General features: G+C 47.1%; 1 protein-coding gene across 2 annotated transcripts; it reads right to left on the bottom strand.

The window, feature by feature from the left end:
- Window positions 1-46193: 46193 nt before the first annotated feature.
- LOC138283459 (gamma-crystallin 1-like) lies at window positions 46194-50676 on the bottom strand. 2 transcript variants are annotated; one of them, XM_069221414.1, is made up of 3 exons: window positions 50624-50676; window positions 49922-50167; window positions 46194-46529 (listed from the first exon to the last, which is right to left on the bottom strand). In XM_069221414.1, the coding sequence occupies exons 1-3, from the start codon at window positions 50660-50662 to the stop codon at window positions 46254-46256; spliced, it is 561 nt and encodes a 186-aa protein (XP_069077515.1). In that variant the 5' UTR covers window positions 50663-50676; the 3' UTR covers window positions 46194-46253. The 2 variants fall into 2 exon arrangements, with proteins under 2 accessions (XP_069077515.1, XP_069077516.1); XM_069221415.1 differs by having other exon boundaries at window positions 49922-50164; window positions 50624-50659.
- Window positions 50677-72089: the final 21413 nt, after the last annotated feature.

Here is a 72089-nt window from a genome sequence, read left to right as displayed (position 1 = left end):
GGAAACCCTACAACATCTAAAAAAAAAATTGCCCCCACAGGGGGTCACCCTGCCCACGGGCGACCCCCTGTCATTTCATTTTTTTTTTTTTAGAAAAAAAAAAAAATACCCTGGGGGGGGGGCGCGATCGCGCCCCCCCCCCCCCCCCCCCCCCCCCCCAGGGGGCACCTACCTTTTTTTTTTTTTAAAGAAAATTATGCCGGGGGGGGGGGCGGCCCGTTTTCCGGGGGGGGCCGCCCCCCAAAAGTGAAATCCCTGGTGTCTAGTGGGGTTTCCTGGCCCCCGATCGCAGCTGTGCTGCGATCGGGGGCCAGGAAACCGTTTCAGAAGGCCTCATAAGAAAGGGGAGACTCTCCCCTTTCTTACGAGGCCTTCTGAAACTGTTTCTGGCCCCCGATCGCAGCTGTGCTGCGATCGGGGGCCAGAAACAGTTTCAGAAGGCCTCGTAAGAAAGGGGAGAGTCTCCCCTTTCTTACGAGGCCTTTTCAAAATGTTTCCTGACCCCCCCAATCGCAGCTGTGCTGCGATCGGGGGAGCCAGGAAACCTGAAAGTGTTTCCTGGCCCCCGATCGCAGCACAGCTGCGACCGGGGGCCAGGAAACACTTTCAGGAAGGCCTTGTAAGAAAGGGGAGTGTCTCCCCTTTCTTACGAGGCCTTCCCGAACGTGTAAAAGGCCGTCTTCCCCATGAAAGCAGGAAGCGGCCGCAAGGCTGCTTACTGCTTTCATGGGGAAAACACCTTTGCAACGTCAGCGCGCCTCGCGGCGCGCTGACGTCACAAAGGGGCGGGTGGGGGGCGGGGGGAGACACGGTAGCTTCCGTGTCTCCCGGGGGAAAAAAAAAAAAATCCTCGGGTGCGATGCACCCGAGGATTTATTAATGCCCTTCCTGGTGTCGGCCACTGGTCGTGACCCGCACCAGGGAGGGTGTGTGGGCGTCGGCCAGTGGCCGACGCCCGCACTTAAGAGGTTAAGATGTACGATGGAACATATTGCATTGATTTCCCACCTGTGCAGGTGCGCATAGTACATTTGCTTGCCTGCGAAATTTGGAAAAATATATAACTGCTGAATAAATATCAAAATATCATGGATTGCACAGAGATGGATTAAATAATTCACATGTAGAAAAATCAAGGTTTTAGTTTTGGAGATGGTTGGAACGGGTCTTCTACTATAAACAGCAGGAGTCTCATCTGCCTGCCTTTCCAATACATCTATTCTAAGCCTCATTTTTAGTGTAAGTGAACATGGCATTCCTAAAAGAGGAGGCTTTTTAATCTAAGGAACCTGGTGGGTGTTTCTGTTGAAAGGGGACCTCACTAGTTGACCGTTGCAAAGATTGAAATGATGGCCATAATGGCACCAGAAATTGCATCAGACAAGAGACCCAATTTAGAATGAAAATCCCCAACACTCTTTGTGTCACACATTCAGTGTAAATCATGGCAGTTATCCAAAGAGGAGCCTCAAAATGTCTATGATGTTGTAGGAGACATTTTATACCACATCACTGGCATTTGTATTTTGAGTACTCCACATGTAACCAGTATTTGGTAGTATATTTTCCATACATACATTTGCTGTGTCTTTTCTACATGCCGCCACAGCCTTTTTTGTACCACAGTGACCCTCCCATCTTTCAAAGAGGTGCCTCTTTGGATACACATCTCCTTCCCATTGTATACAGGTTGTACAGCCGAGAAGAAAAACACATGTTACTTGAACCACTGTACTGGGAGTTGCTGCCACAGTTGGATCATAACATGTGGCCACATTTGAAAACCCACATCTACCTTAAATCCTGGTAACGCCCTATCACACCAGGGGAATATCAACTGTCAATTGAAACTACTTTCAGATTTTCTACAGCCAAAACCACTCACACCAACCCACCAGTACCGAAAGCAGCTGACCACCTTGCAAAGTAAGATGAGACTCCTGATGGGCGCAACTTCTGCATGGTTCTCCTATGGCCAGCTAAACTAAGCTTTTTTCTTTTGTGTGCTGTGAAGTGTATACACATACCAAGTGCAGATCTATTTATTTCAAATGGAACAACTTTTCCTCAGCTACATTGGCTTCATTGTTCATATTTTAGTACAAAAATGAGTTGATATAGTGAATTTCACAGCAAACATATGTTTATAATACAGTGCTGGCCGTTTCACAAAATTTTGCAGTACGTTTGACCTGAAAAGCATATTTTTTTACTGACCAACGTTCTTATATTTTAAACTTTATATGATTATAAAAAAAATTTGAAACGAAAAACTGACAAATAAAATATACGCTAAGGGAAACAAACATTTTTGAGTGAATGTCCAAAATTGGTACATGACAAAAACAACAGGAAATTACTAAGGGAACACTCAAATAGACATTGTTGTTTGTGAGTTAAAATTGTTTTAGCTATGCTCTCAAACAAAATTAAATCATGTTTTGATCACATCACTATTGAGTGATTTAATGTTGAAAAAAGCAGGGTCATTCAGGTGTTTGTTAGTCTGAACACCTGAATCTCTTTTGCACGTTCATGAGATGCACCTTAATTTCTAAAGCATCTTTTTATCATGCCTCAGAATTTCTAGATTACTGTATTCAGAAAAATCCTAACAAAATTTAAGAGAAGTCTCACAAAGTTATTTAGACTATGGAAATATGGTAGTGAAATTGGTTAAAGTATGTGGTTATAAAGTGTGTGATGTATAATTAGTGGAATGTAAAAATTGCAAAGTGACTGTATTCTTGTTAACACTCTGCAGTGTTATGAAGTGTGAAACAGAAGGCAGAAGCAGAAGGCAACACGCAGAAACAGTACCATCATGGTCCATCTTGAATTCAGTAGGAAGAATAGAGTACTTCATTACACCCCAACAGAAAATGTGCTTGTAGAGGAAGCAATAGATTTCCCTTATGATTCTGCCTTCCTACCTACACAGGTATGATAGATTTCTTGCTTGACATGTAAGATAGAAAGAGTAAATAATAAAAACATAGAAGCTAAAAAATATTGTAGTTTACAGACCTGTTGATTAAATAATCCATTTAGCAAACATGATCGTAAATCAGAAGAGTTCTAATCTTTCCATATGTTTATTCCACACTGCATGTTTAAAGAGAGATAAGGTGAGGCACATTATTGTTGTCCCTGGCTCTGTCATTGTGAATTCTGATGTGGTCTACTTGATGCCTCAAGACGTTGCATCAGAGTGGCAGTGTCAATTTAGATTGATCTTCCCACCAACATTTTTATTGGTGTCACTTATGTGCAAGACAGTCATATAAATGGTGGCAGCCATGCACAGAAAAGCCTCAAAATGCGGGTGTGTCATGCTAGGAGAAATTTCTCATGACATCTGTTGGACTTTTTTGCTTATGCAGGGTCACCCCCAATATTTTTGCCTCCTGCCTCCTATGTTTTCTGACCTGCTGCTGTTGGCTTTTGAACTCTGAGCACTTTACCACTGCTAACCAGTGCTAACGTGCATATGTTCTCTGTGTAAATTGTATGTAGTTGGCTTATCCATGATTGGCATATTTGATTACTGGAGGTGCCAGGGCCTGTAAATCAAATGCTACTAGTGGGCCTGCAGCACTGGTTGTGCCACCCACATAAGTAGCTCTGTAATCATGTATCAGACCTGCAACTGCAATGTCTGTGTGTGCAGTTTTTAACTGTAAATTCGACTTGGCAAGTGTACCCACTTGCCAGGCCTAAACCTTCCCTTTTCTTACATGTATTGCACCCCTAAGGTAGGCCCTAGGTAGCCCCCAGGGCGGGGTGCAGTGTATGGTTAAGGTAGGACATATAGGTAGTCATTACAACCCTGGCGGTCGGTGTTAAAGCGGCAGTAAGACCGCCAACAGGCCGGCGGTAAAAAAATTGGAATTACAACCGTGGCGGAAACCGCCAACAAAGACAGCCACTTTAACACTCCGACCGCCACGGCGGTACAAACAAACAGCGCGCCGGTCACCGCCAACAGACAGACGGGAGACAATGTACCGCCCACACTATTATGACAGGCCAATCCGCCACCTTTTCCGGGGCGGATTCACCGCGGATAAAAACACGGCGGAAACAGGAATCCCAAAGAGAAAGCGCTCACCTCTACACACTCCACGAGGAACAAGGACGCCATGGAACCAGAGCTTCACATTTTCCCAGCCTTTATCGTCTTGCTCCTCTACCAGGAGCACGAATGCCGGTGGCGAAGACCACAGTGAGTACTGCACCTACGACACAGGGGAGGGGGAGGCAAAAAACAGGGACACACACACGCAACACCCCCACCCTCACCCACGACAACACACACACTAATGCGTATCAATACATCACAGATACCCCCCAAAGCCCCCCGGAAGAATGCAAAGACAATAGAAAATGAGTGTAACCATTGTAATATATTAAAAGCAAGTAGGCAGAAATATATATATATACACCATGTACATAATATATACCAAGCATAGTAGTCCAGGTAGTGTTCTAAGAAAGTCCGTGGAACACTGGGACCACAAGGTATGGACGAGGCCCACACAAGATCCCCGACCATGACGGAGAGAGCACTGCAGGGGGATCAGAGAGCAACTAAACAGGCACCTCAGGGGGAGGGAAAGGAGGGCACCTCAGCCTCTTGAGTGCACAACGCCAAATCCACGAGGTGGCCACATGCCCACTGTTACATCCTGGGGAGTGCAAAGCCACAGTCTCTCAAGTATCAAACGTGGGTGGTTTGGCCACTGTTACATCCTGGGCAGTGCAAAGCCACAGTCTCTAAAGTGGATGCTTTCTCCACTGGTTCTGGAGGGGGCTTTGTGCCCAGAGTGCTTCATCCTGCTAAGGACAGAGGGAGTGGATGCCTTTCTCCACAGGTTCTGGAGGGGGCTTTGTGCCCACAGTGCTTCATCCTGCTAAGGACAGAGGGAGTGGATGCCATTCTCCACAGGTTCTGGAGGGGACTTTGTGCCCAGAGTGCTTCATCCTGCTAAGGACAGAGGGAGTGGATGCCTTTCTCCACATGTTCTGGAGGGGGCTTTGTGCCCAGAGTGCTTCATCCTGCTAAGGACAGAGGGAGTGGATGTATCTCTCCACTGGTTCTTGAGGGGGCTTTTTGCCCAGAGTGCTTTATTCACCCTGTGACGGACTCAGTTGCGTCAGTGCCCTTGCCGCTCATGGGCCAGCAGTGATTGAGATGGCGGTGCCCTGTGCAGCGGTGCTTGAGATGGCGGTCTCCATTGCAGGGTCTCAGCTGCTGGTGGTCCTTCATGGCCCAACGGGGCTTTTGCTGGCGGTCCTTCATGGCCCAACGGGGCTTTTGCTGGTGGTCCTTCATGGCCCAACGGGCTTTTACTGGCGGTCCTTCATGGCCCAACGGGGCTTGTGCTGGCGGTCCTTTATAGCCCAACGGGGCTTTTTCTGGCGTTCCTTCACGGCCAAATGGGGCTTTTGCTGGCGGTCCTGTCCTGGGCAGCTGGGCTGGTGCTGGCGGTGGCCTCCTGGGCAGCTGGGCTGGTGCTGGCAGTGACCTCCTGGGCAGCTGGGCTGGTGCTGGCGATGGCCTCCTGGGCAGCGGGGATGATGGCGGTCTTCTCCGCTGTGCTGCTCTTCCCAGACATGCCGGGTTTCTTGTGGCCCTTCCCCACCTTGGAAGGTGTCACAGCTGACTCCACACTCCCATCGGGACCCCTGGGAGCAGCTTTGGTGGCTGGAGTCTTCCCCCTCTCCCGCCGGGCACTGGCCAACTTCTGAGGCTTCACAGGTGGGGGACTGTCTGTGCTGTGGCTCCGTGCCACACTGGTTGCCCGGGTGGCCGGTGCACTCCAGATTCCGGTGACTACAGGCACCACTGGTCCCGGAGAGGTTGTGGCTGAGGTGCTAGTTCGGGACCTATGAGACGGACAGAGTGGGGGAGGTGTGGGAAAGAGGTCAAGTTTGGACAGGAAAGGTTTTTTGGACACACTGGGACGGGTAGCTGGAAGGGGTTTGGGAGTGGAGGAAGAGGTGGTGGTTGTAGGAGGTATATTGTTGGACTTTTGCTTATGCAGGGTCATCCCCAGACTTTTTTGCCTCCTGCCTCCTATATTTTTCTGACATGTTGCTGTTGGCTTTTCAACTCTGAGCACTTTACCACTGCTAACCAGTGCTAAAGTGCATATGCTCTCCTGTTTAAATTGTATGTAAGTGGTTTATCCATGATTGGCATATTTGATTTACTAGTAAGTCCCTAGTAAGGTGCACTAGAGGTGCCAGGGCCTGTAAATCAAATGCTACTAGTGGGCCTGCAGCACTGGTTGTGCCACCCACATAAGTAGCTCTGTAATCATGTCTCAGACCTGCCACTGCAGTGTCTGTATGTGTATTTTTACACTGTAAATTCGACTTGGCAAGTGTACCCACTTGCCAGGCCTAAACCTTCCCTTTCCTTACATGTAAGGCACCCCTAAGGTAGGCCCTAGGTAGCCCCAAGGGCAGGGTGCAGTGTATGGATAAGGTAGGACATATAGTAATGTGGTTTATATGTCCTGACAGTGAAATACTGCCAATTTCGTTTTCACTGTTGCAAGGTCTGTCTCTCTCATAGGATAATATGGGGGCTACCTTTAAATATGATTAAAGTGTAGATTCCCCTAGAGAAGAGATGGACAGGTGGAGTTTGGGATCCCTGAACTCACAATTTAAAAATGCATCTTTTAGTAAAGTTGATTTTGAGATTGTGAGTTTGGAAATGCCACTTTTAGAAAGTGAGCATTTTCTTGCTTAAACCATTCTGTGACTCTGCCTTGTTTGTGGATTCCCTGTCTGGGTCAGTTGACAGTTGGGTTGTTTTTCACCTCACACCAGACAGTGACACAAAGGGAGCTGGGGTGTGATCTGCACTCCTGATTAGCCATCTCTGCTAGGAGGGAGGGGTGGAGTGGTCACTCTCATCTGAAAGGACTGTGCCTGCCTCTGACAATGCTGTCTCCAACCCCCTGGTGTGTGTCTGAGGCCTTGCCTGGGCAAGGCAGGATTTCACAAGAAGGTGTGAGTCCCCTTTGAAGGAAGGTGACTTCAAAGACTAAAATGGGTATAAGAAGGGCACCCAAACTTACAAACTTTAGAAACACTTCTGGAATCAAGAGGAACCTCTGCCTGGAGAAGAGCTGATCGCTGAGGAACAAGTGCTGCCCTGCCTGTGACTGTGCTTTGTGGAGCTTTCCTACAGTGCTGCTTCTGCCAGAGTAAGAGGGCAAAGACTGGACTTTGTGTGCCTTCCATCTTGAAGAAGAAATCTCCAAGGGCTTGATGTAGAGCTTGCCTCCTGTTGTTGAAGTCTCAGGGATAGCAAAGACTTCTTCCTGCCAGCACCTGGAGTCTCTGGAGAGACCCCTACTCTGCTCTGTGGTGCCCTTCCAGTTCCTGGGACCCTGAAAGGAGAGGCTGGCAGCCTAAGGACAAAAATACACGCACCGCGCACCGTGCGGAGAAAAGATCGACGCGAATCCGATCGCGGCTGAGAAAACGACGCGACGCCGGCTCCGCAGCTGAGAAACGACGCCGCTGGAAACGCGACCGGAGAATCGACGCCCGGAGCAGGAGAAACGACGCGCAGCATCGCTGACGAAGGCTGAGAGATCGCAATCAGCGCCGCGGGACTTCGGACCGTCGCGTGGCTGGCTTTTTCGACGCGCCTCGCCGAGCCGAGCTGTTTTCAACGCATATACCCGTGCCGGGTTATTTTCGACGCACACCGCCCGTGCGGGGTTATTTTTGCCGCAAACCAGGTACATTTTCACGCTAGCAGCGCTAGTGTGTTGTTACAACTACCTAAAGACTCTTTTTATTTGAAACCTTTTAAAAATCATAACTTGACTTGTGTATGTTGGATTTTTGTCGTTTTGGTCTTGTTTTGTCTAGATAAATATTTCCTATTTTTCTAAACTGGTGTTGTGTCATTTTGTAGCGTTTTCATTAAGTTACTGTGTGTGTTGGTACAAATACTTTACGCCCAGCACTCTGAGGTTAAGCCTACTGCTCTGCCAAGCTACCAAGGGGGTAAGCAGGGGTTAGCTGAGGGTGATTCTCTTTTATCCTCACTAGAGTGAGGGTCCTTGCTTGAACAGGGGGTAACCTGACTGTCAACCAAAGACCCCATTTCTAACATTGGTGACCAGCGGTCGGGATTTGGACTTGTATTTGTACTTGACATACAGTAATTAAGTGTACACTACTGTTTTGATCTCAGACCACTACGCGACCACATACTACTTGTTTGGTGATCTTTTGATTTTTCTCTTAAGGACTCTTTTTATTCTACTTCCATGATTTTGCTGATCCCTTGACTGATTCTTTTTACTTCATTGGGAAATTTTTTTTTTTCTGCCTTTGGAACTTTGCACTTGTGACCATCATGTCTCAATCTGGAGATGCAACAGCTGGAGCTGTGTTTGAAATGGAGAAACTGAAGGAGTACTCAGTTGCTCAATTGAAACAGTTCCTTAAAGATCTTGACTGTCCCACTGAGAGCTCCACCAGGGAGGGGGAGCTGCAACAGGCACAGAGGGCCGGGGTGACAATCAAGAAGGCTGGAGGGCACACAGAGGAGGAGAATGTGGGTGGGGAAGTGCAGAGGATACACAGTGGTGTAGTGGAGGTACCTGTTACGCCTGGGGGGAGGGTCCCCAGGAGGGATAGCAGGGTGTCACCCAAGGGTCTGACTCCTGAAGAGTTACAGGACAGACGGGCAGACAGGGCTCGCCGATTCAAGGAGTTGGAAGAAAGGAGGAGGGACTTAGAGATTAAAAAAATGATTTATGCTTACGAGCTTAAATTGAAAGAGCTGGAAGTCATGAGGGCTGAGTCCAGCTGGAATGGTGGCAGCAACAATTGTATATCCAGTGATGCTGCAGAAGTGCACATGCCCAGAGAGGTGGTGTCCTACTTGAAGGAGGGAGTTAACACACGCCAGGAGGTTCAGGGGTATGAGGTAGCTCCAGTGATGCACAGGGTCCCTGAGGTGGATTGGGGAACTGGCATGGGGAGTCATATTCCTACTGGTGGGAGGGACACTCTACTGACTCTAGGTGAGAGTGACAGGGAGAGGGGTTCCCCCCAGGTAGAAGTCCTGGTTATAGAGTGTGAAAACATCCCAGAAGAGTGTGGGTTGAGTGTCAGGGACAGTCAGGTACTGTCTCACCAGTCTCAGGAGGGTGATGTGGGGTGCTTTGTCAAAGCAGAGTCACTGGATGGTTGGGTGAAGGGTACTTTGGTTAATTCATGTGAGGGGCTGAGTGATGTAATTGCTGGAGAGCATATGTCTAGTCCTTATTTTCCAGAGCTATGCCAACACCAGGTGGAGTGGGAGTTCTCTGACCCCAGGGAGCTTACAATGGAGGCAGACTTCTGGGTGAGTACCAGAGAGTCTGAAGAGGCATTTGGGGGTGCTCCTGAGAGGAGTGGTCTAGGTAGTTCCCAACCAGGTGAGGTAGGGAAGGATTGTAGTGTCCCAGGTAGGTCCCAGTGTAGTGGGATGGGTGAGGGACCCCATGTCCAGTCTCAGAGGAGAGGGAATGGGGATGGGTTGAGGCCCAAGGTGCCCGAGATCCGGTCCCAGGTCCTGGAGGGTTCCCTGCGGGAACCCCAGGAGGGGAGCCTAGCCTGTACCATAGGGCCATCTGTTGAGGGAGACCCCACAGTGTCAGGAGAACTTGGGGGGGCGGCTGTAGCCAGCGTCCCACCAGTTCTGGTGTCTGGCAGTACCACTCCTAGTGAGGGGGTGCAGAAGTCCAGACAGAGGGTTGAGAGGGGGTTGCGGACCCCAGTGGAGAACCTGGAGGGTCAGGGGTCAGCTCTGAGAGCAGAGCCCCCCATGAATGACCTTGGTGAGACCATTTCTGGGCTGGGGGGAATCCAGACTCTGTCAGATGGGCAGAGGTCAGGAGACCTGCGCCAGCCAGACTCTTGTGTGGCCCTTCGGGACAGTGTGTCCCTTGAGGGGGGTAAGTGTGCCCCCCTGGAAGTCCTGGTGTGCCAGGCAATGGTTCAACCGCAGGGTGGTGACTCTGGGTTGAATGATCAGGTTCAGGGGGTAAACTCTGACCTGATGGGGGGTAAGTGTGCTCCCAAGGAAGTCCTGGTGTGCCAGGCAGTGGTTCAACCGCAGGGTGGTGACCCTGGGTTGGATGACCAGGTTCAGAGGGTAAACTCTGACCTGGTAGGGGGTAGGTATGCCCCCCAGGAAGTCCTGGTTTGCCAGGCAGTGATCCAGTCTGTGGGTACAGACCCTGGATTGGGAGGCCAGGTTAAGGGTGTCCCCCCTGACCTGGAGGAAGGGGCTACTGCTAACAGTGCCCCTACCATGTTGTCTTCTGGGGGGGTCACTCCTAGTTGGGTGGTTCAGGACCCCAGAAGAGAGGGCAGGGGGAGGGAAGCCTCACCCCTGGCCCTGGTCCAACCTGAAGGTACAGACCCCAGGTTGGAGGATCAGTTGCAGGTTAACATCCCTGCACTGATGGAAGAATTGTGCAGGACTGCTTCTACAAGCACCCTGACAGTTTTTGACTCTGGGGGTGCCGCTTCTGCAGGAAGGGTACAGAGCCCCAGAGGAGAGGGCCAGGGTCAGGTTGTCATCCCTGACCTGGTAGAAGAGAGAGTGGTCAAAGGGTGCCAGGCACCTGGGGCTACCACCCCCCACTCTCCACAGTCACAGTGGTTAGAGAGGCCTGAGGTCGGGCTCTCATCCCTGACAGTTGTCTGGGGCCACTGTGGCTTGCTGTCCTGGTGGACAGAGTTGCCCCTGGGGGGGGGAGGACGAGAGTCACACCCCGGGGGTGGAGTGGGCAACACCACTGTGTTGGCCCTGGTGGTACTATCTGCCCATTGCAATACATCTGTGAGCAAAGTAAAGTTAGGTGTTGCACAGATGGTGTCTGTAGATGTGGAGAAGGATTCCCCATGGGTTAGCTTAGTGGGCCCTGAGAGTATGGACAGAGGGATCCAACTGGAGTCAGGAAGGCGTAGAACTGGAACATGCCCCTGCTGTTGTGGGCCTGGGTCCCTGTTCTATCGCCCCAATCAGGGAAGTACATCAAGGTATTGATTGTTCTCCCCTGGCTCTAGGCTGGTAGGGGGTCGTGTTGGACTTTTGCTTATGCAGGGTCATCCCCAGACTTTTTTGCCTCCTGCCTCCTATATTTTTCTGACATGTTGCTGTTGGCTTTTCAACTCTGAGCACTTTACCACTGCTAACCAGTGCTAAAGTGCATATGCTCTCCTGTTTAAATTGTATGTAAGTGGTTTATCCATGATTGGCATATTTGATTTACTAGTAAGTCCCTAGTAAGGTGCACTAGAGGTGCCAGGGCCTGTAAATCAAATGCTACTAGTGGGCCTGCAGCACTGGTTGTGCCACCCACATAAGTAGCTCTGTAATCATGTCTCAGACCTGCCACTGCAGTGTCTGTATGTGTATTTTTACACTGTAAATTCGACTTGGCAAGTGTACCCACTTGCCAGGCCTAAACCTTCCCTTTCCTTACATGTAAGGCACCCCTAAGGTAGGCCCTAGGTAGCCCCAAGGGCAGGGTGCAGTGTATGGATAAGGTAGGACATATAGTAATGTGGTTTATATGTCCTGACAGTGAAATACTGCCAATTTCGTTTTCACTGTTGCAAGGTCTGTCTCTCTCATAGGATAATATGGGGGCTACCTTTAAATATGATTAAAGTGTAGATTCCCCTAGAGAAGAGATGGACAGGTGGAGTTTGGGATCCCTGAACTCACAATTTAAAAATGCATCTTTTAGTAAAGTTGATTTTGAGATTGTGAGTTTGGAAATGCCACTTTTAGAAAGTGAGCATTTTCTTGCTTAAACCATTCTGTGACTCTGCCTTGTTTGTGGATTCCCTGTCTGGGTCAGTTGACAGTTGGGTTGTTTTTCACCTCACACCAGACAGTGACACAAAGGGAGCTGGGGTGTGATCTGCACTCCTGATTAGCCATCTCTGCTAGGAGGGAGGGGTGGAGTGGTCACTCTCATCTGAAAGGACTGTGCCTGCCTCTGACAATGCTGTCTCCAACCCCCTGGTGTGTGTCTGAGGCCTTGCCTGGGCAAGGCAGGATTTCACAAGAAGGTGTGAGTCCCCTTTGAAGGAAGGTGACTTCAAAGACTAAAATGGGTATAAGAAGGGCACCCAAACTTACAAACTTTAGAAACACTTCTGGAATCAAGAGGAACCTCTGCCTGGAGAAGAGCTGATCGCTGAGGAACAAGTGCTGCCCTGCCTGTGACTGTGCTTTGTGGAGCTTTCCTACAGTGCTGCTTCTGCCAGAGTAAGAGGGCAAAGACTGGACTTTGTGTGCCTTCCATCTTGAAGAAGAAATCTCCAAGGGCTTGATGTAGAGCTTGCCTCCTGTTGTTGAAGTCTCAGGGATAGCAAAGACTTCTTCCTGCCAGCACCTGGAGTCTCTGGAGAGACCCCTACTCTGCTCTGTGGTGCCCTTCCAGTTCCTGGGACCCTGAAAGGAGAGGCTGGCAGCCTAAGGACAAAAATACACGCACCGCGCACCGTGCGGAGAAAAGATCGACGCGAATCCGATCGCGGCTGAGAAAACGACGCGACGCCGGCTCCGCAGCTGAGAAACGACGCCGCTGGAAACGCGACCGGAGAATCGACGCCCGGAGCAGGAGAAACGACGCGCAGCATCGCTGACGAAGGCTGAGAGATCGCAATCAGCGCCGCGGGACTTCGGACCGTCGCGTGGCTGGCTTTTTCGACGCGCCTCGCCGAGCCGAGCTGTTTTCAACGCATATACCCGTGCCGGGTTATTTTCGACGCACACCGCCCGTGCGGGGTTATTTTTGCCGCAAACCAGGTACATTTTCACGCTAGCAGCGCTAGTGTGTTGTTACAACTACCTAAAGACTCTTTTTATTTGAAACCTTTTAAAAATCATAACTTGACTTGTGTATGTTGGATTTTTGTCGTTTTGGTCTTGTTTTGTCTAGATAAATATTTCCTATTTTTCTAAACTGGTGTTGTGTCATTTTGTAGCGTTTTCATTAAGTTACTGTGTGTGTTGGTACAAATACTTTACGCCCAGCACTCTGAGGTTAAGCCTACTGCTCTGCCAAGCTACCAAGGGGGTAAGCAGGGGTTAGCTGAGGGTGATTCTCTTTTATCCTCACTAGAGTGAGGGTCCTTGCTTGAACAGGGGGTAACCTGACTGTCAACCAAAGACCCCATTTCTAACATATATGTTTGGTGACTTTGGGTGAAGGTGCATGCGCTGGAGGCTGTCGTGGGGTGGATGGCTGTTGGGTGGGTGTGTGCCTGCGTTTGTGTATCATGGGAGGGGGCGTCACAGACACACTGGGAGAGGACACAGGGGACGTGTGAATGGTAGTGGGGTGGTGACTGCACGTGAGCGGGGTGTGGTGGTGGGTGCGCTGGAGAGGGACGTAGTGGCTGTAGATGTAGTGCATGCAGGTGTGAGTGTAGACGTCAATGGGAGGGTGGAGGGAGACGAGGAGGAGGGGGACACAGTGGAGGCAGTGGATGTTGGTGTGTCTGCATGTGTGTGATGCTTGTGTGAATGCCTGTGGGATGTGTGGTGCTTATGTTTGCCTGAGCTACCCTTGGGTGTTGAGGTGTGTGCATGTTGGTCTGTAGGTGTGCTTGGGATAGGCTGAGGTACAGGGGATTGGGTCGGGAGGCTAGAGATGGGGACAATGGCTGCCATCAGTGCTGAGGCCAGAGTCTGAAAAGCTCGCTGAAGGGCCGCCTGACCAGAATGAATGCCCTCCAGGAATGCATTTGTTTGTTGCAACTGCCTCTCTACACCCTGGATGGCATTCAAAATGGTAGACTGCCCAACAGTGAGGGACCTGAGGAGGTCAATGGCTTCCTCACTGAGGGCAGCAGGGGTGACTGGGGCAGGGCCTGAGGTGCCTGGGGCGAACGTGATGCCCACCCTCCTGGGTGAGCGGGCACAGGGCAAATGCTAAGGAGCTGCTGGTAGAGGGGGTGGCGGCTGTACCTGTAGATGCGGGGGGCACAGATGTTGTCGCCACCACAAGGGAGCTCCCATCAGTGGACGAGTCCGTGTCACTGCTCTCAGCTCCTGTCCCCACCGTGGAGCTCCCCTCGCCCTCTGTCCCACTGGTGAATTCAGACTCCGTAGTGTCGCCTTCCAGGGCCATGTGGGATGCAGCTCCCTTGTGCTCCGGTGCCACTGCTCCTCCGCCTGATGATGCTAATGCACACAAGAACAGGGAGACCACAAAAATGGGGGGAAGACAGGAGAGAGACATGTTGAGTGCATGCATTACCGCTACCGTTGGCGGACAGACACAGAACTCCCCTGCACTACGCCGTGCTCTTGGGCTCCACTGTTCAATTCCTGGGAAATGGCTTACAAGGCTATGGACGACATCTGCACACATAGATGGCACAGGGGCATGACTAGGTGTACTTGGCACTCTACAGAGGTGGGCTAGGGTGCCACATGGCCTGCCTTACGGAGGGGCCTTGCCTACGAAACTCGTCATGGCCTAGGGAAACACACAGCCCACCTCCCCCACCTAGACCTCTACACTGCGCGCAAAGTCAGCAGAATGAGAGTGTACTCACCCCCTTGTGTCTGCTGTGATGCCCTCAAGCGCCCATCCAACTCCGGGTAGGCCACCGCCAGGATCTGGAACATCAGGGGGGTCATGGAGCGACGGGCACCCCTCCCACGTTGGGAGGCCATCCCCAGCTGAGCCTCCGCCGACTGCTTGCTCCACCGGCGAATGTCCTCCCATCTTTTCCGGCAGTGGGTGCTCCGTCTATAGTAGACCCCCAGGGTCCGGATGTCCTTGGCGATGGCACGCCAAATATCTTTTTTCTGGTGGGCGCTGACCTACATGAAATGTACAGGGGAAAAGGAGAAGTTATTACCAACTGCACCATCAAAGTGATTGGCCCCCATCCATACCCTTGCCAATTGGCACATGCATTCACCGTCTTTCATGCACGCAGCACTCTACCCCCTTCCTTCTTACATCCATCCCTCTCCACATAGGCATAGCCCATACAACATGCTCCCTGTGTACATACCTGTTTGTCTGGAGGACCGTAGAGTAGCGTGTACTGGGGGAGGACCCCATCCACAAGCTTCTCCAACTCCTCCGATGTGAAGGCAGGGGCCCTTTCCCCAGACACTCGAGCCATTGTCTCTTCCAGACCGAGGTCACAGCAGCACTTGCAGTGTAGGTCCTCTCCTGTCGAAGATCGGGTATCGAGTGATTGAACAGATAGAAAATGGCGGTCACGTCCGCAACGGTGCGTACCGTCACCACCGGCGCACATCGTCATTGGCTCCTGGGACCCATAGGGTCCAATGTTAACCAATGCAGCATTGCGCCGCGGTCTTCGACCGCCTACCGCGACGGTGTACAACACCAGCGCAGTTACCTCACATCCCATTGTCCCACTTTAGAAGTCAGGCAGCCGCCATTTCAGGGGCCCACATGGCTTCATTTCCAACTGTGTCACACATACCTAGGCCTAGACTCAACACACATACAGGCCACTTTTTGTGTATGATTGGTGTTCTGTGTAAACTGTGGGTATGTACCTCTGAGTTGTTTGACTCTGTGCTCGCTGTTTTCCTTCATATGCACCATCCGCTGGGACATTTGAGGAGATGGCGGCATCCTCCGGTGTACCGACCGTTGGTGGACCTGTTCACAATGGAGGAGCGACATGTCATAATCACATACAGGCTTGACCGTGTCACAATCCAGGAACTGTGTACCCAGTTGGAGCCAGACTTGATGTCAGCAATCCACCATCCCACAGGAATCCCCCTTCCAGTGCAGGTGCTGTCAGTGCTCCATTTCCTTGCAAGTGGGTCATTTCAAACAACAGTGGCCATAGCATCAGGGATGTCCCAGCCTATATTTTCCAACGTATTGTCCAGAGTGTTGTCTGCCCTTCTGAAACACATGCGGAGCTACATAGTTTTCCCTCAGCTGGAGGATTTGCCTACAGTGAAAGGGGATTTCCATGCCCTGGGACATATCCCCAACATCATAGGTGCCATTGGTGGGACCCATGTGTCTTTGGTCCCCCCGCAGGAGTGAACAGGTGTACAGAAACCGGAAGAGTTATCATTCGATGAATGTACAGATGGTATGTTTGGCAGACCAGTACATCTCCCATGTGAATGCCAAGTTCCCTGGCTCAGTGCATGACGCCTACATCTTGCGGAATAGCAGCATCCCTTATGCGATGGGTCAACTCCAGGGGCACCGTGTGTGGCTATTAGGTGAGCACCTGGAAGCAAGACAGTGGGAATGGTTGTCTGGGTCTGGGGTTACCCTACAGGTTAGTGTGTGTCTAATACTTGTCCCTCGCCATTTGCAGGTGACTCTGGTTACCCCAACCTATCATGGCTACTGACCCCAGTGAGGAATCCCAGGACAACGGCAGAGGAATGCTACAATGAGGCACATGGGCGAACTAGGAGGGTGATCGAGCGGACCTTCGGTCTCCTGAAGGCCAGGTTCTGGTGCCTCCATATGACAGGTGGATCCCTATTCTACTCACCAAAGAAGGTGTGCCAGATCATCGTGGCCTGCTGTATGCTTCATAACTTGGCATTGCGACGACAGGTGCCTTTTCTGCAGGAGGATGGTCAAGATGGCAGTGTTGTTGCAGCTGTGGAGCCTGTGGATAGTGAAGACGAGGAAGCAGAGGAAGAAGACATGAACAACAGGGACTCAGTGATCCAGCAATATTTCCAGTGGGACACAGGTAAGAGTACAGACCTGCCTACTACATGTACTTAAACACTACCACCTCTCTACTGTCTGTCCTTTTCACCCAGTGTATGGTCACTGAGTTGTCACTTTCCCTTGCGATTTCACAGATGTGGGTCCCACTGTGTGACATCTGCTTTGATTCCTCATGGACTTGAGCTGTGTGACATAGGTATGTTGACATTACAATTGAAAGAGCATTTTGACACTGTAATTGCTATTACACTATTTCGAAATCACAGACAGACTGCAGATTGTTTTGTGTTTTAAGTGTATTTATTTAAGTGCTCAATATTGGAGGTGGTAGTTAAATGGTGAGGGGTGATGGTGGAGGAATGTCCATGGCAGAGTCCAGTCTATTAGTCTCACAGGTGCATTGCCCAAATGGGCATAGGAAGTGGAGCTGGGGCAGTTTCAGTATGGACAGGGTGACAAAGTGGGACAGTAGGATGACAATCAGGGTGGTCTCATTTCTTGGCAGGGGTCTTGGTATCGTGCTCTGTCTTTGTCCTGGTCTCACTGACCATTTGTGGGGTGGTTCTCCCTCTGCAGGGGGTGGGGTTCTGGTGTGGTGGTCCTGTGGCGGGGCGTCCTGTCCACTAGCGCCGGCGGAGGTAGTGGGCAGTTCATCGTCCATGCTAGTGTCAGGGGCCCCTTGTAGTGCCACAGTGTCCCTCCTGGTGTTGAGTAGTTCCTTCAGCACCCCTACAATGGTGCCCTGGGTGGAGCTGATGGTTCTGAGTTCCTCCCTCAAGCCCAAATACTGTTCCTCCTGGAGGTGCTGGGTCTCCTGAAACTTGGCCAGTACCGTTGCCATCGTCTCCTGGGAGTGGTGGTAGGCTTCCATGATGGAGGAGAGGGTCTCGTGGAGAGTGGGTTCCCTTGGCCTGTCTGCCCCCTGTCGCATAGCAGCCCTCTCAGTTCCCCTGTGTTCCTGAGCCTCCGTCCCCTGGACTGTGTCCCCACTGCCACTGCCCCCAGGTCCCTGTTGTTGTAGGGTGGTGGGTTATCCTGGGTCCCTGCAGTGGTGGACACACAGCTGATTGACGTGTCCTGGGGACGGAGGTATGGGCCCACTGGGTGGGTGCTGTGCTGGTGTTTCCAGAGGGGGGAAGGTCTGTGATGGCCTGTGCCAGTGTGAGGGGAACCGACTGTCCCGAGGTCCCCGATGGGCCAGGCTGGTCATCTAGATCCAGTAGGACGGAGGTGCTGTCATCACTGTGGGCCTCTTCTGTTGGTGGTGTGGACATGTGTGGACCCTCCTGTCCGTTGACGTTGGGTAAGGGTCCTGCAGGGGTATAAAAGGATGGTTATTACATCTGAATGTGTCATGGTGTGCAATGGGTGGGTGATGGTGTACCCCAGTACTTGCATTCCTGTGTGGAAGCTTGTGTGATGGTGGTTTAGGGGGTTGTATGGGTATGTGCAGTGGGCATGCTTTAGTGATGGGTGTCCATGCTCTGTTGTTGCATGCAGGGCTTGATGTTGGGATGGGTGGTTTGTGATGTTGGGACATATGTGAGGAGTTGGGGTGATGGGGGTGAGGGTGGGGGTGTGTGATAGCATGCAGGTAGGGTGGGGGATGTAATAGTTAAGATTTGACTTACCAGAGTCCATTCCTCCGCCTACTCCTGTGAGGCCCTCAGGATGCAGAATTGCCAAGACCTGCTCCTCCCATGTTGTTAGTTGTGGGGGAGGAAGTGGGGGTCCGCCGCCAGTCCGCTCAACCGCCAGGTGGTGTCTTGAGACCACGGAACGCACCTTCCCCCGTAGGTTGTTCCACCTCTTCCTGATGTCCTCCCTATTTCTTGGGTGCTGTCCCACTGCATTGACCCTGTCCACTATTTTTCGCCATAGCTCCATCTTCCTTGCAATTGAGGTGTGCTGCACCTGTGCTCCGAATAGCTGGGGCTCTACCTGGACGATTTCCTCCACCATGACTCTGAGCTCCTCCTCTGAGAACCTGGGCTGTCTTTGCTGTGCCATGGGGTGGTGTAGGTGATGTGTGGGATGGATTGTGTGGTGATCAGTGTGCTGATATGTAGTGGTGTGTTGTGTGAGGTGCGTGGAAGTTGTGTGGGTGATGGTGTTGTGTGCCTGTGGATGCTGTTGTTCTTGCTGGTGGTGTCTCTCTCTGGCCTTCTTTCTGAATTTTTTGGTCGTAGGGGTTTGTGGGTGACGTGAGTGAGTGTTTTATATTGTAATGGGTGTGTGGGAGTGGTGTGTGTATGTGTATCAGGTGTGTGTATTTTGAATTGTCCAATGTGGTAGTGTTTTGTATATGTGTGTGTATTTTGAGAGCAGCGGTGTGTACTGCCCATGGAATACCGCGGTTGAAAGACCGCTGCGTGGATTCGTGTGTCGTGATAGTGTTGTCGTACTTCTGTTGGCGTGACGGTGTCGGTTTTGTTTTCACCAGTTTATCACTGACTTTTGGTGTGGCGGACTTGTGTGGGTGTCTGAATTTTGGCGGATTCCGAAATGTGGGTCATAATAGCTGTGGTGGTTTTCCGCGGCAGCTGCGGTGTGTTGGCGGTCTTCTGCATGGCGGTAAGCGGCTTTTACCGCCAATGTTGTACTGAGGGCCATAGTAATGTGTTTTATATGTCCTGACAGTGAAATATTGCTAAATTTGTTTATCACTGTTACAAGGCCTATCCCTCTCATAGGTTAACATGGGGGCTACCTTTAAATCTGATTAAAGTGCAGATTCCCTTTCGGAGCGGATGGACATGTGGAGTTTGGGGTCTCTGAGCTCACAATTTAAAAATACATCTTTTAGTAAAGTTGATTTTAAGATTGTGTGTTTGAAAATGCCACTTTTGGAAAGTGATCATTTTCTTGCTTATACCATTTCTGTGACTCTGCCTGTTTGTGGATTCCCTGTCTGGGTCAGTTTGACAGTTGGGCTGGTTGCACCTCACACTAGACAGTGACACAAAGGGAGCTGGGGTGTAGCCAGCATATCCTGATGAGCCATCTGTGCTAGGAGTATGGAGAGGAGTGGTCACTTACACCTGAAAGGGCTGTGCCTGTCCTCACACAATGCAGTCTCCGACCCCCAGGTGAGTGTCTGGGGCCTGGCCTGGGCAAGGCAGGATTTCACATTCAAAAGATTTTTTACTTCGAAGTAGGCCTACTTCAAAGGAGAAATTGGGTATAAGAAGGGCACCCAAAACCACAGACTTTAGAACCCTTCGGGAAACAAGAGGAACTTCTGCCTGGAGAAGAGCTGAAGAGCTGAGGACGAAGAGCTGCCCTGCCTGTGACTGTGCATTGTGGAGCTATCCTGCAGTTGCTGCTTCTGCCAGAGTAAGAGGGCAAAGACTGGTCTTTCTGTGCCTTCCATCTTGTGAAGAAATCTTCAAGGGCTTGATTTAGAGCTTGCCTCCTGTTGTTTGAAGTCTCAGGGATAGCAAAAACTTCTCTCTGCTAGCACCTAGAGTCTCTGGAGAGACTCCTGCTCTGACAAGTGGTGCCCTATCCAGTCCCTGGGCCCTTGAAAGGAAAGCTGGTGGAAATCAAATGAAATCGACTTTGGACGACTTCGGACAGACGCCGCTGCTGAATCCGGTGATGCCACCTGCAACCGACTCCGTGATCTTCGTTGGAACGCGACGACCTTCGCAGGCCCGACGCCGCTGCAGCCCCGCTGAAGTCCACGACTCGGTGGAAGTCATCGCACCACGTTGTGACCGACACCACTCGAAGTGCGCCGTTTCAAAGTTTCGCACAGACGCCATGATCCCGACTTCGCTCATCGACTTCTTTTCACTCTTCACCAAAGGTACTGTACTTGGGGCTCTACATGACTCCGTGTCCAGTGCCGCTGGTGTCGGCTTATTGGGAACGACTCCATCACAAATCCGCGTTAATACCTCATCAAGGCTTTTTGTGTTTCTAAGCGCTATTTTTGAGTTTAATCTTTAAAAATTCATAACTTGACTTGTGTATGTCAGATGTTTGTCATTTTCGTCTTGTTTTATTTAGTTAAATATTTCCTATTTTTTTAAACTGGTGTTGTGTCATTTTGTAGTGTTTTTATTAAGTTACTGTGTATGTTGGTACAAATACTTTACACCTAGCACTCTGAAGTTAAGCCTACTGCTCTGCCAAGCTACCAAGGGGGTAAGCAGGGGTTAGCTGAGGGCGATTCTTTTTTACCCTGACTAAAGTGAGGGTCCTTGCTTGAACAGGGGGTAACCTGACTGTCAACCAAAGACCCCATTTCTAACAATATCAAAGTCATTTGTAAAGTTGGTGCTGTATACGTGGCCCCTCTTCGGTATATTCCAATTTCCTACATTGGTTGTGACAGTTCTACTCTAACAATATGGCATGCTTGACCTGCCATCACAGACATCCCCCTTCCCCCAATAGGTAAAAGTCCAAAATTCTGAAGATATACGGTGTATACCTCTGGAATAATATATATTTATATTACTTGATTAATAATACCATAGGCATCATCCAAATTTGGACCATACCATGTTGTCCAGTTCAAACTCCTTTTCTACCTTCAATCCTGTCAACAACCCATCTCACTGGGTGAACAGAGACAATGAATTGAAAAACATTTTCAGAATTGTCATTAACAGTATACATACCTTCTATGGACTCCTTTTGAGAGAGCAAGAATTGTGCAATCACCAGCGAAAGGGTCCCAACTGCAGCTAACCAACTTCTAAATGAAGATGAGTCTCCTAATGGGCCATAATGTCTGCATTTTTCTTATATACCAGCCAAGGAATTACTCTAATCTGAATTTACCATTATGTGTGTTCACACTGAAGGTGTAGATCTATATTTAGTTATAAAGAAAAGATTTATGCCAACAACTTTGCAACTCATTAGTGATATTACAGGTTTGAAATCAATAGAGACAGCTCCACTTGTTTAGCGGCTATGGAACAAATTCACAAAGGTAAACTTAGGGGGTGATTCCGAGTCTGGCGGGTGGCGGAGGCCGCCCGCCAGACTTCCCCCAACAAAATACCGCACCGCGGTCGCAAGACCGCTGAGGGTATTTTGGGATTTGCCCTGGGCTGGCGGGCGGCCGCCAAAAGGCCGCCCGCCAGCCCAGGGCAAATCAACCTTCCCACGAGGACGCCGGCTCAGAATTGAGCCGGCGTAGTGGGAAGGTGCGACGGGTGCAGTTGCACCCGTTGCGTATTTCAGTGTCTGCTTTGCAGACACTGAAATACTACGTGGGGCCCTCTTACGGGGGCCCCTGCAGTGCCCATGCCATTGGCATGGGCACTGCAGGGGCCCCCAGGGGCCCCGCGGCACCCCCTACCGCCATCCTGTTCCTGGCGGGAGACCCGCCAGGAACAGGATGGCGGTAGGGGGTGTCAGAATCCCCATGGGATTCTGTAGGGCAGGGGAAAACCGGCGGGAGACCGCCGGTTTTCCCTTTCTGGCCGCGGCTGAACCGCCGCGGTCAGAATGCCCTTGGGAGCACCACCAGCCTGTTGGCGGTGCTCCCGTGGTCGTTGACCCTGGCGGTCAACGACCACCAGGGTCAGAATGACCCCCTAAGTGCCTGATTTAGATTTTGGAAGAGGGTTACTCTGTCACAATGGTGATGGATATCCATCCACCGAAATAAAAATCCCATTGTTTCCTATGACATTTATATTTCGGCGGGCGGCATATCCATCTCTGTTGTGACAGAGTAACCCTCTGCCAAAATCTAAATCAGGCCTTAAGTTTACTACTTTTGGGGATAAACAAAGGTAAAGTTAGTAACTTTACGAGAGCAAAGTCTTGTATAGTTACTCTTGTGTAACACTTTGTTCAACTTAATAGAAAGACAGCATGATTTGTGGGAATTCATCAACAACTTTGCAACTCATTGGTGATATTGCAGACTTGAAATTAATTTAGACATATCCTTTTGTTTAAAGGCTATGGGCCAAATTTACAAAGGTAATCTTAGACTTTAATTTAAGGTCCTGATTTAGATTTCAGTGATACTTTATTAGGATGGAGACAACAGTAAAGTTTACTCTTGTGTATAAGATCCAATGACTTTGCTGAATGTAATAGAAAGGCAGCATGATTGGTGGGGATTCATCCTGTTGTGTCATAGGTTGCTTTCAGATTGATGTGCTTCACAAAATGTTCTAATATATCCAGAGCATTACTTAGTTGTTATGGGATTAGGAAATGCATTATGGACATCTTGGCAACATGTGTAGGCAAGTGATGCTTGATATATGGGTGTGTGTGTGGTAAAACAGTAGGACAACAAGCAACTGTATTTTATTTGTTGATATTCCCGGGAAAAATAACAATGGAAGCACTTTAGTCAGAAAACAGAAAGCTAGAAGCTTAATCATTAACACATATTTGTCTCTCTACTTTGACAGGATTCTAAGAATTTTGAACTTCATAGTGACACAAAAGGCAACAAGCTGGAAACAGAACCCACAGCATCAGTTGAGGGAGCTGATTTTCAAGACATTCATGTGAGTATGATACATTTCTAGCAATGGATGAAAAACGATCAAATTTGATGAGGAAAACATAACTATTGTAATAAATGGTACGAAATGCACACCACCCTCTTCATTATTCAATTTCAGTTAGCAAACCACTGACTGACATCTTAATTTAGAGGAGTGTCTTAACATGACTTCCTGCAAATTATGGTGCATCATATTTCAGAATATTAAAAACAGAAGACTCTAGTAAGGATTTTTAATCGAATTTTGAAGAGGCTGAAGTTTTCAGGATGGAATGTTATCCGAATTAGGGTGTGCTCATATTGCAGAGCAAGTGCCTTTTCTCTCATGTAAAATGTAATTTCCTATGGCATTAAGTATGTATTTTTGAAAGTATTATTTCTTTAGTTACCACAGTAAGCACTGATGTAACTCATCTTAATTCATAAATGCCTTCCTATTAATTTTCCCTTCTGATCTTCTTTATTTCAAATTCTAATATTGAACAGAAAAATCACAAATGACAGTCTTTTCCAATTAGTGTATTGTAGTTCATCTTCTCTTTGGGAATTTACGATTGAAAAGTGCGATGATGTGGCATTTTAGTTCAAACCTATGCAATAATGGGAAATGAAGAACAAATGAGTGTGGTATACGGCATACCTTAAACTCGAGTTACACATGTTCTAACACTTTGAAGCTCATTATGATTGTTCTTTGTTGCACTTAGAACAATGGCATGATTGACTCCTGTGAGGAAAATGAGGACAAAGATACCCCTGGGTGTTTCAATCTTGGAAATTTCTTCAGAAATATGAGGAAATATTTTCAAAAGAAATATACACGACTCTAGAGATCATGATAAGCCTGTCTCTTTTAAAAATGCTGTCTTCTCCAGGGGACAGGATCCATTTTCTCCATCCTTGGCAATTAGTATAAAAACATTTTTAATTTAAGTACATAGTAAGAAATTCAATGAATGTAATGAATAAAAAGACAAATTGTTAACTTTGTGTAGAATTGTTTTTTCTGCTGTTGTCCTTATTTACTTAATTTCTATTGCTTCTAGTGTTGAAATGATCTGAGTAATAATACATTCCTGGAGCTTTGTGTGCGTTAGCAGTGGAAAGATAGGAGCTTATTTACAGGCCCCTGCACCACTAGAGCATCCATATTTTTTGATGCTCTGGTGGCGCAGGGGCCTGGTCGTTGGGGAGGTGTGCCATGGGAATTGCTGTGGGTGTGCCCACTCAATACCCATCGATTTCAATGCTGCCCCATAGCGTAAATCTTGAGACGCACCAACAACTTAGGCCTCCCCCAGAGCAGGCGTGACGAGGAGAAATGTTTACATCGCCACTTCCTGCACAAAAATAATCATGCCTACAACACAGACGCCTTTACACCATGGTACAAGGGAGCCTGCGTTGGTGCTCAGCAGCAATTTCTGCACCAGTGCTGGCTGAAAGGACCGGAATGAACTGTGAATTCCTGCTCTTTCCTTTTGGTGTAGGCCAGCGCAGGTAAAAGGCTTATGGCACTGTACTAAGCCATGTGTTTGTAAATAAGGCCCACATAGTCTTACTGAAAGGGAAATAAAAATAAATTTCAGGACGTAGCTTTAGATAAGGAGTAATATCCACCCACCTGAGTGTTCTCTATAAAATAATTTCTGTGGTGTGGTTCATTAAACAAGTGGATTCTACTTCAAATTTAGCCGTTCCATAAGAAATAGGAGGGCTTTCAATTCTCTACAAACTCTAATTTAACATTATCAGCACAAAGCTCCTTTAGCTGCAAAAGACTGTAGTAGTTGAAAGAGATATATTGATATCAACAGGAGGGATGCCATATTAGCAGCGCAACTCAAATATGCAAGGCAATTGGAGAAGTTCCATGTGATTTCTGTTTTAGATGAAATCAGATCTGTGCTATGGTCAGAGAGACTATTGGATCACTTCTATCTCTTCCAAGGTTATGTGGTGATTGATACCAGAGCAGCTTGATTCTAGTCCAGAGGCACTGACTCTTTCACCAGTCTGCCTATGGGGAAATTCTCTACCTGATCACCTAAGTGAAGACTGATTGAGTTCCCTTAAATAGGATCTTTTGCTGTCATCATATCTGGCACTCATTTTCAACCAATTTAAATATTATAGTGGAAAAATCTTACTACTGGTTAATTCATACAAAAAATTTGTAAATGAAGACACAAATCATCTGTCTAGAATCTTAGAAAAAAACTCCACTGAATCCAGTACCAACGCATGTATAGAAAACTTGTTTTTAATGCTTTGGAAGCTGCATCAGCATATAAGGGTGAATCATTTTTATAATCATACTTTAGGAAAAGTGATTGATGAAACAAGTGATCCCCAAGTGAGAAAAGAGAAATCACACCATACAGCAAAAAAGCAATTTCTTACAGTTCTATGATCTTTGGTGTATCTCACAAAGACAGCCTCTTATTACATTATGAAGTATGCAAAAAACATGACCTGGGGAATGGTGAAAGGTTGGAATTATTAAAGCCTCAGCTGCATGTCAAATATTGGGATCACTGTCTGACCCAGAATGGTGTTTTTGTCACCATTATATAAGAGCTGGGTAGACTGGTAATATCTTTTCACAGTGGGGAACGGGGTATTTTCTTAATTCTGAAGTCTGGATAAAGACCCCAGGTAATTGTTTGTCCTGATGAGACCCTGGAATCCGGCATGAGGGTCGAAACGCTGTCTACATGATAATCAGACAAGACCTCTTTGATTATGTTTTGAATTATCTATCAATGGAATAACAAACATACTTCATAACTTAATAAGAGGTTATCTTTGTGAGATACACCAAAGATCACAGAACTATAAGCGATTTCTTTGCGTGGTGTCTCTTTTCTCACTTGGGGATCACATGTTTCAACTATCATTCTTTGTTTATTTTCCTAAAGTATGATTATAAAAATTATTCACCAATATATGCTGATGCAGCTTCCCAAGCATTAAAAACATGTTTTTCACATATGTGTTAGTACTGGAGTCAGTGGAGTTTTTTTTAAAGATTCTAGACCAATGATTTTTGTCCTCGTTTAAGAATTTTTCTGTTTGAGTTAACCAGTAGCTAGATGTTTCTGCTATAATACTTAAATTAATTGAATAAGAGTTTCACGTGGATATCTGTTTTGTGATAATGATACCCAGGTTAATGTGGACATTCTGGGTTGCTCTTGTGTTTGTTTAGTGTCATCATATCTGGGACATGCATGTGGGGTATATGGTGTGTATGCTTGCCATTGCTGGGTTGACTTATGAATGTTGAGACTTAGAGGCAAACCCTGTGGCTAACAAACAAAAAGACTGATACATCTTAAAGCAAAAGAAATTATTTACTCTACAATCAGAGGTCAATTTTCAGAAGGTATAGGAAGAGGTGTGCAGGGATGTGGAATCCGTATCACCCAATACCCAGGACATATTGTTTGGGGTCAAAGGTAACAAGTTTTCATTTTTATTTTGTCTTTGGGACAAGTAGGCCAAACCCCCAGTAGCACAAACCCTTTGGCTGCCCGTTTATGGGGAAGTGAAGTGTCTGCAACTGAGAAAATGTGAGTCCAAGACTTAACGCTGTTTCACCTTGTATTTATGGTTCATTAATTAAAATCCTTCATTATTAGGGTGAGCGCTGTAAATAACCGTTTTAAGGTCAGACTGCATAACTGTCAGTGGCACCACTAAAAAAAAAAAATAATTGTTCACACTTATTTGAAAAATATAACAATTTGAGCCTAAGTTTAATGCTCCCAGAATGCTCTCTGATTAGATGCAAATGTTTGCTGGCGCTTGTAAGCAAGACTGAAGATTCTTTGCTTTCAAAATTCGATGTTCCGAAAAAAAATGGAAGTAGGAAAACAAACACTTTGCTACTATGAAATTGTAGGTGCTATTTCTTTGAAGCGTCATTTAGTAAAATGTATTGATACAAGCTGGTATTTCCAAAAATATTCCCAATGGAAAATCAGTGTAACCATTTTCAACAATATTATAAGAAGCATAAAAATAAACAAGCATTGGCAAAGCCAACCGATACAACATTTTTTGTGAGTCTTTTGGTTTTGTTAATGCCTGTCTTGTTTTGACATGACTTTTGTAACACTTTATTGTTTTGGGAGCTGACAGGGCCTTAAAATTGCAACAAACACTGCCAAAAAGAAAAAAAAGTTTTTGGTCTCAAAAAGTGCACATTGCCACCAGTGGTGTAACAAAGGCCTTGCAGCCCCCCTCCATGGGCCCCCCTGAGCAAAGCACCTGCCCTGAGTGAGTCTGGAGGGAGGGGTCCACTATGTTCTATGCAGGGGGGCCCCCTCCAGTTTTATTACGCCACTAATTCCCACAGTGGTTCCTGGCACTGAACAAAACTACTTTGTGTGCCAATATGCTCCTTGTAGAAGAGCAGTATACAATCACTCGCAGTAAAGCAGCCAAAAGATAGAGAAATAGAAGTTTAATAAAAACAAAGGCCCAAATTTAAAGATGGCCTTGCACAATCTAACGCCACATTAGTATAGTTTTTCTGATGCTAATGTGGCATTAGATTGCCAGAAGCACCGCACCATATCTACAAAGTGGTGCAATGCATGCATTGTGCCACTTTGCGACCCTTTGTGGCAGATTATGTATGCACCATGCATAATGCATGCAAAGGAGCATTCTGGCCAAGGAGGCCTGCAAAAATGGCACAATGTGATTTAATTGTGCCATTTGTGGCGTCATTTTGAATGCCTGCTGAAGGCAGGCTTTAAAATGACTCACCTATTGGAATCAAGGGCCTCCTTGCACTTTGCAAAGCACCACAATAGCATAAAAAATGGTGATGCTATTGTACCTAATACCGCCATGGTGCGCCGTATCTGAAATATGGGGCTCACATGGGGGCGTCAGGGGGTGCAAGAAAAGTGGCGCTTCACGATGTGAAGCGCCACTTTTCTTGAAGCTGGGCCAAATTGTCTTTCTTAACGCCATACCTAATTAGGGACCCAATTCTTAATGAAAGTCACTAAAGTGCACCCATGGTATATGGCTTTAAATTTGTGGCTTTCATGAATTCACAAGAACTTACAGAAGTGGACCGGGAAATCGTACTTCTAGAAAATATTTCTGAACTGCATTTTAGCACAAGCAAATATGCATGTACAGATTTGCTCACGTTAAAACCTATTGAGCGTTTAGAAGTTCACTTTCCCTCCAACCTCCTTTTTCCCAACCCTGGAAGAACTTCTACTTCTGCCCTTGTCAGGAGTAAGTTTCCAACCTTTTCTCATTATGTGGAAAGATTAGAGATGAGCTGGTGAAAATTCTTAAAGCATAAAAGTTAGTAGGTTTGTAGACTCAAAGGCATTCCAGCCCTGGAACTTTTGCTTTCTGCTTCCTCCAGCCACAGTATGTAGATCAGCGGAAAGGTGGCAAAATAAGTAAATTGCTATAGTAGGGATTGAAATTGCACGTATTCAAGCCCTTCTATGGTAGTAGCCCTGACATAAGTGAGAGGCTATTATCGCAGCTCTTACCTAATGAGATCGCTGCCATAATTCCTGCAGTACATGGCACCAAAGGGACAAGTAGATTTTTTTACTGGGCAACTAGATTTAAGAAGTAACCTGTCCAAAGGATAAGTAGATATGTTATTTAATTCCACACCCCTGAGGTGTGTTAAATTGTAGTCACCTGATCCAGCTGACACTATAGCTTCTCACAGATTGTAAGTGCCAAGCTTCAGTAAAATGGCTAAACGTGCTAAAGAAAATGTAGGCATAGTGACACCTGTTTGGATCTAGTTTTGCCTTGAAAGGTCAGAAAGACCCTTTCCCAGAAACATGAAGCATTGTTGATAATGATGTTGACCATGAAATACTACTCTATCAAAATGTTGGAATCATTTCAAAACAAATAATCAACGTAGCCTACATAATATCATAGATGACAGAAAACATATTGCCAGCGCTCATGAACAAAGTGACACATTTCGGGGCATATTTATGAGCCCCTAGTGCCACCTTGCACCACATTTGCGGCATTTAGTTTGACACAAATATGGTGTTAAGGTGGCATTTTCCCACGTGCCAAATTAACAAAGTGGTGCAATGCTTGCATTGTACCACTTTGTAAACCCTTGCGCCACATTATGCCTCTGCCAGACATAATGTATGCAAGGGGGGGTGTTCCCCTGTTAGTGGGGCTAAACAAATGACGCAAGGAAATCTATAAGATTTCCTTGCATCATTTTTTTCGGCACTTTTAACGCCTTGTCAGGCAGACGTTAAAAGGGTGCTTCCATTATTTTGAATGGGCCCCTTTGTGCTCTGCAGGAGTAGTGCTAACATTTTGGCGCTACTCCTGCAGAGTACATCAATAGTGTCACATAGAATGATGCTATTGCACACTACCCTGTGCCATGGTGCATCGTATTTTAAACACGCTGCATATGTTGGTGGTAGGGGGGGGGGGCTAAGGGGCACAGGGAAAGTGGTTCTGCTTTCAGTGCAGTGCCACTTTCAATAAATCTGCCCCTTAATCTCACGGAACTGCTGAACCATTAACACCACAACAATTCAGACATCATCCTCAGCATAGAATCACGAGATTCATACCTTAAGCTCCAAACAGACACCCTCCAAAACACCGAAATACCCTAAGGCAGTGGAGAGAGGTGTGGCCATATTAAAGAGAAAAACACAATCATTGCTCCATTCTCACTAATGTAATTCAAAGGCTGTAAGACTATTGGTCTCAGAATCACACTGTTCCATTACTGTAAAATCAAAGTTAACCTCTTCTTCCACCCTCATGGATCAGCAAAGTGGCTGATGGACCACTTATTTACCCTAACGAAAGACATGTTCCCACCTCCAGGCCTACTGTCACAGCAAGAAAAATCTCAAAACTAGGATGAACAGACTGAGGCCCATATTTAAACTTTTTGACGCAAAACTACGGTAACAAATTTTTGTGTCAAAAAGTTTAGCGCTGGCTTGTACCATTTTTTAGTGCCACCCGGGCATCATATTTATATTATGACACAGGATGGCGCTAAAAACTGGTTATAGTAAAAACAATTGACGTTAACCCTTCGGCCCTGGCGTAAGGCAAACTGGTGTTAACGCTGCAAAATTGACTCTAACCTGTTTTACGGCACGGAAATATGTCGCAAACGGATATGCACCATTTTAAGCCCGCATTTGCATCAACTTTAGATGCTACTGCAGAAAACATTGCTAAGGAGAGGGAACATGTAACCTGAAGGCCAGGAGAAACCCCAGAGTGGCACCATAAAGCCAGGAACCAGCCAGGATGACAACCAGAAGTGTCGGTTTAGTGTGGAGGAGCATGAAATACTTGTGAGAGAGCATCAACATCAGCTATTCGTCATCTCCAAATTGGCAATTGGTAGGAGAGAGGCAATGTGGCAGGAAATAGTTGACAAAAGTAACAGTGTGGCAGAGGTGAGGAGAGCTGTAACCGAATGCAAGAAATGCTGGCATGATTGTAAGCGAAGAACTAAGGAGAAGATGGTAAGGAACAGAAAGGCAGCACTGCGCACTGGAGGTGGAAGTCCAGCACTACAGGAGGACCTGGGTGATATGGAGGAGATGGTTGCAGCGGTCATCTCGGCTGGACTGGTTACTGAAATCGCAGGACAGCGCAGACTACCAGGAACCACCACAAATGCAGGGTAAGTTGCATGAGGAATAGAAATGCAAATGTAACAAATGCAAGAAAGAAGAGGCAAATAGGACACACACAATGCATGTCCAAAGCTACTCCTATAACTAAACTGCCCCAGACAGACACCCCACAATACAATGACAAAAAACAGTACACCAATAATTCAAATGACAAGTAAATTTACAATTTATACAACAAAAACACAGGACACAGCAGAAGGAATACAACAAGACCTCCAAACATACCACTAATCCACCAGCACCCCCAAAACACAACCACACACAGTCACAGGCAAACAGACTGTGAAGTGAAAGTGAAACTACACTTACTGTACCATGCTTGCAGGCAGGATATCCTTGTACATCACTTCCTGAGTGTGTGCATGACGTTGTTTTCATCATACATGTATTTCTTTGACACAAAGGAGTCATGCGCTGATTTTTCTACTTGGTGAACTGAGAGTAGTGGTAACATTGAATTGCCGCTCAGGGCCCAGGCGTCATTTTTGCAACCTTGCGGTGTGGTGTTGATGCATTAGCGTAATTTTTTTACCACTCAGAAGAGCATCATTTTTTCCATTGAAGCCCTTGAATTCACTCTGAGTAATTTCACGTTACATGGCCTGTACTACTATGTGCTATATGTTTTTTGGCTACATGTGCAAGTCTATGCATGACTGTAATTGCGCTGTCATTGGTATGTGCAACCAATACGTGTTATCATGATGCAGCTGTAGGCACTCACTCATGAATTGGGCATATGTTCATGTGTCCTACACTGTGCATACATGTATGTTGGCACATGTGTGCTATGTGTTTACATATGTGTATGACTAGTGAGTATGAGGTGGAGTACATAGTTATACCAGTGAGCATTATGGCCCTCATTACAACATTGGCGGTAATGACCGCCTACCGCCACAGCGACGGCAGCCAACATACCGCCGCCGTGGCTACCAGCTGGCAACGTGTATTATGACTGCCGGCGGTATACCACCAGGAATCCGGTGGAACTCTGACAGCACACCGCCACACCAGCAAAATACCGCCCAGCGTATCATGACCAATGATATGGCCTGGCGGTGTTCTTCTGGCGGACGCTGCTGCTGTCAGCAGCGCCGCAAACCCTCTCCAGCCGGAGGACCTCCTGCAGGCAGGTAAGTCGGGTTCTCCGACCGGAGGGGGGTTTGGGGGGTGTTGTGTGTATGTGGGGGGGGTGTATGTTTTGGGATGCGTGCATGCAGGTGTGAGTCGCGGTGGATGCATGCGTGAATGAGTGAATGTGAGTGTTGTGTGTTGTCGATGCATGTGTGTATCAAGGTCTGTTGGTGTGTGTTTTGGCGTGTGGGTATGTATGTGTGCATGCGTGGGTGGTGGTGGGTATGCTTGTGTGCATGTGTGTATATGGGTGCGCGCGTGTCGGTGTGTACATGTGCGGGGGAGCAGGAGCGGGTTGGGGGTGGGGGAGGGTGGAGAGGATTCCGGGGAAGTGTGGGGTGCAGGGGAGACCCCTATCAGTTCCAGGGAACGGATACCCTGGCATTGATAGTGCCTACCCCCATGGTTTTTGTGGCAGTACAGAAACCATGGAACCCATTGCGATAGGCCGGGTCGTAATCCAGAGGGTGGGAATGTGATGGCCACCAGGCTGGAGACTGAAGTCTCCAGCCCAGCGGCTGTTACCACCCTGGCGGTCGGTGTGTTAAAGGGGTGGTTTTGGATGGCGGTAACCGCCATGGTTCAAATCCCGATTTTTTTACCGCCTGCCTGTTGGCGGTATTACCGCCGCTTTAACACCGACCACCAGGGTTTTAATGAGGGCCTATATGTCTACATAAATACATACTTATTGTTATAATGGCTCTGTGTTATTCAAATGCTAAGACATGTGTCAACCATTACACAATATACTCAGAGTATGCAGTGGACTGGGACTGCACTGACATCACATATCCCCTGTCACGTTGAATGTGCATGTGTGTCTACTCACTGGTTACTTATTGTAATTAGCTTGTTACAGGCCAGCTACACACTTGCTATGTATTTTCCTATGCTTCTTAGTGGCTACAGATGTTATGGACACGTGTGTTGGTGGCGAATGCTATATGCTGTGTGTCTGTATGGACATGTGCAGTGTCATTTGTATCATATGTCACGACATTGCCATGTCAGGGGGTGTGCAAGTTCACATTGACATCTCCCTGCATAGACAGAAGTTGTCCTTTTCATTATTGCCTGTGTTGTGACATCACTGGCACATATGTACTGTACGTCAGTGCACAATTGATGGGTACATTCATACTCTCACAGGTTTTGTGACACCTATGCCATCATGTTGCTGCTAGGTTAGCTTTTGTAGTGAATCCATTCGCATTACTATAGCTGGCCCATTATGATGGTACATGTGTATTGAGATCTTTGGGATATATGTGCGTGCCTCCATTTGTGTTTTATGAACTGTCAACATCATGTCAGCCATCACTGTCACATACAGTGCCGTACCACAGTGTTGCAGTGTAGCATAGATAGCAGGCCTACCCACCTACATCACTACGTGAGTGTGTGTGGCAATTCAAACCCATGGTTGCATGTGGAGGTGCAGGTTGATGGTGGTCCAGTTCACTCTGCTCCCTGTGCACGTGCATTAAGCATCTGTCATTATCATACGTTGATGTTGCCATGACAGTGGTGTGTCGGTTTATTGAGCTGGTATCTCTACCATTTAAGATGTCTAATTTTCAGCTTGTGCACACTCCCTAGTGGATGGAGACATGCACAATTGTGGACATGCAGCCCTGGTTGTGATAAATTCCAATTCAGTACGAGATGTCAGCATTCCCCTCTCAAGTACAGAGATCCTGTGCTTACACATGTAGGACATGTATGGATGTTTAGGAGTCCAAAGTTTTGTCCATATTCAACCTGCTTGGGGTTGCATGACTGCTGTGACATAAAGGTAGGTCAAATAATATGGTTAAGATTGAATTGTATGTGACTGTCTCCTGTTCTGGTACCATGCTAAAAGGGCAATTAACATGGTATGTTGGTGGTACACTTGTCATGGTCATGTACTGAAGTTCCCACCCTTTCTATGCATCAGTTAGAGTTTGACATGTAGACAATGGTGTCTAAATGTGTCTGTTTTGGTGTTTGTCTGGTCATTATCCCTTTTGTCTGCCATGACTGGTGAGGTATGTTTGAGTCCTCCATTGCGCCCAGTCTTTTTTCTGCTAGCACCTTGTACACATCTTCTACAGCAACATTGTCAGGTGATATTGGGACAGGATACTACATGTGACTTGTGTTACACGGGAATATTCTCTCCTCGTTCATCTGTCAACTCAGGTGTCATTATCCCATAGGCATCATTAGTGAGAAGGAATGAGTGCCAGACACACATGACATTGCACATGCCACAGCATTTGAGTAGTCTCCAGGTGACATGGCATGTAACATCAGCACAAATTTGTGGGTATCTCACAGCTGTCCATCTACATCCACCGTTGAACATGGCAATGCAATTTACCCAGCATGCCACAACCTATCTGACTCTTACCATGACTGACTGATGTTGAGGTGTATGATCTCCTTAGAGCTGTATTCTTCCTTTGCCAGATGCTGCGGATATGGCTGTGCCTACTCCCACTCAGTGTGATGTGGGTCCCTGAATTTATAGGAGAATGCTGCACATGTTCACACATGCCACACATGTGAAATTGAAGGCCATTACATGTATGAGCAAGTTAGTTATATTTGGTACCATGAAATGGATCTGTCATGTAAGTGACAATGAGAGGTTTATATTGCTATGTGCTGTGTTATGTTGTTGTACAGGGCATACTGTGTAGACATTCAGACACAGGTCCTTCTTTGTGGACAATGGCTTACCTGTTGCTACCTAGGATGGACACTCATACATTTGTCAACATGTATTTATCATTATTAGCAGTGGGCATGTGTGAACCAAGCCTATTTTTGTGATCGTTGTGCATCTTATGTAAATGGGCGTGTCACACACTCTGCCTACATTCTAGCCAGACCATCACTTGGCAGATGCATTCTCCCACTGTAAATCATAATCCATACAATCTGTAATGTGTTTGCATATGGATTCAACACCCCTAGCTGCTTCATGTCACTGCCAAGCCAATGACCATTCCCCAGCCAATGTGTATGTGCCATACATGATTTACAGTCCTCAATGTGTCAGGGAGACAGCATATTGTAGTGCCAGTACATATTCCCATGGACACACTGTGCAGGCCCAGCTTCTAACACTGACTAATTACCATGGGCAATTACTGAAGGAGCAATGTTACCTATGATGTCCCCCCCACCTTGACACACATTTACGATGCAGGCCAAGGTGCTCTAACACAGTGTTGTGACAGTGATCAGTTCTGATGTTACTTTATCCCCATTTCCTGACAGCCCCTACCTTATGTGTGCCCCACTTGCATGCTACCTGTTAGGGATGGTGTTGTAGTGGTGAATGGCCCATGGAATTGCACATTGCACACATGATGTAACAATATATGTAGTGCTGCATGGATCTTGGCCTTCAGAAGTCACATGCTAAGGATGTGGCCATCACTGATACGTGAGTTGGAGTCAGTAGATCCCCCCTACATCACCTAAGATGTGTATACCATACTTTGGTGGTCATTATGACCCTGGCGGTATTATAACCGCAGAGCCAAAATGACGGGAGCACCGCCGGGGCTGGCGGTTTACCGCCACAATGGCCCCGGCGGATGTAATCCGCCAGGGCAGCGCTGCTTGCAGCTCTGCCCTGGGGATTATGACCCCCCTACCGCCAGCCTGTTTCAGGAAGAGGCTGGCGGTAAGGGGTGTCCTGGGGCCCCTGGGGGACAGTGCAGGGGCCCCCTAACAGGGCACCGGCAGTGCAGGGCCCCGGCCAGCTTTTCACTGTCTGCATAGCAGACAGTGAAAATCGCGACGGGTGCAACTGCACCCGTCGCATGGCCGCAACACCGCCAGCTCCATTAGGAGCCGGCTCTTATGTTGCGACCTCATTCCCGCTGGGCCGGCGGGAATGTCTTAATGGGGGCCGCGGGAGTGCGGCCGCATTGGCGAAGTCGTAATGACCCCCATAATGTTTCTGTGTTTCTGAAACACTCCCTGAGTTAGATTCATATTCCAAAAATATATGTATTGGACAATGAGGAGACCAAGATTTGTGTTGTTGAGCAAATTTTATTTGAGGTGTTTACAGAGTACCTTATTGGTTGACTATGTATACAAATTTATCAACAGTTGTCTTTCTCCTGCAGAGTCCTGCCGCTGTGTTTGGTAGGTCCCCTTCAAGGTCCTCATCCACATAATCCTCTTCCTCCTCATTTTGGACATCTACTTGTCCATCACAGGGGATATTGTTTCTGACACACATGTTGTGGAGGATAGTACATACCAGTATGATCTTGCATACCAGTGGGGGTGGATACAGGAGGCTTCCTCCTGTCATGTACAAGAAACTGAACCGGGATTTGAGAAGGCCAAAGCTCCTCCCCACCACTTTGTGAGTCTTCCGGTGTGCCTCATTGTAGGCATGCTGTTCATTGGTGTCTGGATTGGCAAATGAGATTGTGACCCACGGCTGTTTGCCATAACCTTGGTCAGCTGCAAAGGTAAGAGGGAGAAATTTAGTGAAAAATTGAGAGAGACCTTGAATATTCAATGGCAGTAGTTGTTTGCCATTTGAGTGGTGACTCAGAGGTGTTTGTGGTGTTGTGTATGTTCCAGGTCTCATGATATGGCACATTTTGACTGCGTTGATGTACATGTCATTCTTGGGTACTGCTTCAAGGACCTGTATGTGACCATCTGGATTGCAATACGTGTGCTCATCATGTATGTTACATGTTATGTGTAGTCCATTTTAGTAACAGGATCCTCATATTGTATGAAGGCTACCACTTCCTCGCAGCACAATGGTGTCTGATGTGTGGCCAGCATAGTTGCTCTACAAAGCTAGCCTATTCTGTCGATGTCGGCATGTGGCATTACGCGTGCAGTGCAACACTTAGTGGCAGATGGTGGTTGTGTCAACTATCTTGGCCTTCATTACATATTTGGTGTTCTCAAGAATGCCAGACTCACAGTGGCAGTTGGACCACTGCGGTTGTGGCAGTATAACCCCCACATTATGACCGTGGTGGACCCACCATGTTTGGACTGCCAACATTGGCAGGTTGCCATCAGCCAGCTGCCTAGCAGTCCCAGCAGTCTTCATCTGCCAAGGCAGCACTGCAAGCAGCGCAGGCCTCTGGATTTGGACTCCATTTCCTGGTACCCTTTGCATGGCGGTTTCACATGCAAGGGCTCATGGTATGGGAGTATCGGGTACTCCCTGGAGGCCCCTGCACTGGCCATGCACTTGACATGGGCCGTGCCGGGTCCCACATGGACAGTCCTGTAGTATTTTCCAATACACAAATTACATGCAATAATTACCGGTGCTGCTGCACCCACCACAGCAACACATTGCAACCGGATCACTTACAAACCAGCTGCAATGTTTTGGATCTCTTTCCTGCTGGCTCAGCGTATCGAAAATTATGTTTTCACTGACAGGCCCAACAGTGAACTCCTAATTGGACCAGCAGAGTTTAGACCAAAATGCCGGTTTTACTGTGGTGGAAGTTTGACAAGTTGCCTCTGCCGGTCAACAAACTCATGATGAATGTCCAACGGTGTGTATAATATTTTGGCATTATGATCACATTTGGTACCAGTGTATGTCCTGTCTTCATGGTAATTGGATTTTCTACCAGAAGTACTACACATGCACAGCTCAGACTTCAAAAGGGGAACCTGCTATATTTCTGTTGGGTCACTTGGTACAGTGGAAGTATGACCAGTCATGTCCACCAACTCCTACAGGGGTCTACTATGGCATTCATGTACATTCCAGTTTAGCAGTGCATCTGCGCCATGGTGTACTATTATTAGTCTGAAGTACAGGCATGATGGAGTTATGTGCCACTAAGTGGGGCAAATGAAGTGTCAGTTGAGTAGTTGTGTCACCAGTTCTCATGATTCTGCCCCATTGTCTATGATGGCAGGTAGATTAGTCTTCCAATGTGTGTAATTCGATGCATTTGACAGATGTATGTGCAGCCTAAAGGTATGTCAAGCATGTGTAGATGGGATGTAGAGGGGATGTAGTTGTTCGCTCCATTGTACTGAGTCTTGCACACCATGAATGAGGTGGGGATGTGCCTAGGTGTGACTTTATTTCCATGCTCATGCAATAGGCTGAGCTATTGATGGTTTGGTCTAATGTGTGTGAAGTATACTTAGTAGTCAACTAATGGACACTTGTAGTGGTTTGGGGTCTTCTTCTGTATGCAAAGCCTAGATATCTATTCAGGTCCTTCATGTGGTGTGGCTGTTGGTTTGTGGCTGTGTTAGGTATATGTGGGTATCTGCGTTTGTGATATCCAATCATTGTTTACTGCGGCATGTTGCATATGGTTTTTTTTTTCAGTAGGTATGTGGTCCCATGCATCTTTGTTGTAGTGTATATGTTGTTTGTCCTACAGGGTTGGTGTGTTGTGTGTGTATTGCTTGGTTGGTTGACTTACCGACAAGTTGGCCATTGCCATATTGTTCATCTTGGAACCGCTGGTTGATGGTGGAGTGCCAGAATATGTGAGCATCTTGGACGCTGCTGGGGTACTTGGCTGAGATGCTGGTGAAGAGCCCACAAAGGTCCACAATGGCCTGCACATTTAGGGAATATGTGTGCTTGCAGTTCCTGTATAGGTGTACCGTAGCAGCAGGTGGCACCAGTCGCACATGGGTGCAGTCCATTGCACCTAGCACATGCAGAAACCAAGCAATCAGATAAAATCCCTGCTTGGTCTCCTGCTGCAGTTGCTGGGTGTTTGGGAAGCAGATGTGGTGGGGTTTGAGGGAGATGATGGCATCTAGGACCTTAGGCAGCTAAACAGATATTGATGGCTGTGAGATACCAGCCACTAGTGCCCCTGAAATGATACACAAGCCGGCATATGCAATACAGTGATTTGTGATGGGTGGTTTGTTTTAGGGAGTTTTCAGTCGCGCTGTGATGTCTGGTGCAATGTGGTCCAGCAGGCGTAGAATGGACTCCCAGTTGTGATGGTAAGCCCTGATGATGTCTTGCTCCCTGAGGCCAAGGATGGTTGTCCTCTGCCGAAATATCCTCCCCTGCCTCCTGCATTGCCTTTGTGGGTGCTGTTGTGGTGTTTGGGGTTGCTGCTGTGGAGGTGGAGGGAGCAGCTGCCATTGTGGACGTCTGCGATGTGTGCCGAGCTAGAGCAGTACAACTTCCATGTTGTCCTGGAGGTAACAAATGCTCCTTTTGTAAGTTTTCCTCATATAGTGGTGTATCTGCCTCATTTTAACGCCTGGTCAGACTCAGGCATTACAATTTGACGCAAAACAGGGTTAACGTCATTTTTTGGGTTTGACTCCCACTGGTGCATATTTTTTGCACGGATGGATAAATATGGTGCTAGGAGCTTAGAGTCATCTTCTGGACGGGAATGCCTACCTTGCATCTCATTGACGCAAGGTGGTTTCACGCATCCCAAAAATTATGTTCACTCCTTTATTTGGATGCTAGATGGGTCTAGTGTCAAAATATAAATATGGAGTTAAGTTTGCACTGAATTAGTGTCAAAATAAATTACGCTAACTCAGCGCAAACATAGTATGAATGTGCCCCTGAGAGGCAGATCAAGAAAAAAAATGATGAAAGGTTTACCAACTTCCAAAAAGAAAATGAAGGTCATATAAGACAACTTTTACAATGCTTATAATATGTGGAGTCAGGATAGCTATGATTTGGAACTGCTTTGCAGAAGTCGATGTAGGTTGTTGATTCATAGTATCTTATTTCTCCTTCATAATAATTATGTTTTTAAGTAGTGTTAATAAACGTTTTGCTATGATGGTTACATTTTATTCAGGGTTTGTTGTGTGTGAATGCAATGGATGTTTCCACTCAGGAAAATGCATTATTGAATTAATAATGGGCGCTTTTATTCAGTGGTACCACCACCATGCCTCCTCATGGTCATTGTGTCTGTGTGTGTGTGTGTGTGTGTGTATGTATAGCCCACGCTGTGAGGACCAGTTCTGTTCTCTTATCGTGGGTAAACACTGTCAGTTCCAGACACACTATCCATGGGGGGACCAGAGCGTTAGGAGGACCAGTCCCTGTAGTGTGTTTAGGTAGTTTCAAGTGAGTGCATCAAAAAAATAAAAGTGCAGGTATATTTGCCTCAGTCTGCTTTATAACCTTCCCTACTATCAAAGCGTGCATGGAGTTACAATAGTAAATACTCACTTCATTATGGTCAATGCCGGTCCTCATAATTATAGTTATGTCATGTTGTGGATGCGTTTGTCAGTGTGGGCATCTAAAATCCCAGGTGAAATCCAAGAGACACATCATCATACCCGACTGAAAGCACTTGTACTCAACTATTTACTGCCAAATATTCTTTTTAGGGAGGTATAACACCCCAAACGCTCCCTGAACTGTGCCTCTATGAGTGCCTGCTGCAGCAATCTGTCTTACCTGCAAGTGCTAATTCCATGGGTAGGCTGTTTCTAAGCTATCTTAAAATTTGCTCTATAAGGTCAAATGGACATAAGGTGGTTCAAGCAAGCTCATTTAAAGTCTGAGGTAGTGCATCAGAAAATGTGACAAAGTTTATCTTGAGGTGTGTGAGTTGTTTTAGTCTTCACATCACTGTCTACTTCATTACCATTATCAGCAAGTGTAATTAACTTTAAAAATCCCTACCCCTTGAGGGTGTTTTTTGCAAAGTGTGCTACTCAAAGAAATTGAATGTAAATGGGAGCCTACATTTAAGTTATCAGGGCCATGTAGTGAAACAAAAAGTGAAATGTCATCCACCATTTGAGACTAGTGGCATGTGCTTTATCTTGAAAGTCTGTAAACAATCTGTATTGTTCAGTGTGTGAATGGTATCAGTCTTGGATATGCTTTCTTTGTCACTCCAAGGGAGCAGATTTGTCAAGGCTCAGCAAGAGAGTGAGCTTTTTATTGGGGCACCATGACAGGTAATTGACAAGTTTATATTGCATGCCCACTCAAACCATGGCCTATCTGCAGGTTTTGTCATGAAAAGTATGTGTGGAACTTGACAGGACTAATACTCTTTACATATCTTTAATTTGTTGATGTGATGACGTTGCATGGCCTGAGGTGTTAATTAGATGAAGTGCAAAGTTTCTTGACTGAACTAACTTCTACTATCTGTATATATCTCCATTAGTAATGGTGTCTTGTATAGACCTTTATGAGTTGCAGAGGCCTTAGGCAGAAGACGCTCCACAGGCAAAACTATTGTTACAGACATTTGGACAGCAAACCTCTTGGGTCACATAGAAGCAACAAAATCAAAATGTTCTGCATTCGTATTATATATACTGCACCCTTTCCCTTTTTGCACAATTGCATACCTTTCAAATGATGAGCGGGGAAGAAAAAGGGACACTGCACCCTATTATGAGCTGACCCCAAGGCAGTTGCGAAGTCGCCCTGCCCTGGGGGCAACACATTGAAGTGAAATAGGGAGCAGCTGCTTTAAAGAATTAGATATGTGCACAACATATTGTTAGTTTACATATAATACTACACATTTTGGTTGCTGTCAGAGGTCTGAATTTACCTCTAAATTCTGGTCTGCATTATTATAAAAATCAAGACATGGGTCATACTTAGCATCAGAAGTCTGTCTGGCTCTAGGAACCTTAACTTTGTACCATTCTATTTTTCTCAGACTATTCTCAGACTAATTATCCTGAAAGCAACTGAAAGGGTTTTATGTTGTTTGGAGACCCACAGTTAATGAATTGGGCCTTTCCTTTGGGATAAATCTACTTCTCATTACTTTGTGTGGGCCTTCAAATTAGCAGAAAGTGGAACAACTCACACAAGTACTGTTGTATCCAGTGTTAGCTACAGGACAAACAATGACCTGGGAAGTGAAAATGAAGTATTGTCATTATATATATATATATATATATATATATATATAATGGCAATACTTTCTTATCAGTTTGCCAGGTCATTGTTTGTCCTCATGAGACCCTGGTACCATCGATGGGGTCGAAACATCATCGACAGATAATTTAGACAGACCACTTTTGCTCTGAATGAAATTAAACTACTGTATTGACAATATATTTCTTAATTGTAACAAGAGGTTGTCCTTATGAGATACACCAGAGATTAGCAAAATCCCAGCTAATTTTCTATTGTGTTTCTGATGTGGTGTCTCTTCTCACCTGGGGTGCACTTTTTCTTACTTCTTGTCTAACGACTTTGTTGCATTTGGATTACACAAGGAACATCCTATGCCCTGACTAGGGCTTTTTTACAATAATAAAAATCATAATGTCACATATATTTTGGTACTGGTGGTTACTGGACCAAACCATGATGGTTAGGACAAAAAACGTACTGTCTTTATTTAAAAATATGTTGAATGATTGAGTCAGTAGCAAGACAATTTTCTGCTACAATGCAATAATTGTCTCCAAGTGAGTTTCACGTGAATATATGCTTTGTTATAGAAGTAAAATCAAGCTTCTCTTAGGTAACTGTCTGGTGTGCTGGGATTATATAATATTTAAAAGCCCCATGTGCCTAAGGTGTACCACTTCTCTTGATGTTCTGGCAGCACAGAATGCAGACCCAAATCTATGAGGCCACACAAAGTCACTATGTGTGGCTTTTAATGGCCTTGTAGATATGCAGTAAGGCAAGGAAGCACAAGTCGCTGCGTTGCCTTACTCTGTGCCAGCAGGGCATTTCATGGGCATTGCAGTGGGTTTTCCCGTGCAACAGCCATTGGTATTGACGCATAACCAGATTTACAAGGAAGTGTAAACCTGGGAATGATTCAAAACCGTACACCTCCTCAGGTATGTATAATGAGGAGAAATGTTTTCATTTCTCCTTGTTCTTTCCTCTTTCCGTGTGTGCTGGATTCTGCAGCACACATGGAAAAAAGAAAATCGAGGAAGGGACACCCTGCATGCAACACAGGCACCCTTACACCACGGTGCAAGGGTGCCTGAATTGGCACTGGATAGCCAATTTCCCTTTCCCTGTGGTGCAGCACAGCACAGCAAGGTCACTTGCTGGACTGCTCTGCACCACTTGTTTGTAAATAGGCCCCTTTAGTTTGCAGCCTTCCTTCAAGCAGACTACTCATTTCCCTGGGCACATCTCTGTGTAGTATATTTGGTTACACAGGCCCTGCTGAATGAGGAAGGATTCTCCATGTTAAAATGTAGGCATAAGAAGCACCCTGGGACTGTTGCAGTTGCAGACAAAGTGGGCAAGTTTTCTACTGGGAAATTTTACCCCATTGTTTAGCAAGGAACCAACAATTGCTTTCAGTACTAGCTGGTGCCAACCTTAAATGTGACACCCTGAGTACCCTCCTCAGAACATATCTGGACCTGCGGAAGAACAAAAGAGAATGGAGCTTGCTGTCTGTGACTCCTGGTTACTGAAGTTGTGGAAGCCTTGGAAGAGACCCAGAGAGCTGCTCCAGAAATCCGAAAAAGATGGAACTTAGAAAATGTATGGATTTCTAAGACCTCGGTAGCCATCACTTCTGAGACCTTTGTAGCCATCCGGAGGTCCTCACATCAAACATTTTCAATACACCTTTCTCGAATACAACCTGGGGCTTGCCACAGTGGAGTATTTTTATCTCAATTAAAAAAAGTCTGTAAAATTTTTAACTGCTATAAACCAACTTGGTGTTCCCAACTGGCGCTTCCTCACGGTTGAACTGAAATCATGCGTAGGTTCCAGTCTACTACTTCTATAGACTATCAAGTGTTTTTTAGCACTATTTCTATTTAAAACATTAAAAATTCATTACATTGTTTCTCCTGATTAGATTTTTGTTGTTTCTTTGTCATTTTGATTATTGGATTTTACTCTATTTTCATAATTTCCTAAATTGGTTTGGGATTTGTATTGTTTGCTGTTTGGACTTTAATACTGTTTTGGTACTGCATAAATACTTTGCACGTTGCCATAAATTAAGTTTGTCAGCTCTGTGCCACAGAACAGACAAGGGGTGAGTTCAGGATATTTAGTGACTTTAGGATTAACCCTGACAAGTTGGTATTATTATCGCTTGAGGTTGGTGACCATCGACCCCCAAATAATAATTTACTTTTGTACATTGCCAATAATAAACATAGAAAATATAACATTGGGGTAAGGGGACTGCATTTTATTTCATGGTGCATAAATACGTATTTATTGAATTTGCCAAATCATTGGCCCCATAATTTGAAAATGTTCAAGATTGTTTTTTCAGATTTTATCAGAAATGTTGTTTTTCTATGCTCAAACAACATCTGAAAATAATATTGCCAAAGAATGTGCTGCATAATTTGTATCTTTTGTTGCATAACCTTGGTGTGTAATTTGTGCCAATTGTGCTGTATTTTGGTAATAAACTTGAATTTGACCTTTGCATTGTAATGATAAATGTGTGAATGTGCATTTATCAATACAGGTGCTCTAAATGGCCACATTTATTTTCACTGCCACAGTAGAACTATATACAGGCAGTGAAAGCGGCTATGTGGTATGGTTAAATCTGACAAAAAGAGAAAAAAACAACTAAACAGAATTACAACAGACTTGGTATGAAAGTAGAACGTTACTCAAGGAAGTGCCTTTTTTATTTGGTGGAACTTCATTTAGTGGTTTTCAAAAAAATAAAATTAGAAAATGTTTTTGACTGCATTAAAAAGAGTCAAGCTTTCTATTGGAAGGTGAGCATTTTCTACTACTGTGCATTCCGGGTCTGCAAACTCTTAATAGAGGCTGCAGACCCAAATTATCTGATTGACTAGCCACAGGAGAAGATTTTCTCATGTAGTTGCTCTTATAAGATGAAGGACATAGTTTGCATGTTCCAGAACAAAATGTAAAGGTCACATTAGGGGTAGCTTGAGAACACCCTAACCCCCAAGGCTAACTGCTAGGGCCTTCAAAGGGTCCACTATACACCCAAAATAAAATAAAAATTGTTTGTGTCATATCGAAAGGCCAGGGCCCTCTCCCTCAATTCTGCTGCCCATAGTCAACGGTCTTGGTACTTCAGTACCTCTCCATAATCCACAGTCTCAGTAGGAAGACCACAGATTATGGACTTTGATAAGTAATTGCCTATTTAGCATCCGCAAAGACATCATAGACTGTGATCATTCCCAAGGCCACATACTCAGCACTATCAAAGCAGCACTCATTGTCCATGCCTTCACCACAGCTGCTGAGTATTCGGACTAATGTTTGATGCCCTTCCATAATCTGCAGTCTTGGTAGAGAAACCACAGACACTGGGCTGCAGACTTGAGGGATTTGTGCCTGTTGTAGTCCATGGTCAAGTTGTCAAAGGTGCTGGACACTAACTCTTTTGGGGGTCACATAGTATCATATACTCTATCTTTCCTCACTTAAAATGGCCACTTATATGTTGCCTTGCACCACAATCACATTTTTAGATATCATTCACACGGAACTCAATTTGTTTTTAGTTTGCTGGATCCAGGACCACTCTTGTGAGACTTCTGATACTGCACTCACTACAACAAACGATTAGTACATCAAGTAATGACCACATTTGCAAACTTCTTCACACCCAACTGAGCCACAATTGCCACTTTTAGTACACATTTGTTGGGCCCTACTGGTGGAATATGGTGTAAACACCTACAATTGTCTGAGAACTGGCAAGCAAAATTCAGTTACAGTGTGTGTTTGGTCAGGTAAGGGTTGATGTTGGATATATTGTGGAGATGCTTAGTTAATATTTTGTGAAGAGACCCCTTGAATTTGCATAGGTATGCTTAGGGGGCAGGAAGGTGCTATATTTGAAACCGTCCTAAGGTGTCATTAAAGGACTAATGATTTAGGCCGTAAATGTATAGGGTCTGGTTCACAAAGGAAAATGTACACATTAAGGTACTTTTATAAAGTTTTAGAATTTACAAAGGCATCTATGAGTAGTATCTAAACGGTAAGTTTACCTTTTTGAATCAGGCCATAATTTCTGTGCTTTCATAATATAGAACATAGTAGACTATTGTGAATTTCATAGTGGACTCAATTATATTGTGAATTTCAAAGCTTAATCATAAAAAATACAAATGTTCTAAATATTCAGGTTCTTGAGTCTTTATTTTTTCATGCTCAGGCTGTATATTTTGATTTTCTGTACAAAGGCTTTAATAGTTTTCTCGCATTCTTCTGAAAGATCCAACCCTAGGACTCATGGCTCCCCAGTCACTGTATCGCTTATACTCTCCTGGCTTCAGGTAGTACTGACGTCCTCTGTAGTTGGGCTCTTCATAGAAGATCCAGTGCCCATCCTGCACATTACAGGAGTAGACGTCATTGTACATGAATTGTTCATAAACGTGTGGACAGTCTTCAGAGAACTCCATCATGTGGCCACCAAAGTTCTCTCTTTCATAAATCCTTAGCCTGTAGGAACCATGGTGCTGTGATATCAAATTAGAAATAAAGAACAAAGCAGAGGACAAATTATGTGCATTGTACTTTATAAACTTGCATTGCAAAATTTAAGGAGTAGGAATTAAATATGAATGCCTTCATAAAACTTTGTTTAAACATTTTTTGGAACAAGGGGTAAAATTCTTCACACATGGCTTACAAGTAGTTCCTAGAATCCCTTTCAGCTCCAATTTAAGCAGAACAGAAGAAGAAAACTAGAAGTTGTAACTTCAAACATAAATGCAACTGAGAGATGAGTTTCATTTCTAGCAAAAACTTGATTGCAAAGCATTCCATTGAACATGACATTTCTTAAAAAAATAGTAATCTGCAATCATTGCAGGGATGAGCAAATCATGAAACTTCTTGTATGACAAAATTAAGCTAGTTTACATTTTTTGTGACGTTTACAAACATTACGAATTAGAAATATTAAAAAAGCCATTGGTAGAACATGCTAAAAGTAGGTTTTGTAACAGAGGACCCAACTGATCATTCTTTTCTTTCATCAAATTGTCCTCCGAAAAATGTTTGTGTGGGCAACTTCTCCTGTAAAAATGATGTAGCAGGAAATGTTTTCTTCAAGTTGAAGAATGCCCTAATATTTCCATGATGTACAAGCTTTGTCTTTGCAGGCAAAATTGTAATTGCTATACTCTGTTTCAGAGGTCAGGGGTGGCATCAATAGTGCTGGTTCAAAATCTCAGCAAATTAATTCAAACAACCAGTGACTCTCTGAGGATTATTTGAAGTGAAAGTAATCTGTAAGCTCATTTCAACACTGACATCTCTCATGGAGATTTGTTTGTAATTTGGAAGGTTCCAGGTGGTTACACCTACTGGGTTGTTATCTCCATGGGTGTTTGGTAATCAAACTGAAATATTGCCTCTAATTGACATTTGAGAGCCAACACGAATTTCTGAATTTGCTGGTAGTTGTTCTGATATTTGATGGGCTTAAGAAAGCACTTAAAGCTGGTAATGAAAAGTTTAAAACAAGAACCAGGTTCCCTCTGAGTTACCTATTCGATGCTTAAGTAACACTTGCTGGGAACAATCAACATATTCCCACTCAGCATTATTGCTAACAAAACTCATGGTCCCATTAAGTACTAAATCATAGACATTTTTTTATAGCACAGTGTAGTAGATGAGCACAATCAAATCAAAACAATCTTCTCCAATGGAAAAACTGTTTTGGAATTTTGGTTACTGTGAATGAAAAAGCATTTCAAATCAGAATAGAATATTGGCTGCAGAGCTATTAAGTAGTCAAACATAACATTTGAAATGTTGTGAGCTTTTCCAATTGCAACATAGATTTGGAAGACAGTCCAATAAATTCAAAAGGTAACGTTTCAATCCATACTATATTTTAACCTATAGTGTGATCTTCTTCAGGATAACATATAGGAGGCACCCTCCTTACTCAGTTACTTGGTCTGCATCACCAAAACAAAGGAATAAGCAGTCAGGAAGCACTTTTCCAAATTCTATTGCCTCTATAAGTGGGTTCAAAAAGAACCCCTATGACTCATGTACTAACGTGCTTCGCAAAAGGGAAAAGATAGGATGGCCTTTCTTTTGATCCCATCAAATGCTACCCAATCAATGAATAATAATTTATCTTATTATTTACTGCTCTACCCTGGTTTCAAGGACTATGTCGCTGGCCCTTATAGTTCTAGGCGATAATATCCAATGTGTATTTAGGTGTCAGTACTTTGCTGTTTGGTGTTTTACTTTTGTTTAGTTTTGTAGGTCTCCTTTAATTTATAGTAATTTTCCTTTCCTTAGATTTGTAGTTTCTGCTTTCAATCTTTTGTTTTGTTTTTTACTTTTTAAAATGTATTTGAAATTAAGGGAGGAGCACCACATGTAAATGTTAAACTATGCTAGCCTGAGGTATGTGTTGGTTAAATCATTTCAGCCTTGTAGTTAGTAAGGGATAATTCTGGAGTGCATCCTTGTAGAGAAAGAATGGAATGAATAGATGGTGAGTATCTTGATGAGGTTCAAGTGGTGCACTTGTTCAAGGAAAAGGTAGAGACCTAAGAAGGTATTGGTGATTGAATGTGAGTTTCTATCAATGATGGTCGAGATAGCAGAGTCTGAGGAGGGAATCTAAATGGATCAGTGGGGAACACAACTTCAATTTTGCTGCCATAAATCTTGCTCCAGGTTGCATCTTTCACATCCACAGGAGATTTTCGTTTGCTTGGGGAGCACATACGAGTTTACCCCCCCCCAACCTAGTTTCATCTGTCAGTGACTGATCATATGGTACATAACGAAAACGCCACCCTACGCTGTGAGAGGAGGGCTACTTTCAAGATTGATTTAAGGAATCGTCACCAGTTTTAACCCTGAAACAACCCTAACGGTGTACCGCACAATTATCCTCTATGCTCATATCTGATTTGCTCGAGCAGAAAAGCAATTTTCCTGGATCCTCTGATTCACCCTGAATTATTATACAACTTTAGGAAATTCCTTTCAGAACTGGTTGTGAAACATAATGCTTCTTAGCCAGTATAGTTTAAAAACAGTACAGTTAGATTGACTGTTCTCATCTTTAAAAGAAATTCTCAGGGCAGAATTCTGCCAGGCTGTCTGACAGTGCCAGATGCATTTTGCAATGTGTGCCTTGTATTATAATATGGAGTTACCATTAGCTCCCAGATTAGGTCACTCTGGTGTTGAATACTCGAGATGAGCATTAAGGCCATGGGCGTCATTTAAGGTTCGCCAACTGCGACCCCTGGCATGCCCTTTGCTACCCTTGTCACTGCCTTTGCGACCGCTGGCCTCAGAGGCGTCAAATTCAGGGCCAAGAACAAAGAGGCAATTGGGGCTTCACTCTGCCTGTTTTCTGTCCATTTTTTTTACACCATTAGTAAATGATAACATACTATTCATCATTATTGTAATAAAAATGGAGTACATTTAGCTGGAATATGCCTTCCCAGGGTAGCTGAGGTAAGTAAGAAATGCTTTTAAATGTTTGTTGTGTGCATGCTTGTGGGTGAAGGTGTGTTTATGTGAGAAAGAGTGTATGTAAGTATGAATGTGTGTGTAAATGTGGGTAAGTGTAGGTGAAAGGACGTGTGGTGTCACTTACGCTACCCCTGGCATTTCGATGAATTGACGTCCATGATTAAGGCTACTCTCCGCGAATAAAATAAGCAGTGATCTGCGACCCAAGTGTATTACCTGATGACATTTACACAATAACTAAAATGAATCACAGAAATACATTTGAAAGCAAGTTATACTTTTCTACGAGTTTGCAAGCATTGAAACGAACGTTGTCTCCAGTCGCTTCAAAATTCAGATTTTCAATGTGAAAAAGATATACCAAAATAAAATTGGTACTTACTTGTGGAGTCAAGCGGCATGACCGAATGGAGTCGTTCAAACCCATCCAGTGCTGGAATTCTGGGTAGTCCCCCCTTTTTAGGAAGTACTGGTGACCCCTGTAATTGACGTGCTCATAGAGCATCCAGTTGCCACTTTCAACACGGATGGAATTACAGCGGCTGAAGAAGGGTTGTAGATCAGCGCAGACAGAGCTGCACTCGTGGGAGCGGCCCTGAAAGTTCCTGCCCTCGTAGAAGATGATCTGCTTAAAAAAAAAAAAACATAACGTTATCAATGTGATCTGTAACCTCTCATAAATCGTTAATCAAAAGGATGTTCTATAGATACAAGAACAGTATTGAGGAAGGAGCACTGTCTTACACCTGAAAGGATTTGCCACATCGACATACAGGGGAGTACACAGAAACTTTGGCTTTATATCCTTCAATGCTTAATTTGTAAAAGAATAAGTGCCGTGCCCAACTCTCTGTCAGTGCGTCCAATACTAAGACTAGGTAGCCTTAAACTTAAATCATCCTCATGTCTCTTTGTGCGCTTTTCTCTTTCTTGCTCTCAGTACCTGTCTGATGAGGAAACACTAGTGCCAGGCCCCCAAAATGAGTGCCAAAGGGCCCCACAGGAAACTACTGGCTCAGATTAAACACCTTTACGCAGAAATAACAGAGGCAAATAAACACGGAGCTCATTAAACATCTCTCACCTTTCCCATGTTGGCTTTAGACGTGTTGCGAGTCCTCATTGGTGTGCCTGTAGTCACAGTATCCCTTTTATACTTCCGGGGTCCGTACTTCCTAGCCGGTAAACAATACTTGGATGAAAAGGGCTTTTTTTTCTGGACGGTGGTGTGAATGTATAGGGCATTCGTTTCTAACATACTTTCGAGCCGAGAACGTTCTTTATTTGTTTAACACTTTTGTTTATCTGTGTTTAGAGTGAAAACAATCCGCTTACACGAATGCGGCTGTAAATCTACCACAGGATGGACCGTCAAAAAGGAAACAGTAACTGAATTTACGTTACTCTGCTTTATTTTGCAATGCTGCACTCTGTGCAATTGTGGAACCCCATAGAATTAATATTTTTTTTCTGCAAAATTAAACTGTAATTATAATACACGATATCTAAACACAAAACAATTCAAGGGTCTACATACTTTTCAGATGGTCTTAGTCAAGGTTTAGATCAGTCACATAACTCTTCCTCAGCAAATTGCCCTTCCCAACGAATGTCGCATTGTCATCACTTATTCCACGCAGGTAAATAAATAAGTTGGGCAGATGTCAAATGTAGCGTTCTCGCAAGCTGTGATTCTAAAAATATGTTGGAGCTACATACATTCAGCTCTCCGTCCACAAAGCTCTGTGAGGCAAATTAATCTGCTGTGCCAGAAGGACACAGAGTTTAGGCGTCGCAAGTGAGATGAGATGTTAATTCATTTTTCTAAATAAGCACTTCTCTATAGTGTTTTGGAAACTTTAGAGAAGCCGATGTCAAAGGCATCCTCCCAAACAAATGCCAAAGCCATAGTCTTACTCAAGCTACACGAGCATATTCACCCAAAAGAATGCCATAGGGAAACGCGTGTCAAGAAAGGATGTGAGGTTTCACGTCAAGTGTAAGGAAAAGTGATATCTCCTAATCATTCCTGCCGCCTGAGAATTCAATGAGAGTTTTTGACCTTTGTGACGGAAAACGTTGCTCTGCACAATAGATAACTCCATGTAGCTGAGGATTAGGGATGGTATTACCAAACTCCTTCCTTCACCTATTTTTGTTCTCCTTGAGTTCGAGTTTATCCCAAAAGAAACGAGTCATTGTTTACATTGCTTTTCTCCATCACACATCTCCTAAAGTGAAAAATGCCATCCCGACGTGCTTGATCCATGTATATCCAAAAACGTATCCCTTCACTTCAGGAAGTCTTGAATCAGGTAGAGATACTGTTAGACCTGACAGCCTTAGGGTGGTCACCCGCAACTTTTTGTCTGAATCCCTCCACTTTTTGACACTGTTTTTGCTGGTTTTAGGACTCTGCAAACTTTACCACTGCTAACTAGTGCTAAAGTGCATATACTCTCTCCCTTAAAACATGGTAACATTAGTTCATACCCAGTTGGCATATTTGATCTACTTGTAAGTTACTAGTAAAGTGCACTACATGTGCCCAGGGCCTATAGATTGAATGCTACTAGTGCGCCTGCAGCACTGGGTGTGTCACCCACATAAGTAGCCCCTTAACCATGTCTCAGGCCTGCCATTGCAAGGCCTTTGTGTGCAGTTTCACTGCCACTTCGACTTGGCATTTAAAAGTACTTGCCAAGCCTTAAACTCCCCATTTTCTACATTTAAGTCACCCCTAAGTTTGTCCTTAGGTAACCCAGAGGGCAAGGTGCTGTGAAGATAGGTAAAAGGCTGGACATATTTCTGTGTGCTTTATATGTCCTAGTAGTGGAAAACTCCTAAAATTGTTTTCCACTGCTGTGAGGCCTGTTCCTTTCATAGGCTAACATTAGGGTTACCCTCATACATTGCTTGAGTGGTAGATTCTGATTTGAAAGGGGTAAATAGGTCATATTTAGTATGGACAGTATGGTAATACAACATCCTGCTGACTGGTGAGGTTGGATTTTATATTACTGTTTTAGAAATGCTGCTTTTGGAAAGTGAGCAGTTCTCTGCACTTAAATCCTTCTGTGCCTTATAGCCTGTCTCCAATCCACATCTGGGCTGCGCTGGTTGATAGCTCCCTTGTGCATTTTACCCAGACAACCACAAACACAGGATGCTCAGTCACACCTACACACATCTGCATACTGAAGGGGTCTTCCTTGGCTGGAAGGGTGGAGGGCCAGACACATTTCATGGGACAGTGGCCTGCCCTCACACAAAGGACTGCCAAACCCCCTACTGGGAACCTGGCAGACAAGGTTGTACTGAAAGGGGATCTTGTGCACATCAAAACCACTCTTTTAAGTCTCCCCACTTCAAAGGCACTTTTGGGTATATAAATTGGGTCCCTGACCCTACTAAATTAGACACTTCCTGGGACAGACACTCTGCACCAGAACCTGCAACCTGCCAAGAGAAGCTGCCTGGCTGCCCAAAGCACTCATCTGGACTGCTGGCTTTGCTGTAAATGGCTGCTACCTTGCTGTTGCCCTGCTGCCTTGCTGGCCTCTGGCTGTGCTGAGAAGTGCTCTCCAAGGGCTTGGATAGAGCTTGCGTCCTGTTTCCTGAAGTCTGAGGGACAAAAAGACTTCCTCTCTGCAAAGCAACTCCTTGTGCAGCAAGAAGCAATGCACAGCTTGCCAGAATCGATGCATAGCCTGTCCAACGATGAGAAAATCACCCCAACACCGAAGCAGAATGATGCAGCCCGGCTCCTCGAGTGGAGATCGACGCAGCGCCAGCGTAGCGACTGGAAATTCAACACACGGCCCACTGGATCAATGCACAGCCGAGCTGGAATGATGCAGCCCGACTTTCAGAGAGGAATTGACACAACGCCTGATGTGCAGTAGAAACTGCCAGCAAACGCCAACCGGATCGACGCAGTCTCTGTGACTTCGTCCTGTCAGCACCGGAAACCCCCGCAATCCAAAGAGGTTTACGACCGAGCACCAGAAATCTCTGCGTGAAGACTAAATGACGCATTGCTGTGTGAGGCCCGAGAAATAGACACATACCTCCTTGTTTTCCACGCATCTCCTCCTCTGCTGTTCTTTGCGGAGATTTTGAACACAAACCAGGTACTTTGTGTTTGAAAGTGACATTAAGGGCATATTTATACTTTTTGCCGCAAAGCTGCGCCGGCGCAGCTTTGCGTCAAAAATTTTAACGCCGGCTAACGCCATTTCGATGCGCCGTGCGGGCGTCAAAGTTATACTTTGACGCACGGCGGCGCAACAAACAGGTGGGAGTCATTATTTCGTGACGCACACAGCGGCGTCAAGTCGTAAAGGAAACCAACGTTAACGCAACGCAAATGACTGTGGGTCGATTTACGACAGCGCAACCCGGAAAGTGCTGTTTATTTTGATGCAATAGCGTCAAATTTACCCGCGAACACTGCCCTTTCAGCAGAGGAGAGCCAAAATGGATCCCAGATGCCACAACAGACCCCAGGAAGATAACAGCAGACCAGGAACCAGCCAGGATGATCCATACAGGAACCAGGACATTTTCAGAAAAAAAAGAAAGTGTCGCTTCAGTGCAGAGGAGCAGGAAATCCTGGTTAAAGAGGTGACGGAACACCATCACCAATTGTTCATCACCTCTAAATTGCCTATCAGTAGGAGAGAGGCCATATGGCAAAAAATTGTGGACAAGATCAACAGTGTGGCTGAAGAACGCAGAACAGTCACTGAGTGTAAGAAACGCTGGCATGACTGCAAACGTAGGACAAAAGAAAAAATGGCCAGGAACAGGAAGGCAGCACTGCAGACTGAAGGGGGGAAGTCCAGCACACCAGGAGGCCCTGGACCACATGGAGGAGATGGTCGCAGCCGTCATCCCTGAGGAGATCATCACAGGGATTCAAGGACAGGACAGCGCAGACTACTACGACACAACGCACATGCAGGGTAAGTCGCATGGGGAATTATAATGCAATAATGATACATGCAACCGGGGGGGGGAATACCTACTACACAATGCATGTAAGTCAGCATATATATGAAGTGGCATGGGTAAAGGGGCACGGTAGGGGGGCATGGCCAGCACAGACTGAAGCTGGGGCACGACAAAATACAGCACAAACAACAGTCCCATGGGGCCATCCTGTAATTACAACAATGGAGCCAAGGGAAAGCAGCGACAGGTGGGAAGGCCACTACGTCAAACTTAGATCCAGGCACTCGTCATTCAAAATGTATCCTACATCAACTAGGTCCCTATCAGTAATCCATTAGCCAAAACAACAACTGCAATGTAACTGCGACAACAGTTGACAATAACACCTCTGATCTCTGTGCGGCTATAGTAGCAAATGGCAGGAACCTCCCCATGGAACATACATACCTAAATTAGGGGGTGAGGATGACATCTGCAACTAATTATAGAAATAACACAAAGGCACCAGTACACTCAAATGCCAATGCCCATACTTGACACATACATCAGCCAAAGTAAACAGCAATAGGAGCCACACAGCACTAAGGACACACACATGCTGCATAAGTCAGGGTCCCTCACGTGCCTGGCTAACAAGGCTACATCACTAATGTCATACTGCTCAGACAACAACATTGAGGAGGGGACACATGCAACTGGTCACTGAAACACACCTGGAGAATCTGAGAACCAAATAGGACTTTGATACGATAAACAGGGCAATCCAATTAAGCACACATTACCCAACATCATCTCGAAACATCAACAATGTTTACATCCATACCACATCCTAACATTGCCATGCATAGGATATGCCACACTACATGTACATTTAGGTCAATGTGAATAAAAAGTGTTTGGGGCAGGTGCTGAGAGGCAAGTGTGCTGCCAGGGCATTCACAACACCCACAGCCAGTCAAAGTGTAGTGTGGTAAGTTTTACGTATACTTTGCGCATTAGCTTCAGGCTTTATGTCTTTGTGCACCTTGCCCTGAATGTACTTTTACTCATTTGCTAACAGCTTAGAGCCTCTGTGCACTTTGCACTAAATCCTTTTTATTAGGCTTCGTATCAGTTAATTTTGCAAATAGCCAGTTCTACGGTGTTGTTTTTTAGTCATATCACACTGTTTTGCCTACTTCAGCACTGCAGTTCTCCAGAACATATTCACTCTGTGCTCCAGTCAAGGATAGAGTCTGGTACATTGCCGATAGACGTGGTAGGAGTTCAGATTTGGCATTCCTGCGTAGGGTCACTTTGTCATCACGATGACATGTTACTTATAAAATCACTTCCTTGTCCCAAGACACGCAAGAGGGAGTTTCCGAACAGAGAACCACAACTAGACGCTGCCTGCCTTGCTGCAGATGCTGAACCAGATCATAGGCCATTGCTCAGATATGAGGGCTGATGTCTCCCCAGTGATTCAGACAGGCAAGCTCGAAGCTTAACATGCTGTGCTCTAAATAGAACAAGCAGAGGGAGAGTAGAAACAGTTAGGCACCATGATAGCTTTGTTCAAATGTTTTACTCTCCTGGTGACTATTTCAATTCTACCATGTTGTATTGTTTTGGTTATTGTGGCTCACACCTAATTATCTAAAAGTCAGTTGTTTTATGAAATCATCATATAAAACAAATACTGTCTTTGTCATTTGTGTATGAGATCATACTGGAAAAGAGAGAATTGGTTTGGATCTAAGTGACCACGACTTCCCTGAGAAGTTCCAAAGATGTCATGCGCTCGGCTGTCTAATCATTTCTTTGCTGTGGGAGACATGAGGCACTGCTAGTTAGCCAGAGCAAAAAGAAAGAATTAGGGTGACAGAGTTATTTACAAGTGGGTCAGACTCAGTCCCCCACACCATTAGCTATCCTGCTGCCTAGAAATCCAGTAATCTCATGTAGGATAATGAGAGCCCACGCAACAAAATGTCTCTCCATAAGAATAGATATACACGGAGGGACGAGTAGGACAAAAAGATGGCTATTCCCAAATTGGTACAAAGCAACACCTAGAGGCAATTAGGCAGACAAGTCTGATAACTCTATATCATAAATGTGACACACAGGTGGGCCATAGGCCTATAACAATGCCCATATGAAGGACAGCAGATACCAATACCAAACCAGAGCACAAAGTTAAGTCATCCAAAGGCTTGCATCTTATGGCAAAATTGTCACAACACAGACACACTAATTGTACCCTGTTTCATTGCGGAGGAACATGGATCTCCTGCCGATATGCCTGTCCCTGATTTCCCTGAAGACATGGATGACGAGCCCATAAATATTTCCCAGGAGACCATCCAAAAGGTCCTTGAAACCCTCCAGACCCCACCTTCAGTCACAAGGAGGAGCACAAAAGAAGCAGCCATCACAGAAGAACCACCCACCACCCCAATTCTAAGACCTGCCAGCTCCAACACAGCTGAGGACTCTGACGACACTGGCACCAGCTTTGAAAGAACTGTAGTTGGTGTACAGCGGGAGCTGGCCAAGGAGGTGCGGGTGGGGATGCAAACAATGGCAGCCAGCCTTGAGGGGGTGCGTTCGTGCATTACGTCATTTGCAGATCAGGCAGCTGCTACGCAAGCCCGAACATCTCTCTTGCAGGAACTTGCCAAAACACTGAAGGAAATCAGCACAGCTGTCATCCAGTTGACACAACACCTACAACTGCAATACAGTCAACGTGTGCACGAATGCAACATTGAACCCCTCAGGGCCGACCTGGCTGCCCACCATCATGATGTGGCTGCCATTCTCAAAAACCAGCAGGCCCTCCTTGCTGCAGTACTGCCCTTAATAACTCCACAGGGAGCAGCCCCCGGGATGTCTGCCTCCACGTCTTCTAACACTGAGGTGTGTGTTGCCCCTTCACAACCAACAATAACAAGGACAAACCAGGCAACACACACATCAGAAGAAGAAGACATGGAACAGATCACATTCTCACGGAAGAGTACCCGGAAGCACTAGTCCCTGCACCATGGCCTACTTTGACCAAGGTCCTACATTTTTTCAAATGCCAGTCTCACTACAACTACACTCAATGACTGTTCTGCAATCCACTGTATGACTTGTCAGAATTGCCAGTGAATGTCTCTCTCCTACTATTTGCCAATTCCTGTCCCTCTGCACTGTCTGTGACATCACCCCAGCATGTCAGGAGCATCATCCACACCCCTTCTGTAGGATCACCATGTAAGAATGCACCAGAACGGACCCAGCAAACATGGACAATGGACATTTTGCACTACAGCACCTATAAATAAATAGCACTTGCACACCTATTATGTCTCTGTGTTATTTCACACTTCAACTGTGCAGTACATAACTCCAAAGTGCCTGTGTGGCAACCATGTAGCTTGTCAATACAACTGTCCTGACATCATGTAGTCTGATACATCTGTGCAGTGGCCAGGATTGCATCATAGCCTTACCATACTGAGGAGAATACCTGATGAAGGGACTAACCACACACAATCATGCTGTGTTGGACAGAATGATGCACCATCTATAGCAATTCTAGTCAACTAATGGTGGCTGAGATATGTAGGCACCATGCAATACTAAAACATGAAATTATGCTGCAAAATGTAAGCAAACATAAACAAATAACACTGCATCAATCACCCTTTCTGAGTATACTTCCATGAAGGAAAGTCATGCAGAATTAGTACATACATGATGTAGGTCAGCAATGAAGGCAACAAGACAAGAGTGTTAACAACACCTCATCTACAAAGATCTCCCTGAACATCACACTGCAGTCCGACCTATGAAATTACCCACAATAACAAGTCTGGAAGCACACTTTGTGAAGTAGAATACATACTCACCAACACAAAACCTTGGTGATCGATGCAAACTACCAATGGTGGGTCTCCTAAATGGTGGATACTTACCAAGTTATCACACGGGTAGCTGGCATGTTAAACCTCCATTTCCTGGGGATGGCTAGCATAGGACATTAATGTCATACAAAAACATTCACCTACACTGATGTCAAGGCCATGATAAAGTAGCACCTAACACATCATGTAAAGGGTTAACTATATATTTATTACTATTTATTCACACAAGGGGCAACTAAGGGAAAAGTAATACCTACACTAATCTAACCTGACTACTACTAACCCACAACTGTCCCTAACTAACCTAAGCTAAACTTACTCTACACATATAACGAAACGATCTAAACATCAACCCCCCACCCATCATTATGAGACAAGACACATGCAGGACAACACTTACTAACCTACACACATACTATACTATCCTAAACAATCATATATATATATTTTTTTAAACAAACAGGAATCCCAACATTGACCCCCACCCACCCACCCACACAAAAAATAAAGATAGAAAGAATAAGGACCCCCCACCCTCTTCCCTAACACTAACTAAGCTAACTACCTATACTAACCAAATACTAATCCCCAAAACCCAACTATCAATACAAAATAGGAAAGAGGATAGAGGCTAGGGGTAAAAGTTAAACAAGGCAAATGTCCTAGAGGTTGGCCCTCCGTAGGGTCCGCTTGATGGAGCGAACCCTTTTTTTTATATACGCCACATCCTGGCTTAGCTTGTCCACCTTAGTAAACACCTTGTCCAATTTACGGCTCAATGCCAGGAATGCGGCTGGGTCCACAGGAGGGGCTGATGCTGTCTGTGTGCCGGCCGAGGTGGACCTTGTGCCAGCAGTTGAATGCCCACTGGACTGTCCTGGTTGTTGAACATGGCTGGGTCCAGGTCTTGATGAGGAGCCAGGGTCAACTGTGCCCGACGTTGCTGGGGCCACTTGGGGAGACCTGGTGGATGTGGTGGTGGTGGCTGTTGTGGGCAATGTAGGCACACCCTGTGGTGAGGCCCACCATGCCCCGGAGGCCCAATCTGATTGATATTTTCGGGCCATCCTCCTGGAACACCCCTTCCTATTTGCGATTCGGAAATGCATTTTGCGAGTCGGTTCCGACTCACAAAATGCATTTCTGCATAGCAAACACACGTTTGCGACTCGCAAACAGCGATTTTCGCCGTTTGCGACTTGAAAACTGTTTGATACATCTGGCCCTAGGTTCTAAACAAAGTTGCAAAAGGTCACAAGTACGTGTAACATACTGGTTGCTACAGTCCTAGGTACCCTATTCCCAATCACATGGCAGTCTTTGAGTGTGGGGTGGGAAGAACAACCAACAATCCCAGGTTCAATGCACACCCAGGAGTGTATAGAAAGGTCAACAAGCATGTGCCTCCACACACAACACCAATGAAGGGCTACCAACACGTTGGAGTCAGCCAAACATTGTCATATCCAAGGTCCACACATGTCAAAATGCTCTGACTCAGGCCAACATCACATACTATCAGTGAGGCATGTTTTACAACACACACAGAGGAGCAAGAACACCCATGATCATGAGTCGACTGAACACCTAGGCCATTGCACTCTAGTCACACACACTTCTAGTTCAACTTGTGGAAGTACATGCCCCCGGAAGATCAAACCTACAGTGTACACAGTGCATCCTCAACTAGGAAGCTGCATATTTCATACAAGCCATTTGCCAAAGCTATCTGGGAGAATGTCAGTCTGATATGCAGACTCAGTTCAAGCCAAGTCCCAGAGCAACTCTTACATTAACCAGTGTATTCCACATGACTCATCCCATTCCCCATAGCGGGCCCACTGGAATGACCTACAGCCCCTGAATCTGAGAGATGGCTAAGTGTTGGTCTACAGAAACAGAAGTGATATTTGAAATCCCACTAAAGCAACAATGCCAATGAACGGCCAGCGCAACAAATCATGAATTCTGTTGAACACACAGTAGTCCATCATGCGTCACTAGCAAACAATAAAAATAGCACTCAGGCCACACTCACTGTAGGTATCGGGGTCCTCAAAATGTGCCACCTCTCCCACGGTGTACGGTGCTGGTCCACCTGTAAAGCATGAAAAGAAGAATATACTCAGACTCGGTGCACTGACAAATAATTGCAGTTACTATGACACTGTGTGAATATGACATGGTAATGATACACTTTCCCACATGCTCATACTGCATGGATGAATTTTTAATCAACATTAACATTGGATGAGTCTCCTGCTACAGTTACACACCCTACTACACACATGCAGTGGCCAGGACAGTCATGTGTTGTCAAAGATACACCTCCATTAGTATGCCCCAACAGTAATGGCTTGCATTCATCTCATCATGTGCATCCCAGAGAGACATCCAAAAGCTGGTTACTTGAGGACTGCATGACCCCTCAAAATCAAACAGGCTAGGTGGACATTTTCAACACACAGCAACCAGACACACATGTGACATATGTGTGGACAACATAGCTAACTTCATGTGACGTGAAGGCACCACACATTTATAGCATCATCATGGGTTTACAATTTTCTGTCTAGCTATGGCGTCAACATATGTAGGTATGTTGTTTCAACATAACTTTCTCACTGGCCAATATGACCTGTAGAGTTCAAATAGAGGCATTAACTTGTCGCTTGTCTGACACAAAGGCAACACTACATTACATACAGCTACAGGCATCCGGTATGTGTTGAAAACATGAGCCATCTGACTGCTAGCATTGGTCTTCCTACACATTGTGCAACAAATACACATTAGGTTTCCCTAGCATTACACACAGTCAGCTACTTATCTAGCAGATTGGGTAACAATCATCACATGTCCCCACACAGAATTCATTTATTCACATGTAATTGTTTTGTACTCACCAACATGGCCACCAATCCTGATTCCCAGGTGGTCCAGCAGGTCCTGCTCCCTGGATATGAGATCAGCCCAGCGGTGCTTTAGTTGATGCTCATTCCTCATGCTCCCGTACACCCGGACCAGGTGATGGCGCACCTTCCCCTACCGGACTTTATGTGCCTCCGTGTGATACCCCTGTATCACACGGCCCCCAGCCTCCAGCATGAGTGGGAGGAAATGGCAAACAAGCCAAATGAATCCCCCCAATTCCTCCTCACCCATCCTGGCAAGCCGAGGCCTACCTGACATATTAACTAATTGAAAGGTGAAAAATGAGATAAACAAGTAAAAGTGGGAAATGGGGAAAGGTAGAGTAGTGAAGGAAAAATAAAACTTAAGAAAAATAGCCCAACTAACCCCAAAGTTAAACTACCCAGAACAGACTCCCACAGACAATACAAACAAAAACAGGATTGGACAAAAGTACACTAAACAGACTAAGACAATATTAGACAACAAGACTATGATCACAAAAACACAAAATAGAAGGTACACAGGACACAAAAGCAGTTAAACACAGGACTACACTTTTCACACAACCACACAGTCTAGATAAATCTGAGACTGCAAAGTGAAAGTGAAAGTTAACTCACAGTACAGATTTTGTAAACAGGATATCCTATTACATCACTTTCTGCATAAAATGGCCGCCGTTTTTATTTTCCCGTTATGCGTCATGATTTCACGCATACGCATTGTGCGTCATATTTTTTGACGCATAACATTGCACATAATGCAGAGTCAAAATTAATTTCTTCATTGTTCCCTTACATTCTTGTGAGGCTGACTTTACAGTTCTAGTGTAGAATTAATAAATTAATACGGTACATGACATGTCCACCATATTGTCCATGTTGCGTCACATTTCCACGCATACAGCATGGGCGTCATCATTTTTTCACGTACAGGAGTGCACAGAATGCAGAGTCAAAAAATATGATATGAAAATTAATAAATTAATAAGATACATGACATGTCCACCATATTGTCCATGTTGCGTCACATTTCCACGCATACAGCATGGGCGTCATAATTTTTTCACGTACAGGAGTGCACAGAATGCAGAGTCAAATATAAATTTTCATAAATGTTTCTCATATTTGCCATGAAATTATAATTTTCATATCATATTTTTTGACTCTGCATTCTGTGCACTCCTGTACGTGAAAAAATTATGACGCCCATGCTGTATGCGTGGAAATGTGACGCAACATGGACAATATGGTGGACATGTCATGTACCTTATTAATTTATTAATTTTCATATCATATTTTTTTACTCTGCATTCTGTGCACTCCTGTACGTGAAAAAATTATGACGCCCATGCTGTATGCGTGGAAATGTGACGCAACATGGACAATATGGTGGACATGTCATGTACCTTATTAATTTATTAATTTTCATATCATATTTTTTTACTGCATTCTGTGCACTCCTGTACGTGAAAAAATTATGGCGCCCATGCTGTGTGCGTGGAAATGTGACGCAACATGGACAATATGGTGGACATGTCATGTACCTTATTAATTTATTAATTTTCATATCATATTTTTTGACTCTGCATTCTGTGCACTCCTGTACGTGAAAAAATTATGACGCCCATGCTGTATGCGTGGAAATTTGATGCATTTTTAAATTATGTCTTCATTTTTTTAATTTGGGGAAGGAAATTTGTCATGACCAAACGGTGCTATGTGATACACATTTGTGGTTAGCTATGACACATGTCCCTTATTGGATGTATAGAAGGCATTCACACTGTTATATTTATGATACCTCAAAAAATGTATTAACCATATTTGTACACATATTTTGGGTAATTGCTGATGGCTATTTTGAAATGATGAATGGGATACCATGATGTATTCCTTCTCAAAAATGTGTCCACAATTATCATGGTAATGCATTTATCTATAGTCCAAACAGGGAGTGCAATAGTCACTTACAGTTTTTATGGGGCTAACCATGTCCTATTATGATTTTGTGTATCTGATTTGTGTTTGACTTTTGTCATGTAGGCCACACATGCGCCTTATGCATGTGTTTAGTTCGCAAGTACATGATTCTTGTATATTTGGGGGGCGGTAGAGGTGGACTTAGGCCCCCAGCACCCTAGGGTTTGCCCTTCCAGATTTGCTAATTTATCCATGGCTTTTATTTATTCTGTTATGCAAAACCTGCAGCAGCAGGCTAATGTAAGGCCATAGGGTATGAATCACTGTTAGCCATTCATTCATCTCATTAGCCCATTTGACGTTTGCCCTATTGATTATTTGGAGCTATCTGACATACCATTTTGCAATGACTATGTTTGCAAAATCTCAGCGTTCCTCATGTGCTGATGACAAATAGATTGTTGATGTATGTGGCCCTTTATTCATTACCTCGTTTAGTGGCATGTTACATTCTTCCTGCTAGGTTCGAACTGGGACACTACTGTGATCGGCTGCTTGCAAATATTTGGTTGATTGGATGACATATGTTTATATGTGTGTGCGAATGTGGATCCACTATCACCTGTCTGGGTGTATGTTGTCACTGTAACTTCAAGGTCTCCTCATGAGTAAGTGGCAGCTAATGTTGTTCCAAGTGGGTATTGTTTATGTCAAAAACTTGAGAGAAGCCATTGAGGACATGGTCACGTACACATGGATGGTCCCACCCTGTCACTGAACACGTGTAATGAGACTTTCAAATGATCTACATTTTTGGGTTGAGTGAGAGACTGTCACAGGTGTCTGTATCAGGCATGTGTCATTGCCACATTTGTACTCATGTTGGCCTCGGTGTGATGGTAATGTATCATGTAACATCCTACCCTCTCTGCAGACATTTGTGATGTTTTTTTTTTGTGCGATGAGTGTTATGTCATTATTGCTCAATGAGACGACATTCTTCTTCAGCAATTTCGAACTAAAGGTGGGCAGAAATGAATAAGCCAAAGCATGATGTGGTGTTTGTTATCTGTGTTTATTTCCAATTGTGCAATAAGGGGGTCATTCTGACCCTGGCGGTCGGTGATAAAGCGGCGGCCAACCCGCAAACAGGCCGGTGGTAAAAAAAATGGAATTCTAACCCTGGCAGGAACCGCCAACACAGGCCGCCACTTTAACACTCCGACCGCCATGGCGGGACCGACAAACAGCGCGGCGGTCACCGCCAACAGGCAGGCGGCAGACAATGTACCGCCCACCCTATCACAACTCACCAATCCGCCACCTTTTCCGGGGCGGGAGCCCCGCCGATAAAAACACGGCGGAAACAGACTACGAACGGGAAAACGCTCACCTATACACACTCCACGAGGAAGGAGGACAGCATGGAGCCCGAATTACACATCCTACCAGCTATTGTCTACCTGCTCATCTACCAGGAGTACGAACGCCGGCGCAGATGACAACGGTGAGTACTGCACCTACGACACAGGCGAGGGGGGAGGAGGAAAGCTTACGGGCACACACATGCGCCATACAACCACCCCCCCACCACAAATACCTACACCCCAATGCCGAGCAACAAGTCAGAGTGACACCACACAAACCCCCGGAATAATGCAAAGACACAATTTAAATGATCTATAAAATATATGTATAAATAGCTCCATTGAAGGAATGGCAAATATGCCATATAAAAGATACAAAAATAAGGAATGAACATAGTCAACAATATATCCATAGGCAAAAAGTCCTGCACATTCCGTCAAAGTTCCATAGTCCGTGGGCCAATGTGCACAAACACATGGGCAAAGCCCACACAGGAGACCAGATACCATTGGAGAGAACACTGCAGGGGCATCAGATGATAAAACTACAGGCACCTCAGGGGGAAGGGAAGGGTGGGCACCTCAGCCACATGAGTCCACGACGCCAGATCCACGAGGGGCCTCCATGCCCACTGTCCCATCCTGGGGAGTGCAAAGCCACAGTCTCACAAGTCCCTACAGTGGGAGGCTTGCCCACTGGACCATCCTGGGGAGTGCAAAGCCACAGTCCATCAGATGGATTACCGACTTCACTGTTATTGGTTCCTGAAGCCCTGCTCGACACAGAACCGGCACTGTCAATGGGCCAGCGGTGCTTGAGATGAAGGGCCCAGCGGAGCGGTGCTTGAGATGAAAGGCCCAGCGGTGCGGTGCTTGAGATGAAGGGCCCAGCGGAGCGGTGCTTGAGATGAAGGGCCCAGCGGAGCGGTGCTTGACAGGAAGGGCCCAGCGGAGCGGTGCTTGAGACGGCGGGGCCCAGCGGAGCGGTGCTTGAGACGGCGGGGCCCAGCGGAGTGGTGCTTGAGATGAAGGGCCCAGCGGAGCGGTGCTTGAGATGAAGGACCCAGCGGAGCGGTGCTTGAGATGAAGGGCCCAGCGGAGCGGTGCTTGAGACGGCGGGGCCCAGCGGAGCGGTGCTTGAGACGGCGGGGCCCAGCGGAGCGGTGCTTGAGATGAAGGGCCCAGCGGAGCGGTGCTTGAGATGAAGGGCCCAGCAGTGCGGTGCTTGAGATGAAGGGCCCAGCGGAGCGGTGCTTGAGACAGCGGGGCGCAGCGGAGCGGTGCTTGAGATGAAGGGCCCAGCGGAGTGGTGCTTGACAGGAAGGGCCCAGTGGAGCGGTGCTTGAGATGAAGGGCCCAGCGGAGCGGTGCTTGACAGGAAAGGCCCAGCGGAGCGGAGCTTGAGATGAAGGGCCCAGCGGAGCGGTGCTTGACAGGAAGGGCCCAGCGGAGCGGTGCTTGAGACGGCGGGGCCCAGCGGAGCGGTGCTTGAGATGAAGGGCCCAGAGGAGCGGTGCTTGAGATGAAGGGCCCAGCGGAGCGGTGCTTGAGACGGCGGGGCCCAGCGGAGCGGTGCTTGAGACGGCGGGGCCCGGCGGAGCGGTGCTTGAGATGAAGGGCCCAGCGGAGCAGTGCTTGAGATGAAGGGCCCAGCGGAGCAGTGCTTGAGATGAAGGGCCCAGCGGAGCGGTGCTTGACAGGTAGGGCCCAGCGGAGCGGTGCTTGACAGGAAGGGCCCAGCGGAGCGGTGCTTGAGACGGCGAGCCCAGCGGAGCGGTGCTTGAGACGGCGGGGCCCAGCGGAGCGGTGCTTGAGATGAAGGGCCCAGCGGAGCGGTGCTTGAGACGGCGGGGCCCAGCGGAGCGGTGCTTGAGACGGCGGGGCCCAGCAGAGCGGTGCTTGAGATGAAGGGCCCAGCGGAGCGGTGCTTGAGATGAAGGGCCCAGCGGAGCGGTGCTTGTGATGAAGGGCCCAGCGGTGCGGTGCTTGAGATGAAGGGCCCAGCGGAGTGGTGCTTGAGACGGCGGGGCCCAGCGGAGCGGTGCTTGAGATGAAGGGCCCAGCAGAGCGGTGATTGAGATGAAGGGCCCAGCGGAGCGGTGCTTGACAGGAAGGGCCCAGCGGAGCGGTGCTTGAGATGAAGGGCCCAGCAGAGCGGTGCTTGAGATGAAGGGCCCAGCGGTGCAGTGCTTGAGATGAAGGGCCCAGCGGAGCGGTGCTTGAGACGGCGGGGCCCAGCGGAGTGGTGCTTGAGATGAAGGGCCCAGCGGAGCGGTGCTTGAGATGAAGGGCCCAGCGGAGCGGTGCTTGACAGGAAGGGCCCAGCGGAGCGGTGCTTGAGATGAAGGGCCCAGCGGAGCGGTGCTTGACAGGAAGGGCCCAGCGGAGCAGAGCTTGAGATGAAGGGCCCAGCGGAGCGGTGCTTGACAGGAAGGGCCCAGCGGTGCGGTGCTTGAGATGAAGGGCCCAGCGGAGCGGTGCTTGAGACAGCGGGGCGCAGCGGAGCGGTGCTTGAGATGAAGGGCCCAGCGGAGTGGTGCTTGACAGGAAGGGCCCAGTGGAGCGGTGCTTGAGATGAAGGGCCCAGCGGAGCGGTGCTTGACAGGAAAGGCCCAGCGGAGCGGAGCTTGAGATGAAGGGCCCAGCGGAGCGGTGCTTGACAGGAAGGGCCCAGCGGAGCGGTGCTTGAGACGGCGGGGCCCAGCGGAGCGGTGCTTGAGATGAAGGGCCCAGCAGAGCGGTGCTTGAGATGAAGGGCCCAGCGGAGCGGTGCTTGAGACGGCGGGGCCCAGCGGAGCGGTGCTTGAGACGGCGGGGCCCGGCGGAGCGGTGCTTGAGATGAAGGGCCCAGCGGAGCGGTGCTTGAGATGAAGGGCCCAGCGGAGCAGTGCTTGAGATGAAGGGCCCAGCGGAGCGGTGCTTGACAGGAAGGGCCCAGCGGAGCGGTGCTAGAGACGGCGAGCCCAGCGGAGCGGTGCTTGAGACGGCGGGGCCCAGCGGAGCGGTGCTTGAGATGAAGGGCCCAGCGGAGCGGTGCTTGAGACGGCGGGGCCCAGCAGAGCGGTGCTTGAGATGAAGGGCCCAGCGGAGCGGTGCTTGAGATGAAGGCCCAGCGGAGCGGTGCTTGTGATGAAGGGCCCAGCGGTGCGGTGCTTGAGATGAAGGGCCCAGCGGAGTGGTGCTTGAGACGGCGGGGCCCAGCGGAGCGGTGCTTGAGATGAAGGGCCCAGCAGAGCGGTGATTGAGATGAAGGGCCCAGCGGAGCGGTGCTTGACAGGAAGGGCCCAGCGGAGCGGTGCTTGAGATGAAGGGCCCAGCAGAGCGGTGCTTGAGATGAAGGGCCCAGCGGTGCAGTGCTTGAGATGAAGGGCCCAGCGGAGCGGTGCTTGAGACGGCGGGGCCCAGCGGAGTGGTGCTTGAGATGAAGGGCCCAGCGGAGCGGTGCTTGAGATGAAGGGCCCAGCGGAGCGGTGCTTGACAGGAAGGGCCCAGCGGAGCGGTGCTTGAGATGAAGGGCCCAGCGGAGCGGTGCTTGACAGGAAGGGCCCAGCGGAGCAGAGCTTGAGATGAAGGGCCCAGCGGAGCGGTGCTTGACAGGAAGGGCCCAGCGGAGCGGTGCTTGAGATGAAGGGCCCAGCGGAGCGGTGCTTGACAGGAAGGGCCCAGCAGAGCGGTGCTTGAGATGAAGGGCGCAGCGGTGCGGTTCTTGTCAGGAAGGGCCCAGCGGAGCGGAGCTTGAGATGAAGGGCCCAGCGGAGCGGTGCTTGACAGGAAGGGCCCAGCAGAGCGGTGCTTGAGACGGCGGGGCCCAGCGGAGCGGTGCTTGAGACGGCGGGGCCCAGCAGAGCGGTGCTTGAGATGAAGGGCCCAGCGGAGCGGTGCTTGAGATGAAGGGCCCAGCGGAGCGGTTCTTGTCCCGGCGGGGCCCTGTTCAGCGGTGCTCCTCCCGGCGGGGCCCGTTCAGCGGTTCTTGTCCTGGCGGGGCCCTGTTCAGCGGTGCTCGTTCAGCAGTTCTTGTCCCGGCGGGGCCCTGTTCAGCGGTGCTCCTCCCGGCGGGGCCCTGTTCAGCGGTGCTCCTCCCGGCGGGGCCCGTTCAGCGGTTCTTGTCCCGGCGGGGCCCTCTTCAGCGGTGCTCCTCCCGGCGGGGCCCTGTTCAGCGGTGCTTGTCCTGTGTGTCTAGGGAGCCAGACCTGGGCAAGACTTCCCGCTCATTCACCATCCGAACTTGCGGTCGCGGCGCCCTCCTGTGATGGAGTCCTGGGCCCGTGGGTGTCGTCCGTCACACCCGGAATGGGGCTGGTGGGGCCCTCCTGGGCAGCTCGCCTGCTGCCTGACTTCTCCGCCCTGCTGCCCTTGCCCTCCTTCGCTGGAGCTCTGTGGCCCTTGCCTCCCTTGGATGATGTGGCAGGTGACGGGGCAAGGCTACTGTCCTTTGTGGCAGCCGTCTCAGGCTTGTCGCACCGGGCCTTTTTCTTTTTTGTCCTCTTCCCAGGGGGAGGGCTGGCTGTCCCCTTACTGCTGGCCGATGTTCCTGCCCTAGGATCTGGTGGACTCCAATAGCCCTGCACTATGGTCACAGTAGATGCAGGGCTGGTGGTGACTGAGGTGCTTTTTTTAGTCTTACCAGATGGAGGGGGTGGGTCAGTGATTGGAACAAGCTCAAGGTTGGAAAGGAAAAGGACTTTGGAAGGACAGGGACGGGTAGGTGTAGTGGGTTTGGGAGTGGAGGAAGAGGATGTGGTTGTAGGAGAGTCAAGTGTGCTGTCTTTGGGTGCAGGTGCTTGTGACGGAGGCTGTCGTGAGGTGGATGGCTGTTGGGTGGGTGGCTGCCTGCGTTTGTGTGCTTTGGAAGAGGGGGTGACAGACACACTGGGAGAGGACACAGGGGACGTGTAAATGGCAGTGGGGGTGGTGACTGCACGTGTGCGGACTGTAATGGAGGGTGTGCTGGTGATGGAAGTACTGGCTGATGGTGGTGTGCATGCAGGTGTGAGTGGAGACATCACAGGGAGGGAGGAGGGAGATGAGGAGGTGGGGGACACAGAGGTGGTAGTGACTGTTGGCATGTCTGCATCTGGATGTTGCTTGGGTGAATGCTTGTGGGATCTGTGGTGCTTATGTCTGGATGAGCTGCCCTTGGGTGTAGAGGTGTGTGCAGGCTGGTCTGATGGTGTGGATGGGATAGGTAGAGGAACAGGAGACTGGGACTGGGTGGAGGGAGTCAGAGGAGGGAGGCTGGAGACAGGGACAATGGCTGCCGTCAGTGCTGAGGCCAGAGCGTTGAACGATCGCTGATGGGCAGCCTGACCCGAATGAATGCCCTCCAGGTATGCATTGCTCCGATGCACCTCCGTTTCTACACCCTGGATGGCATTCAAAAGGGTGGACTGCCCAACAATGAGTGTCCTGAGGAGGTCAATGACCTCCTCACTGAGGGCAGCAGGGGTAACTGGGGCAGGGCCTGAGGTGCCTGGGGCAAAGGAGATGCCCGCCTTCCTGGGCGAGCGGGGACGGAGCGAAGGCTGAGGGGCTGCTGGGAGGGTGGGGCTGGTGCGCTGGGTGGCGGCTGTACCTGTTGTGGCGGTGGGCACGGATGTTGCCGCCACCGCTAGGGAGCTCCCTTCCGAGGACGTGTCGCTGTCGCTGACGTCTCCACGGGTCCCCGATGTGGAGCTCCACTCGCCCTCCGTCTCACCGGTGTACTCGGAGTCTGTTGTATGGCCCTCCGGGGCCATGTGAGATGCAGCTCCCTCGTGCGCCGATGCCACTTCTCCTCCGCAGGAAGACAAAGAAAATGGGGGTGGAGGAGAAATGAAGACATGTTGAGTGCATGCATTGGCAACACCATTGTCGGAGAGGACAGACACAGAAGCCCCCTGAACTAGGCCGCGCAATGGGGGTACACTACTCAGTTATTGTGACTAGGCCTACGGGTCTATGGACGACAAATGCACACATGGGTGAGGCCGGACCATGGATAGCTGTACTTGGCACCCTACAGAGGTGGGGGGCGGGGGCACAGGGCCGTGTCTAACGGAGGGGCCTAGCCTACAGAATGCGCCCTGGCCTGGAGATAGCCACAGCCCTCCTCCCCCACCCAGACATCTTCACTGCGTGCAAAGATAGCAGAATGTGCTGATACTCACCCCCTTGTGTCTGCTGTGATGTCCACACGCGCCCATCCAAATCGGGGTAGGCCACCGGCAGGATCCGGGACATCAGGGGGGTCAATTGGCGTCTGGCACCCCTCCTACGTTGGGAGGCCATCCCCAGCAGAGACTCGGCAGTCTTTCTGGTCCCGCGGCGGATGTCCTCCCACCTCTTTCGGCAGTGGGTGCCCCGTCTGTTGTGGACCCCCAGGGCCCGGACGTCCTTGGCAATGGCACGCCAAATGTCGATCTTCTGATGGGCGCTGACCTATGTGACATGTACAGGGTGGTAAAGGAAATCGCATCAGTTTTCTGCCTGGTCAATGTGAGTGCCCCCCCCCCCTCCCCAACCTTGCCATGTGGCACATGCTCTCATCTTTCGTGTGTTGCACTCCTCATTCGCTCCCCTCCCCACCATCTTACATACACCCCACTCAACACAGGCATAGCCCATTCAACGTGCACCCTGTGTACTAACCTGTTGGTCTGGAGGACCGTAGAGTAGCGCATACTGGGGGAGGACCCCATCAACAAGTTTCTCCAATTCTTCGGCAGTGAAGGCAGGGGCCCTTTCCCCAGTCGCAGCAGCCATTGTATCTCCCATACCGAGGTCACAGCAGCACTTGCAGTATAGGTCCTCTCCTGTGGATGATCAGGTCTCGAGTGATTAATCAGATAGAAAATGGCGGTCACACCCGCGGCGGTGCGTACCGCGACCGACGGCGCACATCGTCATTGGCTCCTGAGACCCATAGGGTTCAATATTAACCAATGCTGCTTTGCGCCGCGGTCTTCGACCGCCTACCGCCACGGTGTGCCACGCCAGCGCAGTGACCTCACATCCCACTGTCACACTTCACAGGTCAGGCAGCCCCCATTTCAAGGGCCCACATGGCATGATTTCTACTGCGTCACACAGGCCTACGCCTTGCATTGCCACTCATACAAGCCGTTCCATGCATAGTGATTCGTGTACTGTGCAAGCTGTGTGAACTAACCTGTGGGTTGCTTGACTCTGTGCTCCATGTTGTCCTTCCTAGGCACCGTCCGCTGGGACTTGCGAGGAGAAGGATGAATCCTCCTGTGTACCGACCGCTGGTGGACCTGTCGACAATGGAAGAACGACATATCATACTTATATACCGGCTTGACAGAGCAACTATACATGAACTATGTGCCCAGCTGGAGCCAGACCTGATGTCCCCCATCCGCCAACCCATGGGGATTCCCCCTCTGGTGCAGGTTCTGTCAGTACTCCATTTTTTGGCAAGTGGGTCTTTTCAGACAACAGTGGCCATATCATCTGGGATGTCTCAGCCTATGTTTTCTAAGGTTTTGTCC

This window comes from Pleurodeles waltl, chromosome 3_1 (genome assembly GCF_031143425.1).
Source record: "Pleurodeles waltl isolate 20211129_DDA chromosome 3_1, aPleWal1.hap1.20221129, whole genome shotgun sequence".
Taxonomy (NCBI): Eukaryota; Metazoa; Chordata; class Amphibia; order Caudata; family Salamandridae; genus Pleurodeles; species Pleurodeles waltl.
Note: the sequence above shows the minus strand (reverse complement) of the source record. Positions and strands in the feature narration are given on the sequence as shown.

Coding starts and splice junctions, on each gene's coding strand:
- LOC138283459 (XM_069221414.1), bottom strand. CDS start 50,662: ATGAGGACTCGCAACACGTCTAAAGCCAACATGGGAAAG. Junction 50,168..50,623: donor CTAAAGCCAACATGGGAAAG/GTGAGAGATGTT, acceptor TTTTTTTTTAAG/CAGATCATCTTCTACGAGGG. Junction 46,530..49,921: donor CATGCCGCTTGACTCCACAA/GTAAGTACCAAT, acceptor TTGATATCACAG/CACCATGGTTCCTACAGGCT.